The 72,089-nt window shown below is 41.5% G+C and overlaps 1 protein-coding gene across 1 annotated transcript; it reads right to left on the reverse strand.

Moving 5' to 3' along the window:
- Nucleotides 1-1,234: 1,234 nt before the first annotated feature.
- LOC126336161 (esterase FE4-like) lies at nucleotides 1,235-60,485 on the reverse strand. Its single transcript, XM_049999653.1, has 11 exons — nucleotides 60,312-60,485; nucleotides 59,161-59,298; nucleotides 45,652-45,783; nucleotides 45,366-45,516; nucleotides 40,015-40,200; nucleotides 36,058-36,257; nucleotides 29,101-29,266; nucleotides 27,953-28,134; nucleotides 11,809-11,941; nucleotides 6,356-6,476; nucleotides 1,235-1,573 (listed from the first exon to the last, which is right to left on the reverse strand). Exons 1-11 carry the CDS (start codon nucleotides 60,378-60,380, stop codon nucleotides 1,414-1,416), a joined length of 1,638 nt encoding a protein of 545 aa, XP_049855610.1. The 5' UTR covers nucleotides 60,381-60,485; the 3' UTR covers nucleotides 1,235-1,413.
- Between the last annotated feature and the right edge of the window lie 11,604 nt (nucleotides 60,486-72,089).

The raw sequence follows: 72,089 nt of genomic DNA on the forward strand, positions 1-72,089 counted from the left end.
ACCCCAGACGTCGGTGGTCGTGTTTATCCTTAGCGACCTCCAGCACCTACTACTCTTAGTGAGTTCCTGGCTCTTCTTTCCATTTGACTTCAGTTGGACTTACGTGGCGCCAAGTTTTGCCACAATCCTGGCCTCAATGGTCAGGCACAATCAGTGGCATGTCGCCCATTTCACGACGACGACCTTACATGGTACTATTTTCTTAGGTTCGCTTCTTGCCGATGGTGCCACCATCTCCACATGGGGAAGGGGGTTGCAGTATCCAAGCAGGTGCTTACGTCACAGCCATCGACTTCACAGGGAAATGCCGCCGCCATCTACTCTGTAGAGAAGAGGGATGTAGTAACTGCGGCTGACACCTTTGGATCAATCCACCAACAACACAGCAGAATCCTGCAAGAAGACTTTCTGCCACAGTAGCTGAACCTCACTTCCAGCTCATCATGCCTGCAGCAGCTGTTGCAGAATCTGGTGGCCACACATCCGCGGAAACAGTGCTGCTGCCGCCAGCACTAGCTCACCTCCGTGAGCCACGTGGCATTATCACGATTTTATAGTATACTTCTGCGGCACGGGTTTACAGAACGCCGCTCTGCCACTCGCTGTTCAGTCGACATCAGAAGTTTACAGCTACGGCTCTCCAGGCCAGGAGGAGAATGCTTAGGCGTTTTCACGATCTGAGTTCGATTTCTTGGAGCACAATGCACAGCATTCGGAACTTACAGCCTTGCATACCTTTTCCAATCATCGAGTCTTTGCGAGTGCTTTAAATACGGACTATGGCGACATATAGAAGAATCCCGGCTTGTTCGATGATACAGAATTCAGAATGGACACCACACTTAACTCAGAGGCGTTATTAGCGTAATGGGGTGGTTCATACATTCAAGAAACTGCCATTATGTTTGATTCCATCTCTTATCAGATCAAGACATCTTTAGCGACATTATTTCAGAAACTTTTTTTCTGTTGTACTTGCTTAAGGTGCCGTGTAATTAAGTTCAGTAGTTTATTTAGCTATCTAGGCACGTCTATTCATTGTAGCGTGCATTACCCACAAAGAGTTTTAACAAGAGAAATACAATTTTTAGGTTCTCAACACTACCGCACTGCAAATACATAACTACAAGAATTTTTAATTATTTTACAAACTCAAATTTATACGACAAATAACTAGTACTAAATGTCACTATTATGTTCTATGGAAGGTAAATAAAGAAAAAATGCGTAACAATTCATTTTAGTGAAGCAGTTGTCAAATCTGTGAGGGAATTTTTATTAATAATGTTCGTTTTGAAAATACACATATTTTCTATTGGATATAAATCATTGTTGTCATCCATTTCTCCATAGTTCATGTACACCGATAATGACTGTTTGCTTTCAGATATTTAATCAGTAGATGATCGAAACTTATTTTTGTGGCAATAGGCTGTGCCAAAAGTCCATGTATGGGCCAAACAAGTTAGTTCTGCTTTTCAGTGGTGCTGTTATTTCCAGAAAATTCTTCGAGGATTCGTCGTACTCGTTCCACGTCTCTGTGAGGAGTGACGTCTGTTCCGGCGTTGGATTGCTGAAACAATTGTTGTTTCAGTGAGAAAAACGTCATAGCTCAGCATATACACTAAGATAGCAAGATATTTGGAAGGGAATAACTATTCCATAACGCAAAAAACAAATGGCTAGAAATTGCAATTATAGAAGATCCCTAATAGAGTATCAGTATACCAATAAGGTGAATACAGATATTATAACTGTGAATTTCAGAAATAGGAGAAATGTGCATTATGTTTGCTTATATCTGAACCATTACCACTACGTGCAAGTGTTAATTGAGGTCATTAGCGGAAGGGTACAGCGTATCCTGCTCTTATAGCTTAATGGACGACGTTCTGACTCATATCGAATCTACGTGGTGCATCTGGTACACTAGCCTCTTTGATTGTGATATTGCCACATTTTCCACGCTCGCTTAGGTAAATGCCGCGCTGGTTCCCAGTGTCTGTCTCTAAAGACAGGACACAGAAGCAGTTGAAACAGTAAGACACGAAACAACGTTTACGTGAGTCACTGGCTGATGTTTATCACCCACAGAGAGAGAGTGTCCTAATGATGATATCGACGCTGATTTCAAATACTGAAGCCAGGGAATTAATGTTGAGAGCGTTAAAAACGTTTACAGCAGCGTCGCAAAACTACTCCAGGCACAGTAAATATGTACTGTACAGGGACGTATAGGGCATCGTGAACTCTCATCCATTCAGCATTGGAAGAATTACTTTTTAACACGCAATCGTATGGACAGCGTAATAGTGGTTCGGTCCCGAAATAGACAGCTGACCGGGAATAAAAACGCGATAGTGCCTGGTGAAAAGTAATGCCTCTAAATTTATGTGAAAACACTTAAAGTTTTAAAATAAAAGAAATGTTATTAACAGTTTGCATATTCATTTCTCATACCTACATGTTCATTTCTCAACATAATCACCCCCTCCCAAAAGAGAACTGTTTGTTGGTACCGTCGTTCCAGAATGTTTGTCTCTGTTGAAGGAGCTACCGCGTCTCTCTGCTTGCACCGGTACATCACTGTCAAAGTGAAGTCTTTAAGTTTTGGAAACAGATGAAAATCGCGTGGGGTAAAGTTGACACTGTATGGATGATGATCGATGACAGTGTAGCCAAGGCGCCGGATTGTTTTAGATGTTGCAGAGCTCGCATGTGGTCTGGGACTGTCATGCTGAAGGATAGGACATTTGCCAAACGAACTCTTCAAATTCTAAACTCGATTACAGGGCGCTCTTTCTAACGCGCCGACATAATTAGGTTCCACACCTCCATGTTAGAAGCTACAGTTCGGAGCTCTCTTTCGGCAGACGGCTGCAAATATGTGGACATGAAAAAGGCATATGTAGCATGTTAATAACGCTTGTTTTATTTAACAAGTTTTAAGAGTTTTCACACAAAATTTCGGAGGCATTATTTTTCAGCAGTCCTTGTAGAATAGGTCTTGATGCCTTTTGGCATGTCCTTTGCGGGACATTTTAGAATTAAATGTCGATAAAAGAAATGTATAGTAAGTTTGATGTGCAACAAGGATTGACGCATTAGATTTTGTAGAGCAAATTTTGATTGATGGGAAACTTAATTAATGAACCTAATATGACTTACGTAATATTTTACAACACTAAACAGCAGTCCCCAGTTTTCCCATTTATAAGTGTTAATTTCAGATAAAATTAAGAAAGACGTAAAACTTGACAGTTATCGCTAAAGAAAGTGTTGAATTTGTATTTTCCTAGCATAAGGATGAATAGAAAAGTCGGAGTTTTAATACCAAACAGATGTCATACAATGATTTTAGTAGAAGGCCTTTAGGGGAAATTTGTGGAGTTACCGGTTGCCACCACAGTACCATATGCCGTTTTCTGGTGATAAAATTACAAGAGTTATAAAGACACAAAATTGTCAGAAATGTGAAGCATTACAGAAGTCACCTCAAAATTCTTTTACATTATATATTAATTGCCGCTGATGCGGTAAATATAACGCAGGGGAAAGCATACATTCTGTACAAGCATGGTGAACTGAACATGTTACACACCCTTCATCCTTAGCCAAATAAATCTGTGGTGGCTAATCTATGTATTTCCATTGAATTAAAATTCATTACGACAGCTTTCGCTGTGTCTCTAGTGGCTCAAGAATACTATGATCAAAGGGGCTTGAAATTTCTGTTGAAAGACAAACTTAACCAACTAGGACGAGTGCGTCCACTTTGCAAATTCAGAGAATCCAGTGCAGTCTTAGATTTGCACGTACAGGAATGTTTATTTGCCTCCTAGAATTCATCAGTTCAAAAATCTCAATTAGAAATTAAGTTAATTTGGTAAAAGACACGTCGATCTCACAGTCATTGTGGACTTGAGGATTGTACCCTTTACACTCGGAGAGTAAAGACTGATATGGTTAACAAACACACGTGAGGATCATATTGATATTATTGAAAAATCCGCTTCAGCTGTAAATGATGTTTTGTTAGAGCTACTAGTTTTTGAGTCTATTACTTCATCATCGGGTTCAGTACTAACAAGTCAATCGGGTTTCTCAATGCTATCAATTTTATACTCAATGTTGGAGCCGTTTCACCTTTTATCCATTTCTATGCAATGAGCCATTACATTTAACTACGGATGCAGCGCGATTATGTATGTTGTCTTAAATGTTATGATTGTCCCTTGTGTATTACAATGCGCTTCTTTCATTTCATTTGTTGGTATCTGAAGGAATATTTGTAAAGGAACTGAACCTCAGAAATCATTGGCATCCCTTCATAGTGGTTGCAGTATTTTAATTTGATGATACTGCAGAATAACTAAAGATCATTCGTTTACACGCCCTAATCTGGATTAACATTTAAATTTTCAAACGATCGATATCTCAAGTACAATTGAATTTAATAAAAATTCTCTTCACCTGACTGAATGTTTGGGCTTCATGATTTGCGTTACCTCTCACATCAATGAATTACAAACATATTCGAGTATGGCACCATAGCCTGGACAGAGGAGGCAAGATTATAAAATTGTGATTTTATATATACGAGGATTGTCCAGAAAGTAAGTTCCGATCGGTCGCGAAATGGAAACCGCAGTGAAAGCCAGATACTTCTTATTTGCAACACTTAGGGACACCTTCCACCTACTTCTCTACATAGTCGCAACTCCAATTTCGAGTTTTGTCGTAGTGTTGTATCAGCTTTCCAATATCCTCGTCATAGAAAGCAGCCGCCTGTGCTTTCAGCTAGTTATCTTCACTGGTCTGCAGCTCGTTGTCTGTGGAAAAATTTTGTCTTCATAGCAAGGGGTCCTTATGAGCAGAGCTGACACTCAGTGGGAGCCAATTACGGACTGTATTGTGGATGATCAAACACTTCTCATCGGGAACGCTGCAGGAGCTTCTTTCATTGCCCCTGCAGTGTGCAGCCGAGAATTGGCATGAAGAAGGAACTGCTCGACACTTGGGTTATGTGGGCTGCGTGACACAGGCGAAATCTCTAACCAGGCCCTCGTACTTGGCGGGAGACGCTATTACCTACGTATATTTACGTGCTCACTGTTCACTCAGATCCGAAAAGAGCGAAGCGACACGATCGACGGGCATACTAGAGACACTGCCCATGACATCTGTTCAAAACTTTTCCGCAGTGCCTACCGATAGGAACATACTTTCTGGAGAACCCTCGTATATTGGTTCTGTGAGTTTGAGAACGGATAGTACCCAAAAACCTAAATCTGAAAGGAAATCAACAAGATCTGTTTGCATCTCAAACGACTCATAGGTTTTCACTCAGTATTTAAATGAAGATTGCTACGACAACGAAATGGTAATCGTAATTCACTGGTACATATTTTTATAGTATTATATGAATCTGAATATGAATGATACCATTTCATTCAAACGATCTGAAATTACATCTTCGATATGATAGTACAGGGGTTTCATAAGACATATTTTATTTCAGAAACACCTGATGTTAGTTTCTGACTGAAAGTAAAAATTTTAAAGTACGAAGTAGCCAAAATAACTGAAAAAGTGTCATTAAACAGTAACATAAATCATTAAGCCAAATCCTAAATTAGTAATGTTGAAAGTGGAGAAACAGAATTAACTTAAGAAGATGGGATCGACAACGCTAAATTTGCGATTTAGTATAGTCGCAGACAATTATTGGTAGCAATGTGTGTGAACTTTGTAATCCATACAGTCTATACAGACTGATTTCAGGAGGGGGGCGTGAGCCTCCTCTTGGCCCCCATTGCGGAGGCATAAGCACGACAGTCATACATACCGCTGCGTGAATAGTCTTGGACAGAAGAACATCAGTACTGGACGCTCCTTCGTAAGTTAAACTACATTACACTGATGTGCCGTAGAGAACTATCTACTCAGCTGAGGTACGAAGTGTGTCAAGTATGTGTGTACAAAGATGAGTGACGGAACATGTATAGTGATGTGATGCTATGTGCTGAAGTGCCGGTTCATTGTGTTGATGATGTTGTCTGTGTTACAGAATTGTGGCGATAAATTCCATTACTGGTAAAATCTACGTATCATTAGCGACTGCTAATTATAAGCTCTGCCAATGCGTACTAATTTCTATGACTTATTAAATTACAGCTTACTAATTCAGCAGTTGATCTCTGTTGTTAAGGTGCTCTGTCAAAAGAATAATGTATCAATTTCTGGCACCTTGCATTTATTTTTTTAATGTTACTTGTACACAAATAATATGGCTGCTTTTTAGCAAGCGCTCTTTCAAAAACAAATATAGTTATGTTACAAAAATATTACTTACTCGTATTTAGCGAAGTTGGCCCACATTGCTGTCATTTGATCTCTAATGATAGCGCCGTCTGATGTAGGGTCGAGGTCTGATGAAAAGAATAAGTAACTCGCGTCGTCAGCGTGCGCTGCCCCTGTAGATAAAAAAACATACAGTATCATTACTTATGAAGTGGTTCTGTTTATTTACATTTCAGCTCTAAATTCCTCCAGATCGCGCCCACTCGTGTGCTCTACATAAATAGAAGCTCTGTCTAACATTTTAATGAGATTTGAAGCTTTCTGTTTTTGTAGTTCTTATTTTCCGTTTTAATATTCCTTCTCGTTCACTTCATTATTGTTCGTTACGGTTGTATAGCTTTGTCATTTTTCTTCTGCCTGTACATTATTAATGTTTAGCTTTCTGAGGAAAGCCTGTCTTCATCCATCCCTTGCAGACGCTCAATCCACACAAGATGATTGTTCGTTTGAGGCTTTGTAGAGGGTGTTTGCTTTAACTTGATACATCTAACTACCTCGAAAATTGCATATGGTACGAAAAGAGTGTTTCAGTGAAAGGGTAATAAAGGCAATTGGGACATCGTCCGTGCTATAACTGGCCATCTGCTAACCACTCCTCCAGCATGAGTGGGGTCAACTTTGTATTTTCAACCACTATTTTCTATTCATGGTAGATGAAACTGTAATCGACAAATTACATCAACTGTGCCTGTTTTTCCAATTAATAACCTACACAAATAATTCTACACTTAATTTACTTCGTAAATGTAAAACTTTCTGTTCTGACAGTTGATATTTAAGTTTGAAATTTACTTTAGCGGTGTGAATGCGACTGTAACGTACAATATGGTTAGCCATTTCAGTGTCTGGTAAGAAACTATGTAATAGTTTTCTGTTCTCGTCACGCTTCTTGATACCTGCGAGGCCCCTTGCCTCACACCACTGATGAGAGGTGCTTGATTTCGGTGGCCCCTTCTTTCACAAAATTGATTTCGCAAAGTAATTCATGGCAGGTACGCCTGTCAATGTGACATTTTCCTTAATTAAAATCATTGTGGTTTCCATTTCCCCTGCGCCGGCCAGCACGAGAGTTACGGCCGTTGGATGGAAACACACACCGAAAACATTCACCCTGATGGCAGTGTTCGAGGGAGGCCAACGAAATGAAACATTCAGATGGTGCGTGGACTCACCACAATCAATCCCGTAGGGTACACAAAAAACTGCGTCGCCATGCAGATAAGTCAGTGTGTATTTGCACAGTACTCAGGTAACGTTGGAACATCATATCAACCTTTAAAACACAATGGTTTACATTTACATCGTAAATGAAATGTAGAATTAAATGCGCCGGTTGTTAATAGCAAAAACAGGAACACTTTACTTTTGTCGATTACTGCACCATCTATCACGAATGGAAAACAATGGTGTGAATAAAGAGTGCGTACTTTTGCTGTAGAATCTGAGTATACAATAAAAATGAGGGATTCCAATTTGAAAATACAAAGCTAACCCCACCCATGTAGGAGGACAATAAAAATGGGTGATTCGAATTTGAAAATTCTAAACTGACCCCGCCTGTGTAGAAGGAATGGTTATGAGATGGCTAGTTGTAGCACAGGTAGATGTCCTCTTTACTAACATTAACTTTCCACATTTTTTTCATACGATTCACCGTTTTCGTGGTAGTTAGTTGTCTCAAGTTAAAACAAACATCCTGTATTTGTTGTTTCTATCTTACTATTCACTTAAAATCCTGTTTACTCCTATACAGCTTTCAACAAATAATCTCATTTGTCATGCCTATACGCTACTTCTCTGCTTGTTGTGAACGATCCAGCAATACGTTACTCATGTGAGCGTGATCGCAGTCGCGGACGTATAGGTCATAATTAATATCTCTCTCTCTCTCAACTTCCATTCACAAGGTTTATGATGTCTATTAAAATCTATTTCGATTCCCAGGTACTTTAAACTTTATACTTGTTCTACTACTTCGATGCTAACTACAAACTTCGTTGTTCTTGACTCCTGTCCCATTAAGGTCTATTTTGTTTTCTTAGAAGAAATTTTATTTTTTTTCTTTGTGTACTTAGTGTGTGAATACCTGCTGCAAATTTGGGTTAATTGTACGAAAATAAACCCACATTGTATGCTTTCGAAAGTGTGCTGTTCATAGTGCTGCTGTTAGGTGGATTGCTTCATGAGATTCATTTTCCAAGTTTCGTAAAATGACGAGAGTGTTAATGATCGCTCGTTTTACACCTACATTACTCAGTAATGTTTCTCCCGGTCCAAATACTATGCTCGTATAATCATGTCAACTTTTGATTTGCTGTATCAGGCGAAAAGGAGTATGTCCGCAGTTGTTGCTGTTTAGGCCAGCAATAGTTTTTTCGATGTCTAAAAAAAAAGTAGCTTTACCCTCTAATATATTTCGTGCATCGCTTTCAGTGTAGGATTCTAAATACTCAGTCGGTTATTGAGCAGCTTTTTCTAAAACCCATTTATTCTTTACTAATCAGCTGTTCCATTATGTATTCTAATCTTTGATTAAGCATTATTTCACCTATGCTATAGACACAATCCAGATGACTTAGTCCAGTCTAACTGCCACACTGTTATTCTTTCAAGTTTCTTAAATATTAAATATCAGTATTTATTTTTTGCTGTTTTGGTATATACTGCACTACCTCCAACAATTATTGCACACTTGCACTAAAGCTAAACGTAGGGGAATCCTGGCCCCTATTTATTACTATTATACTTGGTAAGGGGCAAAAACGGTAAAAAAAAAATATTATGTCTTACTTCCATGCTTCTGTCTTACTTCCATGCTTCTGACTTACCCTCAGGCAGTGGCGTGAACAATTACGTGAACTACTCAGCAGTACTTTTGGCTGGCTCCCACGTTATTACGCTGAGCTACGCCCCAACGGTATTGCTGAGCGCGAGACGCCAATTTCTTGCACCGAACCCGCCAATGAGAGGACCAGGTGCCATTACATGAGATACGCAAGAGGGTTGGCGAGGTAGCGGTCCTCAATAGCGGATCGCTCTCTTGCCTGCCAGCTTCCTTACCCTCTGAACGTGTCCGCCAGTCCTTGCTATTGAGGGCGAAATGCTCTTTCCGTACCATGTGCGGTTCACTCTGCGGCCGTAACAAGTTTTTACGAACATCGTATCCCTCAGTGGTAGTACTTGGAAATAGTACCCTCTTTTCCTGAATCCTGGCATTTATCATTCTGCGCATAAGTAAAACACCTCGAATGCCCACCTGCTACCATCCTGACATGTACACTACAATTGTAAATTTTTACAGCGTAACCTTGGCCAATCTCTTTTCTTAATGGATTTTAGGGTATTTGTCAGTTATACCATAACTGTATTATCACATTTTTAAGCCGTTCGTACCTTGTCGTGCATTTGTGACGCATATTTTCTTTATTCCACTCCTTTAAAGTTACTGACACGAGTTTTGTCTTATTTTGTCGAATTTCAAGTGTTTATTATTTTATAACCTACTTCCTACCGGTCATATACATCATAATCAATACCTGAACCAGATCTTCCCTAATATAACAATATGTTTAGAGGGAATTAATTGCTATTTAGAGCTATCATCAGTTCCTTCACTAAAATTTTTTCTTTAATGTCAAGTTTGACACTGTCATGCCGAATTTTTAATATCTGTGTTTTTCTTTCTCGTTGCCTAGTCCCTCACTGATGACTCGTGTCACTCATGGGAGTATATCCTTCAAATTGTGCTATTCCTCTTATCCTTTGTCTAAGTCAACTGTAGGTAGTGATGAGGAAGTCACAGATTATACATTTGTTAGCTTTCTTATATTTTTGTAACATTCTGATCGTTTTCGCAAAGATGCCCGAATGAGAATCTATTTAAATGTTGTTTGTTTGTATTCTTTCTCCAGTGGATTGTGACATTCTCTGGACTGTTCGCCAGCTATGTTATTCTCGGTCATAATTAGAGTGTATTGTTCAACTTTATTTCTGTATACTATTTTCATAGATGCGGGTGTCAATACTCAGCATAAATATTGGGGTTGTATTTAGAGCAGAAAATAAGAATTTACAAGTTATCATGTTTCAATCTCTCTCAAGTTTTAACCTCTCTGCCTATATGCGAGATAGTTGGTGTTACTGTCAAGTATATAACTTGGAAGCAGTACTAAATCAATAAGCACTTGGTTTGGGCAATCATTCGGGATTTCCTTACGACGAATATTTTGAAGTTATCCATACGGATGCAGAAACCTTCAAGTTAGTCAGCACAGCACGGGCCTTCCGACGTTTATTGATTGATAGTATATCCTTCCCTATTTGTATACTTTCTCTTTTTCTCCAATACAAAATTTGAACGACATCATAACGTATATTTGAATGCTGCACTACATTTGGTAAGACGCACATACACGACGCTATATTTTACCATAATCTCCACGACTCTCTAACTATCGGTCCGAACGCTCTACCAATTATTCAGTTCGTCGAAGAATAAAATCCACTACTCGAACACCGTGATATTCGAGAACAGCTGTGTGGACATCATCCTCTTGCTGCATATCAATTCCTCAATTGTCTGGACGTTGTCGTCTGCAGTAAGTGCCGACTGCTGTGCTTCCCTATTGTCGTCACCCACGTCTGCATGGCCTTGATCATATTGTTTGCACTATTTATCTATGGCTGAGTGTTATATTGACTTTGATTTGTATATCACCAGGATATCACTATGAATCTGCGTGGAAATTAGATTTTTGTCCAAAAGAATCGTACAGTTATGTGAGCTTCAACGATGGATTACGTTTCCATATAAACATTTGCGGCGTCTTTCACACCCCTACATTGATTGCACTTGCTATTTGTACCATAGCATAACTGTGGAGGAAACTCAGAAGATGTGCGCTCTTCTGACAACGTCGCACTATTGTTGGGCAACGGTTTTAGTATAAGACGAAAGTGTGTGGTTTAATTTCAGGAGTCCTGTCGCAGATTTCGTTCCCAAATGCTGTTGTGCGAATGTTGATGTAACTTTCGATAGCTCTAAAATGTCTTCAATATTACACGGATTGATATTCATATTTTTACATATAATATAAAAATATTTTCTGTATCTGTAGATTCGTTCCTACGTCCAACAGCACTTTCCACGAACAACCACTCTGTAACAGTTTATTGGCGGAAGATGATATTACAGACCAAAGCCTTAGTCGATACAAACGAAAGGTTTATAAAAATAGAGGAACAATGGGCTTTCATCCGGAATAAGTCTTGGTGTCGTTACATGTAGCGTTTTCTCTTATCCTGTGTTTCTTTTGAGAAGAACTGAAGCTTACATTAGTTTTATTCATTAAGTGATCTCTACTAATATTTCAACATTTTCCAAGTCATTTTGCCTGAGGAGCACTTAACCTAAAAGAAGGAAGTCATTGTCTTTAATGCTCATACCTGGACCGCTTGGATATGCGTTGAGAGGGCCGACGAATGTAAACTCGTACTGGAACACTGGCTGTGAGGAGAAGCGGGACATGCTTCTAATGACAGTGTCGACACCTTCCGTGAAGTACAGGTGAGAAGTCATCTGTGAAATCAAGGTAGCGGTATTACACTAAAATAATGATAAGTCTGATATAAATTGCTAACCATAAAGTATTAAAAAAATCACAAAAATAGCAATTACTCGGAACGTCATAAACCGCTTGAGACAATGATGTTGAGCTCGAGTATATATAGATGCGTCAAATAAATCAAAGTGTCAGCTAAATCGCCTGTGAGACAATTTCGGACAATTTGCGTCTATTTGTAATCATGAGAGCAGTTGCAGCAGCACATTAACACATTGCATTCGGTTTAACTTATACTGTGCAACTGACTGCAGGATAAACACCAGTGTTCGACTGTGTTTAGTGCATTTATTTCCTTAAATTACTTTTGCCCTCACAAGAGCTAGGTTGACCCTAAATTTTCACAAGTATGTCTTGCTAGTTGCTCTAGTCATTCTTGGGTATTTATAAGTGATATGACCGTTGTCTGCGAGCATCTGAAATCTGTCGACACAACTACCATGTTGACGCCGTCTCTTATTCCCATCAGAATACGGATATGGTCGTTGACAATCACCTGTTGTGGGCAGTGAATTTAGAGCAGATCTGGAGTTGCTTTAGTGGGTTGGTTATTTAGGTATTTTCATGTTCTGTGGATAATTATTACAACCTCTAGCTATGATTGAAAATATGTCAATGTTCTGATCGTTTATATGATTTCCCTTCTAGTATAATATTAATGAATGTTACTGTTGTATTCAAACTATGTTGATTGTTGACAAGACACGTCATAGGAAAGTGTATAATATGTACTGCAAGGAGGCTGTCAATATTCGCAACTGTTTAAAGAGCTGCCTACAAACAGTTCTAGAGTGGACACAACATACTCCCTATTGCGCGTTTATGAGCAACAAATGACGTGTTGCGTCAGAATATCCTATCATAAGACGCCGGGGAAAGAGAGAACTGAGAGGTTTGAGATGTGGAACTGTAGCATGATGTTGAAAAATACATAGACTGATAAGAAATTAGCGATAGAAGAAATGTGTGCACCAGTGACAAGAAGAAGGGGCAGAATGATAGGACATGTCTTGAGACTTCTTGAAAATAATTTCAATGGTATAGGCTAGAAACATTAGAGGAATACAGAGACTGGAATATATGTAACAAATACGTGAACGTTGGGTACACGTGCCACTGAGAAGAGGAGGTTTGTGCAACAAAAGAAGTCATTGTGGGTGGCATCAAAGCAGTCAAAAGACTCAAAACAGAAACAAAGACATTACTTAATAAAGTCAGCACCAATGGGGGGGGGGGGGGGCTAGTCGTTTTGTAGGTACCTAGAATCTGAAACAGGTGGAAATCGTGACTCCACAACTCAAAGAATCCAATATGCATAAGGAGTGTAACCCAGGAGAAATCATTGGCCTAGCGGAAGAGCCTATCCAGGAGCAGCTGACACTGCGAGCTGCAACCAACTGGAGTTCTTCGTCCATGGAAGTATCAGAATCTATGGCGCCATGTCTGAGACTTTTCTCGGGTTTTCAGGGGTCTGGCGGAAGCGGTGCAGATTGCTAACCTCACGCAGTGGTTTCAGCACAGCTATCGATTTGCAGTGTTGTTCCGGGGACTTATCGCAGTCTCCTGTTCTGTAACCACGTGGAGCATCCCAAACGGCTGTGTGACGAGATCGTCTAAAGATTCTTCGACCTGAGGAAATTATCAACCAGCCTAGTAGAGAATAAATTGCATAGTACGGTCAATATAAACGGTATATTACCATAAGAGGCCAGGAAATTTTATACGGATGCTAGCATAATTTTAGAGTTCTGCACACATTATTTATTTGCAACATCGTTTCTACCTCATATCTAGCGGCGTAAAAAAGCTAGGAAGGCTAGGGTGTAATGTGTTGTCGACGTCGAGCTCATTGGTGACAAAACAAACGCTCGAATTGGAGATAATTATCTGTCAAATCCTAGTCGAAGGAACAGTACCGATATCAGCATTAACTATTAACGAAAACTGTCTTGTAGAAATTGGTATCTATCTGACATTATTTAATTTACGGTCCTGTATTAGTTGTAAGTGTAAAAGCTGAATACGAATGGTGCTATGAGGGTTGCCTACAGCACAATGGCGGAAGAAAATCGTAACACCATAAAGGAATTCTGCGACATAAACAAAAGTTGGTACCCGTGTTTGTACATCTGAAAGATGACGTCTATTAAGATTTCGCGCCAGCCGCGTAAGAGTAACTCTAGTGGCGTCACTATGAGCATACGTCTAAAGTTTGCTTTAGATGCACTTTTTCGCGGTCGTGAGAATAGTTGCCTTTTAGATTGGACATGGTGAGTTAATGTTTGTCAAGAATGCCTGTAAGGTGACAAAGACGCCATTATCAACCCATCAGTCACTTTGAACGCGGTCGTGTAATACGACTACGAGAAGCTGGATGTTCCTTCTGCGCCACTGTAAAAAGAGAATGTACTGCCGCAAGAAGAGTGGGCTCCGGACGGCCACGTGGCACTACCGAGAGGGAAGACCATCGTATTCGGCGTATGGCTATGGCGTATCGTACGGCATCTGCAGCAGGAGTCTCAACAGCAATGGGCACCATAGCAACACAAGAACTGTTAAAAACTGGTTATTTCAAACACAGCTACGAGCCACACGCCCTCTAGCCTCCATTCCTGCATTCCACTGAACGCAAACCACCGCCATCTACAACTACAGTGGTGTCAGGCGAGAACTCGTTGGAGGACAGGATGGAGGTTTGTTGTCTTTTCTGATGAAAGGAGGTTCCGACTCGGTGCGAGTGATGGCCGTGTGTTGGCTAGAAGGAGGTCAGTAGAGGGCCTGAAGCCAGTATGACTGCGTGATAGACACACTCGACACACACCTGGAGATATGGTCTGGAATGCGACTTCGTATGACAGCGGGAGCAGTCTCCTGGTTACCTGACGCATGACTGAAGATTTGTACATCAATCTGGTGATTCGACATGTTGTGCTCCCATTCATGAATAGCGTTTCTGGGCGTGTTTTCCAACAGGATACCGCTTGCCCACATGCCTCTGCTGTAACCCAACATACTCTACAGAGTGTCGGTATGTTGCATTGGCCTGCTCGAATACTCAACCTGTCTCCAGTCGAGCACATATCGGACATCATCAAACGCCAACTGCAGCGTCATCCACAACGAATAGTAACAGTTCACGCATTTAGCAACCAAGTGCTACAGTCATGGAACTCCGTCCCACAAACTAACATCCGGCTCCTGTTCAACACAATGCACGAACGTTTGTACGCTTGCATTCAACACTGTGGTGGCTACACCGGTTGTTAAGGTACCAAAATTTCACATTTCCAGTGGCTTATCTCACGCTTACACAAAACTGCGATCTTCCAATGGAATCACTTACATATCTAACTTATACAAATACATTTCCCAAATTCCATTACTCTACAGTAATTATTTTTTGGTGCTGCGATTTTTTCGTTAGTGTATAGTCGGTTTTAGGGACACCACAGAAAACCGAAATCTTGATTTACAGACGAGCAATTCAATTCTGGATAGTAATCTGGTGTCATTGACCTATCCCTTATATGTATGACATATACATGTATACAGGGCGTCCCAAAATAATGCATAAACTCTTTGAAACAGAACAACTCTTTAGTTAAAGGAGACAGAATTACAATTTACATCAGTAATAGTTTAGAAGGCAGTGAAAAACATAACAATGCTTTCTTTCGTTTCAGGATTGTCAGCGGACATGGCATTATCGTTTGAACAACGGAAATTGGTGATAAAGTGTTACTGGAAAACAGAGAATATGAATGCGGTACGCCGATGTTGGAGAGTTGAATTTGGAGCTTAACCACCATCAAGAGTAACAATTACAGGAATCAGAGACAAGTTTGAAGTCGTAGGAACGGTCCACGGTATGATGAATAGACAGCGGACGAAAGAGACGTTCAGCAGACAGTGAGTGTGTTGATGCAGTAATCCAGGAATACACACGATCCCCGAAGAAATCTGTGAGACAATGCTCTCGTGAGACTGGGATCATCAGAAGCAGTGTTCATAGAATTTTTCGGTCTCAGTACTTTAATCTTTACATTCCAAGGCTTCTCCATGCCCTCAACGAGGATTATCCTGATATACGAAGTGAATTTTCTGAGTCGTTCATTAACAGATGTGAAGAAGTACAACGTTTCCAAGTTCGAATTCTTTGGTCATATGTAGCGAATTTTATACTTGATGGAACAATTAACCGCCATAACTTCGTGTACTTCGCCAGGGAGAATCCATACGCAACAGAGCAAAGGCATGTTAACCTACCAGGAGTTAGAGTCTGGTGTTTTATGTCTTCTGGAGAGTTAATTGGGGCGTACTTCTTTGACAACTCTTTCGTGGGCGACCCGTACTTGGAAATGATAAATCTTGGTCTTCGCGTTGTGTTTGGAAATGAGGATTATTACTTTCAAGCGGATGGGGTGCCACCTCACTTTCACCTGAATATGAGGGCATTTCTCAATCCTTCCCTGCCAGATGGATAGGACGAACAGGGACTATAGAGTATCCCTCTCGATCTTCTTATTTAAGTCCTCTAGACTTCTTAATGTGGGGTACTCTCGAGAATACAGTTAACGCTGCGAGACCACACACACTGGATGATCCTAGAGAGCAAATTGAGCAAAACTTTGATGCTACTCCGTTGGAAGCAATAAAGTTGGCATGTCGCTCAGTCGTAAGTCACTGTCGATGGTGTATTGCGATGGAAGGACACCAGTTTGAACATTTACCACCTTAAGTCGGACTATGAGGCACCTAACACCACTTAAATGTTATTTATAACCCCTTTCATTAAAAATATGTTCAGTTTCAACGTGTGTATACATTATTTTGGGACACCCTATGTATGACATATCCATATATAATTCGAGGGTGATAGTCTATCTGTGTAACGATTGATGACCCAAAGGCCACACAGAAAAACTGACAACATGTTCGATCTTCAGCTGAGAATCTAATATGGACATTGGCTGGAAATTTATGGCATATCTTGCCATGTAGTAACTGCAACCAACACGACACAAATTACGAACAGTGCAACGCCACGAAAATGCTGACTGCCTTATTGGAGCTAAATTTTATAGGTGAATTAAAAAATTATGGAAATAAAAGTAAATTTTTAACGTAACACTTTTTTAAGTTGGACAAAAAGATGTTAAGTAATTTCTCCTAGACCTACACAAATTCCTGATCCCGTAGAGATAGTTCTGAATATTTGCGACTGTGGATCTTTAATAGCTACGAAAATGGTTGTAACATATACGTGGCACGCATGTTATCTGTATAATTTTATTGTGTATACTGTATAAAAGGCATCGTCCTCCAGCCCAAGCCGCTAAGGACAGAGACTAAATTTGTGGAGGGTGTTCATAGTTTAAGAACGAATTTTTCGAAATTGGACCCCTAAGGGTGAGAAATAGGAGATTAAAGGCTTTTTGGGATTATGTCACAATTAAGGCAATTTTGAAACTACACCTACGAAAACTGGTATTTGGTTTCTCGATCAGAAATAATTAAATACATGTTTCATCGTTTTTTCATATTTAAGCCCTATGGCTGAGAATCGGTTTCGAAAATATCATTAAATAACAATTAATAAAGTGTTTTTAATCCACAACTATGAAAATTGTTATATGACCTCTCGGCTAAAAGTAAAAGAATATATGTTCAGTTTTCTTGGAAACTGAGCCCATAAGTCTGTGAAATAGGGGATGAAATATTTTATGAAAAATATTCTTACTGTATGATTAAATGATGATGGCATCCTCATGGGTAAAATATTCCGGAGGTAAAATAGTCCCCCATTCGGATCTCCGGGCGGGGACTACTCAGGAGGATGTCGTTATCAGGAGAAAGAAAACTGGCGTTCTACGGATCGGAGCGTGGAATATCAGATCCCTTAATCGGGCAGGTAGGTTAGAAAATTTAAAAAGGGAAATGGATAGGTTAAAGTTAGATATAGTGGGAATTAGTGAAGTTCGGTGGCAGGAGGAACAAGACTTCTGGTCAGGTGACTACAGGGTTATAAACACAAAATCAAATAGGGGTAATGCAGGAGTAGGTTTAATAATGAATAGGAAAATAGGAATGCGGGTAAGCTACTGCAAACAGCATAGTGAACGCATTATTGTGGCCAAGATAGATACGAAGCCCACACCTACTACAGTAGTACAAGTTTATATGCCAACTAGCTCTGCATATGATGAAGAAATTGAAGAAATGTACGATGAAATAAAAGAAATTATTCAGATAGTGAACGGAGACGAAAATTTAATAGTAATGGGTGACTGGAATTCGAGTGTAGGAAAAGGGAGAGAAGGAAACATAGTAGGTGAATATGGATTGGGGCTAAGAAATGAAAGAGGAAGCAGCCTAGTAGCATTTTGCACAGAGCACAACTTAATCATAGCTAACACTTGGTTTAAGTATCATGAAAGAAGGTTGTATACGTGGAAGAACCCTGGAGATACTAAAAGGTATCAGATAGATTATATAATGGTAAGACAGAGATCTAGGAACCAGGTTTTAAGTTGTAAGACATTTCCAGGGGCAGATGTGGACTCTGACCACAATCTATTGGTTATGACCTGTAGATTAAAACTGAAGAAACTGCAAAAATGTGGGAAATTAAGGAGATGGGACCTGGATAAACTGAAAGAACCAGAGGTTGTACAGAGTTTCAGGGAGAGCACAAGGGAACAATTGACAGGAATAGGGGAAAAAATACAGTAGAAGAAGAATGGGTAGCTCTGAGGGATGTAGTAGTGAAGGCAGCAGAGGATAAAGTAGGTAAAAAGACGAGGGCTGCTAGAAATCCTTGGGTAACAGAAGAAATATTGAATTTAATTGATGAAAGGATAAAATATAAAAATGCAGTAAATGAAGCAGGCAAAAAGGAATACAAACGTCTCAAAAATGAGATCGACAGGAAGTGCAAAATGGCTAAACAGGGATGGCTAGAGGACAAATGTAAGGATGTAGAAGCTTATCTAACTAGGGGTAAGATAGATACTGCCTACAGGAAAATTAAAGAGACCTTTGGAGAGAAGAGAACCACGTGTATGAATATCAAGAGCTCAGACGGCAGCCCAGTTCTAAGCAAAGAAGGGAAGGCAGAAAGGTGGAAGGAGTATATAGAAGGTTTATACAAGGGCGATGTACTTGAGGACAATATTATAGAAATGGAAGAGGATGTAGATGAAGACGAAATGGGAGATACGATACTGCGTGAAGAGTTTGACAGAGCACTGAAAGACCTGAGACGAAACAAGGCCCCCGGAGTAGACAACATTCCATTAGAACTACTGACGGCCTTGGGACAACCAGTCCTGACAAAACTCTACCAGCTGGTGAGCAAGATGTATGAGACAGGCGAAATACCCTCAGACTTCAAGAAGAATATAATAATTCCAATCCCAAAGAAAGCAGGTGCTGACAGATGTGAAAATTACCGAACTATCAGTTTAATAAGCCACGGCTGCAAAATACTAACGCGAATTCTTTACAGACGAATGGAAAAACTGGTAGATGCAGACCTCGGGGAGGATCAGTTTGGATTCCGTCGAAATGTTGGAACACTTGAGGCAATACTGACCTTACGACTTATCTTAGAAGAAAGATTAAGAAAAGCAAACCTACGTTTCTAGCATTTGTAGACTTAGAGAAAGCTTTTGACAATGTTGACTGGAATACTCTTTTTCAAATTCTAAAGGTGGCAGTGGTAAAATACAGGGAGCGAAAGGCTATTTATAATTTGTACAAAAACCAGATGGCAGTCATAAGAGTCGAGGGGCATGAAAGGGAAGCAGTGGTTGGGAAAGGAGTGAGACAGGGTTGTAGCCTCTCCCCGATGTTATTCAATCTGTATATTGAGCAAGCAGTAAAGGAAACAAAAGAAAAATTTGGAGTAGGTATTAAAATTCATGGAGACGAAGTAAAAACTTTGAGGTTCGCCGATGACATTGTAATTCTGTCAGAGACAGCAAAGGACTTGGAAGAGCAGTTGAACGGAATGGACAGTGTCTTCAAAGGAGGATATAAGATGAACATTAACAAAAGCAAAACGAGGATAATGGAATGTAGTCAAATTAAATCGGGTGATGCTGAGGGAATTAGATTAGGAAATGAGACACTTAAAGTAGTAAAGGAGTTTTGCTATTTAGGAAGTAAAATAACTGATGATGGTCGAAGTAGAGAGGATATAAAATGTAGACTGGCAATGGCAAGGAAAGCGTTTCTGAAGAAGAGAAATTTGTTAACATCGAATATAGATTTATGTATCAGGAAGTCGTTTCTGAAAGTATTTGTTTGGAGTGTAGCCATGTATGGAAGTGAAACATGGACGATAACTAGTTTGGACAAGAAGAGAATAGAAGCTTTCGAAATGTGGTGCTACAGAAGAATACTGAAGATAAGGTGGATAGAGCACGTAACTAATGAGGAGGTATTGAATAGGATTGGGGAGAAGAGAAGTTTGTGGCACAACTTGACTAGAAGAAGGGATCGGTTGGTAGGACATGTTTTGAGGCATCAAGGGGATCACAAATTTAGCATTGGAGGGCAGCGTGGAGGGTAAAAATCGTAGGGGGAGACCGAGAGATGAGTACACTAAGCAGATTCAGAAGGATGTAGGTTGCATTAGGTACTGGGAGATGAAGCAGCTTGCACAGGATAGAGTAGCATGGAGAGCTGCATGAAACCAGTCTCAGGACTGAAGACAACAACAACAACAACATTCATTAAGAAAACATTTTAAAGCTAAATCTATTTAAACCTAAATCTCGATTCCCAGATGAAAAGAAATGGTGCTTCACGGATTCTGAAAATTCAAACACTATGGAGTTAAATACGCATGAAAGTTTGATGGAAATCTTTCATTATGCATTTTAGAAGCTGAATCTATGAACATTTGCATTTAACGTTTTTCAGAAATTGAAAAATATACATTCAACTGCTTTTAGAAATTCAACCCTTTAACGGCGGAAATAGGGAGTTAGAGGTTTTATGAAAACCTTTCATTTGGAAAGGGTTTTTAAAACTATATATTTGAGAACTGCTAACTCGCTTCCTGGCTGGAACTGAAAAAAATGCATGTTTCACTGTTTTTGGGATTCCGCCCTCTAGGAGGATGAAATAAGACCACATTGAATCATTGACTCTTCATCGCCCAGCTCATATCAGGATAGAAACCTAAAGTTTGGGGAGGACGTGGAACTCATACTGTAAGCATCGTTTAAAAAGGGATTGTTCGAAATTCTACTCCTAAGGAAGGGGTGAGACAGGCGATGGAAGGCTATTTCAAATTGCTTTGAACCTGCCTACGAAAATTGGTATTTGGTTTCTTAACCAGAAAAAAACGTTATTCAACATGTTTAGAAATTCGACCACTAAGAGGGTAAAATAGTGGGATATATTTTGTTGTTGTTGTTGTCTTCAGTCCTGAGAGTGGTTTGATGCAGCTCTCCATACTGCTCTATCCTGTGCAAGCTACTTCATCTCCCAGTACCTACTGCAACCTATATCCTTCTGAATCTGCTTAGTGTTTTAATCTCTTGGTCCTCCTCTACGATTGTTACCCTCCACGGTGCCCTCCAATGATAAACTGGTGATCGCTTGATGCCTCAGAACATGTCCTACCAACCGATCCCTTCTTCTCGTCAAGTTGTGCCACAAACTTCTCTTCTCCTCAATCCTCATTAGTTACGTGATCTGCCCATCTAATCTTCAGCATTCTTTTGTAGCACCATATTTCGAAAGCTTCTATTGTCTTCTTGTCCAACGTATTTATCGTCTATGTTTCACTTCCATACATGGCTACACTCCATACAACTACTTTCAGAAATGATTTCCTGACACTTTAATCTAAACTCGATGTTAACAAATTTCTCTTCTTCAGAAACGCTTCCCTTGCGATTGCCAGTCTACATTTGATATCCTCTCTACTTCGACCATCATCAGTTATTTTGCTCCCCAAATAGCAAAACTGTCTCATTTCCTAATCTAATTCCCTCAGCATCACCCGACTTAATTCGACTACATTCCATTATCCTCGTTTTTCTTTTGTTGATGTTCATCTTATATCCTCCTTTCAAGGCCCTATCCATTCAGTTCAACCCGCCTCCAAGTCCTAAGCTGTCTCTGACAGAATTACAATGTCATCGGCGAACCTCAAAGTTTTTATTTCTTCTCCATGGATTTTAATACCTACTCCGAATTTTTCTTTTGTTTCCTTCACTGCTTCCTCACTATACAGATTGGATAACATCGGGGAGAGGCTACAACCGTGTCTCACTCCCTTCCCAACCACTGCTTCCCTTTCATGTCCCTCGACGCTTATAACTGCCATCTGGTTTCTGTACCAATTGTAAATTGCCTTTTGCTCCCTGTATTTTACCCCTGCCACCTTCCGAATTTTAAGAAGTATATTCCAGTCAACATTGTCAAAAGCTTTCTCTAAGTCTACAAATGCTAGAAACGTAGGTTTGCCCTTCCTTAATCTAGATTCTAAGGTAAGTCATAGGGTCAGAATTGTCTCACGTGTTCCAGCATTTCTACGGAATCCAAACTGATCTTCACCGAGGTCGGATTCTACTAGTTTTTCCATTCGTCTGTAAAGAATTCGCGTTAGTATTCTGCTGTTGTGACTTATTAAACTGATTGTTCGGTTATTTTCACATCTGTCACCACCTGCTTTCTTTGGGATTGGAATTATTATATTCTTCTTGACGTCTAATGGTATTTTGTCTGTCTCATACTTCTTGCTCACTAGATGGTAGAGTTTTGTCAGGAGTGGTACCGGCCGCGGTGGTCTCGCGGTTAAGGTTCGAATCTTGCCTCGGGCATTAATGTGTGTGCTGTCCTTAGGTTAGTTAGGTTTAAGTAGTTCTAGGGGACTGATGACCACAGATGTTAAGTCCCATAGTGCTCAGTGCCATTTGAACCATTTTTTCAGGACTGGCTCTCCCAAGGCTGTCAGTAGTTCTTATGGAATTTTGTCTACTCCGGGGGCCTTGTTTCGTCTCAGGTCTTTCAGTGCCCTGTCAAACTCTTCACGCAGTATCCTATCTTCCATTTTATCTTCATGTACATCCTCTTTCATTTCCATAATATTGTCCTCAAGTACATCGTCCTTGTATAGACCCACTATATACTCATTCCACCTTTCTGCTTTCCCTTCTTTGCTTAGAACTGGGTTTCCATCAAAGCTCTTGATATTCATGCAAGTGGGTCTCCTTTCTCCATAGGTTTCTCTAATTTTCCTGTAGGCAGTATCTATCTTACCTCTCGTGAGATAAGCCTCTACATCCGTACATCTGCCCTCTAGCCATCCCTGCTTAGCCATTCTGCACTTCCTGTCGATCTCATTTTTGAGACGTTTGTATTCTTTTTTGCCTGCTTCATTTACTGCATTTTTATATTTTCTCCTTTCATCAATTCAATTCAACATTTCTCCTGTTACCCAAGCTTTCTACTAGCCCTCGTCTTTTTACCTACTCGATCCTCTGCTGCCTTCACCATTTCATCCCTTTAAGTTACCCATCTTTCATCTACTGCATTTCTTTCCCCCATTCCTGTCATTTGTTCCCTTATGCTCTCCCTGAAACACTGTACAATCTCTGGTTTAGTCAGTTTATCCAGGTCCCATATCCTTAAATTCCCACCTTTTTGTAGTTTCGTCAGTTTTAATCTACAGTTCATAACCAATAGATTGTGGTCAGAGTCCACATCTGCCCCTGGAAATGTCTTACAAATTAAAACCTGGTTCCTAAATCTCTGTCTTACCATTATATAATCTATCAGAAACCTGTCAGTATCTCCAGGCTTCTTCCACGTATACAGACTTTTTTATGATTCTTGAACCAAGTGTTAGCTATGATTAAGTTGTGCACTGTGCAAAATTCTATGAGAAGGCTTCCTCTTTCATTTCTTACCCCCAATCCATATTCACCTAGTACGTTTACTTCTCTCCCTTTTCCTACTACCGAATTCCAGGCACCCATGACTATTAAATTTGCGTCACCCTTCACTGTCTGAATAATTTCTTGTATTTCATCATACATTTCTTCAATTTCTTCGTGATCTGCAGATCTAGTTGGCATACAAACTTGTACTACTGTAGTAGGTGTGGGCTTCGTATCTATCTTGGCCACAATAATTAATTCAATATGCTGTTTGTAGTAGCTTACCCGCATTCTTATTTTCCTAATCATTATTAAACCTACTCCTGCATTACCCCTATTTGATTTTGTGTTTATAACCCTGTAGTCATCTGACCAGAAGTCTTGTTCCTCCTGCCACCGAACTTCACTAATTCCCACTAAATCTAACATTAACTTATCCATTTCCCTTTTTAATTTTTCTAAGCTACCTGCCCGATTAAGGATCTGACGTTGCACGCTCCGATCCGTAGAACACCAGCTTTCTTTCTCCTGATAACGACGTCATCTTGAGTATTCCCCGCCCGGAGATCTGAATGGGGGACTATTTTACTTCCGGAATATTTTACCCAAGAGGACGCCATCATCATTTAACCATACAGTAAAGTTGCATGCCCTCGGGAAAAATTACGGCCGTAGTTTCCCCTTGCTTTCAGCCGTTCGCAGTACCAGCACAGCAAGGCCATTTTGATTATTGTTACAATGCCATATCAGTCAATCATCCAGACTGTTGCCCTTGGAACTACTGAAAAGGCTGTTGCCCCCTTTCAAGAACCACACGTTTGTCTGGCCTCTCAACAGACACCTCTCCGTTGTGGTTGCACCTACGGTACGGCTATCTGTATCGCTGAGGCACGCAACCCTCCCCACCAACGGCAAGGTCCATGGTTCATGGGGGGGGGGGGGGATATATTTTATAGAAAATAAATATTTTATTGAAAATAAATAATTATTACAGAACTACTAAAGCATTTTTGAAGCTATCTTTATTAATGTTGGTATTACACTTCCGATTTACAAACAAAAAGAACACGTGGTCAACTATTTTTAGAAATTCAACCAATAAGCGTTGAAATAATGGATGAAGTATTTTTTACGAAAATGTGTCATTATATAAAAAATATCCTAAGCTAAATCTATGAAATTTTGTTTTTTACTTCTCAGTTCGATATAGAGAACCACGTGTTAGAAGATGAAAGTTTCTGTGGGTATATCACCACAAGAAGACAAAAAGCATGATTAACTATTTCATACGCCAGCTATCAGAATACCTTTTTAATCAGAAGTAAGTTCAGGAAGGTCACATTTTATGACTTGAATCAGGGTGAAAAGCTTAGATCATGTTGCAATTAGTGAACGACATAACAAAATGTTTACACAAAAACAAAACATAACTGTCCAGATCATATAGCCTACGCAAACAAAGCATCATGCGATAAGATAATATACAATGACCGTTGCATGAATCGAGCATCACCAGTCTATTATCCACTGCATTACGCCCACTTTTTTCGTTTTGAATTTTAAAAAGTATTTTCATAGCAATTAAAAATTCACGTTCACTGATTTTCGGAAATATATGTTTAAGATCTAGGATCTGTATGGGGCTATCAAATGTTATTTTATAATTTTTAGTTCCATTTAAGAACGTGATATATTAAAAATTTTGTTTTATTTAAATAATTATTTTTTCTTCTTAGATTTTAGGTGGGAAATTGTTTATTGTTTCAAACTATTGTGACTGGAGTCTGAGGAGAACAAGGAATAACTCAAAAACCAGCAGATACTGGCCAGATGCCCAGGTAGCGTCGATAGCAGTTAGCCGAGTGTGAACAAGCGTACAAAAACAAGAGGAAAACGGACATTGGAAACATCACACAGAATAAGAAACAGTTAAAACCTAAGGCCCAGCAAAATCTGAGACTAAACCAATGGTGCTTAAAAAAAGATAGGAGAGCGCAGTAAATACACAACTGAAGGCAAAGCTTCGGCGGCTATGGTGGAGTTACACGCCTACTAACTAGAATGTATTCCAATACTACCCACACGACACGCCAGTCGTGCGGGCCAGCTAAGGTGTCAGGCGTTACCAACACTTGTCACATCTAGCCTGGTGGGGGCTAGGCGGATCAGATGGGCAAGAAAGTCAGTTAATAATGCACCCTCACCCAGACCTGAGCTATGTTTGAAATTTGAAGCCTGTAACTCATTAGACTACACTAATCAGAAAGAGGCCGATATAAAGCGATCGAATAAAAACATGTTAAAAACTAGGGAAATGCTTGTACAAAACCAAAGATTGTTCACAGTGGAGCAGTGGCCCTCTGTATTGGGGAAACCATTAAACATTGCTCGTTATTCAGCTTCTGTTCAGCACATTACATGGTGACTTTAGAGCACCAGCGAATCTTATACCATTAATCATTTGCTATGTTGAAGTATAAGTCATTATCTACCAAAAGATCTAGGGATTTAGGTATCGCAATGTGTCCATCGTAGATATTGTTGTCATTTTCTAGTGTAACAGAATTGTGAAAAACAGTATTAATTTGAGATAATTAGACTGAAGTTCCCTAAATCATTAACAAACGTCATGGCGCTCCTTTCACATTTACTATTTCTTTAATAAAAATGTATAAAAAGAAGCTGCAAAGCTTTGCACAGTAAACCTGATACATTAGTGTCCAATGATGAAGAATAATTTGGATAAACTGAAAACACAGAAGATGAAGAATCACTACAAACAGTCGTCAAAATTTCTTCACGATATGAAATTGTTGTACCTGCACAGGAATTTAGTTCTTGGTGCTTCTAACAGTGATGTACTTCAGAGATAATGGGCCTAGACATTTGTTGTTACCAAGAGGTAGTCAATTGCTGAAGTTTACTGCAAAAAGACACAAAAATTCCATTGGAACCCTGTTCAGAAAACACCAAGATGCGTCTAATTAGCTTCAAATGAACAACAGTGTGACATTTCACTGCTTCAGTGATTTTTCTCACAGACACAAAACTTTTGATCTAGACCAATATAAGTTGGGCTCACAGTCCAAAATAGGTTCCTTCAAAGCCGTTACCTGTAAACATTATAAATGTCTAGTAAGATGCAGTTACCAAACTTAATTATACAGGAGGCACAGATGTTTGGTCTGTATACAAGACATTAGACAGTGTTTATTCCGCTCTCGGCATTGTAGTATCACAACTGTTTATGGAGATCAACAGCATCTAGATGTGACTGAGAGCGAATTGAGGAATGTTCTCTTCACAGATAAATGGCAATTCATTTTTTAGAATCATGCTCTTCACACAATCGTATCGTAAATTCTAGCCTCCACAGGCAAATAATAATAAAAGAAAATTTTGCTTGTAGCCGTGACATTTTGTTAAGATGCACGTGCGGAACTTTACGTTTCAATTGTTGAGTGGAGGAGACACGCCAGTCAGATGTGCAACGTTTCAGAGTCACAGGGTCTCCAGAGACCAATTTATAGACAATATTGCTATTCCGAATCGAGATGTTCTCATTGTCAATTTGTCGCGTAGAATGGTAACTGAAGCCCCAACATTTAAGTATGTGTGGTGTGAATTGAGGCAACCATCTGTAGCCAATGAACCTAAACTACGACTTCTTCCAGACCTGTGCCTAGCTCATTTTCAAGGTTTTGCATCGATTAATGATTGAGGTGGTTCAGGAGCTCTTAGACAGCATGACGTGCCAGTGCTAACTACAACCATCTCTGACAACAAGTGTTTTATTATTGTTATAGAGGATTTTCAGCAAGCTATTTTTCATTTTGTCATGCTTATATTGTTTTAGCTAATTTGTTACTCTTTAGACATATTATTCAGGAAATATGCTCTAATTTGTTGTTTATGCTTGACCTTGACACATTGAGGTAACCATATTTAGTTTCTTCGTGTTTCTCCTTCGTATTTTTCTATGTTAAGAATTTATGTTAATGTTCCTACTGGATTCCGATGGATGACAAAAAATTATTTTTCTGATGTCTTCCTGTGCCCTCTGCTTACCAGTGTCGTAGTGTAACTGTCCTGCACCGTAATGTCACTTCCGTTGTAGTAAAACTGCTTCACGGAATGAGCCCCATTCAGCTGCTCCTGTCTCGTTGGAAGTCGTATGTCACAAGCGACTATTTCGTCAAAGTTTTGGTTCAAGTTATTTATTTGTTCCTCTGTTGAAAGTATCCCGCCACCTGTCGGAAAAAACAAATAAAAGCAAAATCAGGTAAGTTTGCATTTATAAAAACAAAAATCACCAAAGTAAACAAAGCACTTTAATCTCTGTCGCGAAATGGTTCGCCACGTTACCTAAATCTGAACTTTAGAATGGGTATGCATACAGCAATGGAGCCATCGTTGAGGAATGATGAGTCGATAAACACATTGATAAATCCTACCGTACTGTGTTATTTATTCGTGTGGGTCAATCTGATTACGTTGGCATGGAAGTTATGTAATTAAGCAGGTATTCATTATTTTCTTACAAGTGTAGCTTCTAACGCAGTTCCCTCGACACTGGTCCACCACTCCACAATTACTGAACAAATTAATGTGCAAAAATTGTCTCATTTTGTAACTAATTCATGATGGAATAGCGCATCAATCAAAAGCTAAGAGGGTAATAGGTACTGGAGAGATCAGTAATAGTTTTACGTGCTCACCGTCGTGAGATAACAGAAGTGGTGAGCGAGAATCCTGGGGTTCACATGACTGCCTGAAGGAAGGAACATTAGGGTTAAACGTCCGTCGGTTTCGAAACAACAATCTGGCAAAAACTATGAGCATTCTGAATTACAAACGTTTCTGGAATTAAAAAAAAATTAATTTAAAATTGTTACGAAAATTGTCTTAAATACCTTTCCTAGAAAAGAGTTATCACTCACTTAAAGGAAAACTGACAAAAATACTTCGCAAAAAATGATATTAAATATTCAAGTGACAATTTTTATTGAAAGGCATAAATAGAGCTGCCATCTGTGTTAATTTAAGAGCAGAAATTACCACTGAATTTTTGCTTCGTGAAGGAATCAGACATGGAGACGAATGTTCAGCATTTATCTACAGATATTTTCAGCAAAACAAGAGGAAGGACGTTCTATCGAAGCTAACCACAGTAGTGAAGCAGTTGTGCTACAATAGAGAAGTATTAGTGGACTCACTATGGGTCTGCGATAGCAGCTCGAGATCGGTGACGCCCGCCATGTAGGGTACCAGGTTGTAGCGGCCCTCAGCCACCAGCGTAGCCGGCTGCTCCGTCAGGAAGGCCCCGTCGTGCTGTGGCTCAGCGCTGGGCACCCACACGCAGGTGAACAGGCTCGTGCTGTCCTAGGGCAGAGAGACACACCCAGTGTTTCTACCCAAGGAGCTCCCGCAGATATTTGTTACATCTTATGCCTAACGATAAAAATCATTAATACATAGTGACCTGCTTATACGTTGAGAAAGCATGCATTTTGTCAGAGATGCATTGCCATACACGAAAACAAGTGTCCTATATACCAAAAGACGTTCCGGAAAGGCTGTTACGATGCACCATATAGGAACAGTATGCGGAGTGGAGAAAAACCGTCTGATACCGTCAAACCAGCACCGGGATCATCGAATTTCTCATAACAATCTACACTACTGCCCATTAAAATTGCTACACCACGAAGATGTCGTGCTACAGACGCGAAATTTAACCGACAGGAAGGAGATGCTGTGACTTGCAAATGATTAGCTTTTCAGAGCATTCACACAAGGTTGGCGCTGGTGGCGACACCTTCAGCGTGCTGACTTGAGGGAAGTTTCCAACCGATTTCTCATACACAAACAGCAGTTGAGCGACGTTGCCTTCTGAGACGTTGTTGTGATGCCTCGTGTAAGGAGGAGAAATGCGTACCATCACGTTTCCGACTTTGATAAACGTCGGATTATAGCCTAGCCCGTTTCCGGTTTATCGTATGGCAACATTGCTGCTCACTTTGGTCAAGATCTAATGACTGTTAGCAGAATATGGGTTCGGTGGGTTCAGGAGGGTAATACGGAATGCTGTGCTGGATCCCAACGGCCTCGTATCATTACCAATCGAGATGACAGGCATCTTATCCGCATGGCTGTAACGGATCGTGCAGATACGTTTCGATCCCTGAGTCATCACATGGGGACCTTTACAAGACAACAACCATCTGCACCAACAGTTCGACGACGTTTGCAGCAGCATGGACTACCAGCTCCGAGACCATGGCTGCGGTTACCGTTCACGCTGCATCACAGACAGGAGCGCCTGCGATGGTGTACTCAACGACGAACCTGGGTACACGAATGGCAAAACGTCATTTTTTCGCATGAACCCAGGTTCTGTTTACAGCATCATGATGGTCGCATCCGTGTTTGGCGACATCGCGGTGAACGCACATTGGAAACGTGCATTCGTCATCGCCATACTGACGTATCACAAGGCGTGATGGAATGGGGTGCCATTGGTTACGCGTCTCGGTCATCTCTTATTTGCATTGGACGGCACTTTGGACAGTGGACGTTACATTTCAGATGTGTTACGACCTGTGGCTCTACCCTTCATTCGATCCCTGGGAGACCCTACATTTCAGCACGATAATGCACTACCGCATGTTGCAGGTCCTGTACGGGCTTTTCTGGATACAGAAAATGTTCGATTGCTACCCTGGCCAGCACATTCTCCAGATATATCACCAACTGAAAACGTTTAGTCAATGGTGACCGAGGAACTGGCTCGTCACAATACGTCAGTCACTACTCTTGATGAACCGTGGTATCGTGTTGAAGCTGCATTGGCAGCTGTACCTGTACACGCCATCCAAACTCTGTTTGACTCAATCCCCAGGCTTATCAAGGCCGTTATTAAGGCCAGAAGTGGTTGTTCTGGGTACCCAAATTGCCTGAAAATATAATAACATGCCAGCTCTAGTATAATATATTTATCCATTGAATACCCGTATATAAGCTGCATTTCTTCTTGGTGTAACAATTTTAATCACCAGTAGTGTAGGTAGGAAATGAATCACGTACTCCATTGATTCGAAACAATGCTTTCGATCTGCAATAGGTCGCGAGTTTGAGGTTGCACATCGGCTACGTTGGCACGTCGTTAAGGAAAACGGTTCACATCTTTGCCGTGTGCAAAGTATCCAAGCTTTGGAAGAAAAGGTTTTCAATGTAGGTTTTTCCTACTCCACTCTGTTTATGGATCTTAATCTACATACGTACTCGCAAGCCACCGTAGGTGCGTGGTGGAGGATATGTTGTATCACTACTAATTATTACCTTTCTGTTTGTCTCGCAAGAAGAGCGAGAAAAAACGATTGTCCATATGCCTCAGTATGAGCCGTAGTTTCTGTTGTCTTATGTTCGTGGTCCGTTGTACGTTGGCAGCCGTTATCGTTCTACATTCAGCTTCAAATGTTGGTGATCTAAATTTTCTCAACGATGTTTCTCGAAAACAACGTCGCCTACCCTCCAGGGAATCCCATTTCACTTCCCGAAGCACCTCCGTCTTACTATTTTGTTTATCGAAGCTACCTGTAAGAAATCTAGAAGCTCGCCTCTAGATTGCTTCTGTTTCTTGCTTCAACCAGATCTTAAGGGGATCCAGAACAATTGTGCAAATACTCAAGAAGGCATCGCACTAGCGTTCGGTAGGCCATCTCTTTGATTCATAGGTTACACTTTCTGAGAATTGTTACGATAAAACGAAGGTGAGCGTTCGCCTTACCTACCGCCAACCTGACACGCTCATTTAATTCCACATTGCTTTGGAAACGTTATGCTAGATAATTAATCTATGTGACTCCGTCAAGCAGCACCGTACTAACGCTGTACTCGAACGTTACAGGAGTGTATGTCCTATACAAACTTACAGCTTTCTGCATTTAGAGCAAGCTGCCATAATCACACCAACTATAAATTCTACGTAAGTCATCTTGTATACTTCTACAGTCACTCAACGACGACACCTTCCGGTACGACACATCGTCACCAGCAAACGTCCGTAAATTACTGCTGACTTTGTCCGTCAGATTAAGCATACAGAAAATAAGAGTGGTCCCATCACGCTTCCTTGGGTGGTATGATGAATACTCGCCGTCGAGTACAACGTACTGGGTTCTGTTACTTAAAAAGTCACTTACATGTTTGGGAATCTATGGATGAGGCTACTTTTACTAGTGAAGCAATGTTTATTGACGACAACAAACATAAGTGGGTGTGTGTAAACCTTCATTGCATTCAAAAAGATGGTCACTCAGAAAGGTTTTCTTGTGATAGTCTGGACAGGAACTACGTGCGATAGCTTTCTTGTTCGTTTCATTCTATCTCTGCGATTAAATGAGCAGAATAATTATAACTGTTAGCAGTAGAATTGCCGGTATATTCGAGGACTTTCTCTCCAAAAACACTAAGGATGTTGTTTTCCACTCAGACTGCATTCAAAGAAACGTAGTGTACGATGGTTCGATGTTTCCCCTTGATTTCCTTTAGTGTTTATTCAGTCTGTAGATAGAATAACATCGATAATAGGCTACAGTTCTGTCTTACTACCTTCTCAACTACTGATTCACCTTCAATTTATTCAGTTCTTATAACATTAGTGCGGTTGTTATAGCAGTTCTTGATAACTTTTCGCTCTCTGATATTTTTCCCTGCTATCGTCAACATTTTAAAGAATTTATTCCAGTCAGCTTGGTCAGAATTATACTGTGCTATACTGACAAAAGTCTCCTTACACTAATTTATATCAACCATGTCTTTGAAAGAGCGTAGAGCCTACGGATTGATTTGAATGTAGGGAATATTAGCTATCGTGAAGCAATGGTAAAGCATGAATGCTGCTTCTTTCACGTATTTCACAGGCTGTAAGGTATATACGCGTATTTGATGATAATCATACGGTCATACAGCTGGAACAGGTTGTCTGCTACAACGGTTTCTCAATCTTCTATAACTGTCTTTATCTGTGAAACAGTTCCTGCAGTCGAGAATAGATATAAAATTAGAAGTCTAGAACCTTATCTAGGGAGAGAATGTTCTATGTTACTTCTGTCTGTTGTAGCAGCTATTCAAGCGATAGTGCCTGGAATGTATACTGAATAACATATCGTCCCACAGTCTCCAGTTCATGCCATTAGGAGACAGTTTGGGCAATAGTGCTGGAAAGAGCGTTATGTAACGCGCGAAGTCTTTACTCAGTCTTTATCCTGCTTTAAGATGATATCTCTTTGACGTTGTAGAGATGCTGATAGAACCTTCTGGATGTACTGACAGTGTCTGGAGTCCCCCCAAGAAGCATTAGTGTAGTACTGTCGTAGTAGACTGTGACTCTCCACATCAGGATTATTCTGGCCTGTCGATGCCTGATAAAAGCTAGTCGTGTTACGGCTTTGCTGGTCAACTACGCGAAGTCAGCGTTTACTCTTGCTAGGTAACAACATTTAGTGCCATTGATTCCCCTAGTAGTGGATTGAGTTGCTCCACTGGAGATGGGCTGTACTGTGATGAGGTTCTTCATGTTCAGAACTGTCACTTTGGATACAGATTTGCTCCTAGTTGCACTTTGGATGCTGGCTTAGTCCGAGTTAATGCTAAGGCAAACTTGTGATCTGCTGAAGCAGTGGTCCTAGCGTGAATTTGCGGGCCACTGATACCTGGACTGTGAAGGATAAGCTGGTATCGAGCATTTCTTCTGCTATACCAGCCAGCCTCTTGTAGGACTAGAATATAGTCACGTTATTAATGAGGCCATCGAACTGATTGTGATCTTCGATGTGGTCGCGGTAATGTCAGAATATTTGTTAGTGTTGAACGAAAATGTCAACTGAAGAAGGCAGCAAGGTAAACAGCTGTTATGGGCAATGAGTTTTCATGTTCTGTACATGGTTTCTCTTCATCTACACTACAAGGGACTTCAGTCCAGGCTTTCATTGCTGTCTGTCAGTGTTACGTGCTTACGAAGTGTTACTAAATCACTTCTGTCAAGGTTTCTTCACTGGTGTACTTATAGCCAGATTTTCGGGTAAATTGTTCCTGCAAGCAATGTAAATTACATTTGCCTCCAGTGTATCTGCGGTGCGAATCAGATATGGGATTCGAGCATGCCTGTCCTACAAATTCACATTGTTTTTCCAAAACACGCTGCGATGTAAACCATGATTCATTAGAACGTATCGCAGTGATATAGAGGAAGTCGAGATGAAAACTTTGATACTGGACGCTTTTAATTCATCAATTCGGGAAACTACCACAAACTGGCTTTCAAAAACCGGCTTGGTTACAGTGCACGCACCATGCCCGAGAGTTTCGATATTCTCTCACTCTCTGCTCTCAGACTATTTCTTCCAGAAGAAAAAATGTATACGACCTTTTTTGTATGTAATTGTTTTTACAAGGATACATTTTCGCAAGAGGTCGCTGTTTTCTACTTATTCAGCGCCACAACTAAGGTAGTTTTTAGTTTCCCAACTTCATGGAAAACTAGTGTCCTCTGTCAAATTCCTCGTCTCGACTTCTTCTGTAGCACTGTGGTTCGTTGTAAAAAATTAACTTTTACACCTTGTATAGATTATAATGTTGATTACAAAAAAGTGTGAAACATTACCGTTTATAATGTACTGTATTACCCGCTTCGGTAGCGAGTGTCAATAACACAGGCCCGTTAGGTGGCACTCGACTCAGAATTAAGCCGGTTTGAATCCTGGTGGTGGAACAATCTTCACGACCAGTGTTTGGCCGGTAAGAGGAGAGGTGGTGCCGTAAAGTTTCTGATCACCACACTGGATGCCCTGGATGAAATTACAAGCGTCTCTGCTGTCAGTCATGAACTGATTGCATGTGAGACTGTTGATGGTATCCGTTAGTCAGACTGGTGGTAGGTTAATACCGGCGACCCCTTTGTTTCCATTGGAGAGGAGGAGGCTAGGTGCCGGCACCGTATTGGACCCTGTTTTTTCTCTAACCGTCACACGCATAAACGTATCACCACATTATACATATAAACACTCGTTTCAGTCACCTACTCGCAGCATATACCCTTAAGACACAAGCCTCACACTTCATGGAGGAAACGTACCACAGACCTAATTCCTGAAGCCCCCTAGTCAGACATGCCATACGGTGATCAAACAAGCAACTACGTTCACTGCGTCATCGACTGTATCTAATATCAGTGCTAGTACCAACCACAGCACAGAAATTTCACCGCACCCGTGGTGAACTAGTGTGAGTGTAGTTCGGGAGACTAGCGGAAACAGAGCTGAGTATACTATCACCTATCGTGAGTCACCATCCAATAAAGGAGAACTCTAATGACGAGGACTAAACTGATTTTAGGTGTGCGATCAGATGTCTGAATTAATTGTTGAAACTGTGAACGTGGAACCGATCCTAAGTATGCCATTCGTAAGCTTGTAAATGCTCAACAGTTATTTGCAGTTTTCCTTCTTGCTCTCTGAATGGAAAGCATTTCCATTTAAAGCTAAAGGCTAGTGGGCTGATTTTCTCCAATGGAACGACACTGCAGTTTTAGTAAACTAATGCTTAACCCTTTAATTGGAAACACACTGTACTTTAAAAAATCTTATGAACTCAGCATTTTAGTTATTATAAACTGAAATTTGTTAATGAATCTTCTATTACGCCCTGTTTCGACAATAAAGCATTCATAAAAGTAAAGAAACTTTTCAATGACGATCAAAACATTTTAAGAGAAGTGAAAAATGGTCATTAGATTACTATTGCGACAAGACTTATACTGAGACGATGATGACCAGAAAGCACTTGGAAGTCAATCAGACCTTAAACAAACTGCAGTGAGAGAAAGTGTAACGTTTTAGTATTACAGCTACTTCAGTGGTGATCACTGTGACACGGCAAAGTTCAGCGTCACCAGAACTCGAACCAGGATCAAGGCAGGGTGCAAGATACGTTAAGCCATACAATTACAACAAATCACACTCAGCAATATATCATCTTCGACTCCGACTGTCTCCTATACTTATTATGAGACGTTTAAACAGACTGAGAGGTCACCTGTCCTCGTTATATTTTTCGATTTAATTCCTGTAAACGGTTGCGTGGGAAAGAACAGTTAAAACATTAATACATACCTCTTCCGACAGAGCGTTGTTGGCGTCCACAACTAGTCTGGTCCAGTCGATAGTTTTCATGAAGGCTAGGAGCTCCGCTGAAGTGGAGCCGGTGTATCCCAAATATTTGGCAAACCGTATCGTCCTGTCCGTTGCGTTTTTGGAGAATGCCCAAGGACTTAAAGCGGTTCCGCTCATTCCTATGGCGTTCTTAAATAGACCTGACGATTATCAAAAGTTGTCGATTAGCTACACAAATTATATGAGACTAACGAATACCTAAGTTTCCTATAAACTACATTAATATAAATATATTTAAATTGGAGCTTACCTACAAACAAAATTTTAAAAACCCTTATGCTGATAACTCAGGTTAGTAGTACATTTTAGCAAATAGTAGCAGATGGATGAAAACTAGCAAGTAATGACGTCAGACGCTACATATGACAAAACTAGACATTACCCTTTACTTGGACTTTTAAATTGGCATGTTTCTAGTTAAGGTACGTTCCTCTGTTTGAAGTAACATGGAAATCAAAAAATTCTTATTTCTGTATCACCTTTTCATCTTGATACTAGACATATGTAACGTTAATAACATCAAGAATAACAATTGTTTAAGTCGACAACTATAACTTCCCGCTAAGAAGAAAATGTCCTCTTGATGTGTCGAGTAGCATCATGTAAGAACACGTCTCTCCAGTCTGCTTCACTGTAGGAAATAGTTCATACTGTAATAATTACTGTGTCATACTCCTATCTCTTTTCTATTTAGTACACAACGTTTATTTCATTTGGACCTATCTGTTTGGTTATTAGGTCACGCTCTAGTAAAATAACAATACAATGAATATAGGTCCTGGGGCGCTGTGGTATGCATAAAGACAAAAGTTCAGCAACAAAGATGAGATTAAATGTAATTGTTGTTTATATCGCACTAATTTGCTTTAGTTTATGTCCGATGACAATAGATTCGTTTTCATCCGATGTAAGTCAAAGCGCGCGGCGATTCGAAATATTCTTGTACAGTAACGAAAATCGCAATGAGTGTGTGTGTAAACCTAAAGAACAATATAAGTGATATTCGTTCAAGAAATACAAAAAAAGTGTTTATAGTTTCATTTCAGCGCGATTCATCTGTAAAGCAATGTCCATGTCTTTTGATTAAAGCGCGTAAGTTGGATGAAGTTGAAGGTACATATTTTAAACCGGTAACAACGCCTTTTTAGTAAAGCAAACCAAAACCACTTAATGATTTTTAAAGTACATCATTTTGGCCGTCAACGCATTCAAATATTTATATCCCAGTTCCAGTTCCGGCCTTTGGGCCATAAACAAGTGATACTGCGAAACATTTTGCTTCAGCACATGCCGGAAGATTTCAAAGTCCGACATGTTTTGAAACAAAACATTTTGCAGTACCACTTGATAGTGGCCCAAAGGCCGAAATTGTAGTTGTAAAATAAATAGTTTATACAGTCAACTGCGAGTATAACGTCCTTCAAAAATTCTACGTGGCAGTGAACCTCGACGATGAGAAGTTACTTTATGAGTGTTTGCTGCTGTGTCCCATCACCATTTTGTGGGAATTGCTGTGTGTGGCTGTACAGCTGATGCTACATATGTGTTGTAACGTGGGACGAAGTTGAATGAGATTCCCGGGGAAATTTTCATGTGTTTTGCATGACGAAGCTATAAGAGCACACTTTGATGAATGTACATAAGCATTTAATTCTAAACTACTCTCTCATATAGCGTACGATCATTTGAATGGCAATTACATTTTTTATAGGAAGTGTGTGTCTCTGATGAAATTACATTGATTGGTCAGTTTAACAGACGTATACTGATTGAGTGTTACTCACTTATTTGTGACTTCGTGTCAAATTCGACATTGTTCTCCAGGGGTGCCTGTCACCGTCTACCTTAACTAAAATGTAGGTTACCATCCACTGCAGCTGTTTTAAAGGTAATTTGAACGCCAGGAGCAGATCGGAGGAACACGGCCCAATGGATCAGAAAACATACCGAGTGACCAAAAAAGTCAGTATAAATTAAACTTAATAAACCATGGGATAATGTAGATAGAGAGGTAAAGATTGATACACATGCTTGGAGTGACATGGGGTTTTATGAGAACAAAGACAAAAAACCAAAGTATTGCTACACGCGTGAAAGATCTCTTGCGCGCGTCGTTTGGTGACGATCGTGTGCTCAGTCGCCACTTTCGTCATGCTTGGCCTCCTAGGTCCCAAGACCTCCGTCCGTGCGATTATTGGCTTTGGGGTTACCTGAAGTCGCAAGTGTATCGTGATCGACCAACATCTCTAGGGATGCTGAAAGACAACATCCGAAGACAATGCCTCACCAAAACTCCGGACTTGCTTTACAGTGCTGTTCACAACATTATTCCTCGACTACAGCTATTGTTGAGGAATGATGGTGGACATATTGAGCATTTCCTTTAAAGAACCTAATCTTTACTTTGTCTTACTGTGTTATGCTAATTATTGCTATTCTGATCAGATGAAGCGCCATCTGGTGGACATTTTTTGAACGTTTGTATTTTTTTGGTTCTAATAAAACCCCATGTCATTCCAAGCATGTGTGTCAATTTGTACCTCTCTATCTACATTATTCCGTGATTTATTCGGTTTTCAAATTTATACTGACTTTTTTATCACCCAGTATATCTTGCAGAGAGCATGAGGATGAGTTTATGGAAATACCTTTGCATAGACCTGGTTTCCGGATCATTTTGTGTCATTTATAAAAGAAGTTCCTGGTCATACGATGGGTAATTCGAGTAACTCAGTTTTTTACTATGCTTGGTATTTCTTGTGAACGCGTTATTCATACAGTTATGGCGATATCTTCGGCATAACGTGAAATGTGAACTTGGATTCAACTTGGGTTTTTTCACGTAAACAATGGAACTTTAAGCCTGAGACGTTATCCTAGGATCACTTAGGGATTGAACTTACAAGCTTTAGAGAAGAGATTTTCGGCTTAAGGTGAAATCTGAACGCGTACACATCTCAGCTCAGCTCACACAGGGACTGCTTATTTAAATTTTCAACAATTTCCTATGATCGTTTTGGGATTGAACAAATAAAGTTCAAGAAATGAATAAATTACACAAATTAAAATGAAAAAAAATGTGACTTCCGATCTGTTATGCTGTATGTGCGATAATCTGAATTTTACGCCGATTGCAGCTTTACTGTATGATTAAATGATGATAGGGTCCTCTTGGGTAAAATATTCCGAGACAAGAAGAGAATAAAAGCTTTCGAAATGTGGTGGTACAGAAGAATGCTGAAGATTAGGTGGGTAGATCACATAACTAATGAAGAGGTATTGAACAGAATTGGGGAGAAGAGGTGCTTGTGGCACAACTTGTCTAGAAGAAGGGATCGGTTGGTAGGACATGTTATGAGATAACGAGGGATCACCAATTTAGTATTTGAGGGCAGCGTGTAGGCTAAAAATCGTAGAGGGAGACCAAGAGATGAATACACCAAGCAGATTCAGAAGGATGTAGGGTGCAGTAGGTACTGGGAGATGAAAACGCTTGCACAGGATAGAGTAGCATGGAGGGCTGCATCAAACCAGTCTCAGGACTGAAGACCACAACAACAACAACAGCTTAACGGGCCGGAATTCACAGTTTTTTCATTTTGATTTGTATAATTTATTAGTTTGTTGAAATTTTTTTTGATTTTTATACCAGAGCAGATCAATAAATTTGCAAGATATGACTGGCAGTATTTCATTTCCAAATGCAGAAACTCTAAGAAAAGAAACTTATATTAATTTACATTTACAATAAACTGACGTTAAGCTGGAAAAGCCTGTCCTGAGCTGAAACAAGAAACCTCTAGCAAACACATTTGAAACCACAATATAGGAAATAAAGATCAATGGAAAATTACTGACGAAACAGTCACCTTAGTGAAGGCACGGAGGCTGGATTACCTGCACTCATCGGCGAGAGGACGTGGTAGTGGACGGAGGCGCTGCCCGCACTCTGGCCCAGAAGAGTTACACGGTTCGGGTCTCCACCGAAGGCCGCAATGTTCCTCTGGACCCAGCGCAGGGCCTCGGCTTGATCCTTGAGGCCCATGTTCCCGGGCACCACCTCATCTCCAGTGCTTATGAAACCTACGAGAAGTTTTCACTGTGAACGCAGCAATAAAAAAACTATGCACATAACTGACTGTTACATACTAGGATCTCGGGCTTCTGTTAACTAGAGTGCCCAGTGGTTCTAGGCGTTCAGGTTCGAATCCTGCCTCGGGCATGGATGTGTGTAATGTCCTGAGGTTAGTTAGGTTTAAGTAGTTCTAAGGGACTGATGACCTCAGATGTGAAGTCACATAGTGCTCAGAGCCATTTGAACCATTTTTGTTGACTACTGTCGCAGGACCTTGCGCTGGCCTACAATGAACATTCGCTTAACGACAAAACCACTGATACAGGTTTCAAGTAATACTTCGCCTCAAATTCGACATTTGACCTGTTCGATGAGATTTCGGGATTGCAGCCGGATCATGTTGACTTCTTGCCACGATATTTCGACTGGAAATCGTCGAGTCTTCTTCAGGTGAGTGTCCGTCACTGGAGACTGCAAGCTCCCAGAGTCAACTTTATAGCAAAAAATTGACGCGAGAACGCATGCGCATCGGCCTCCACAGATAGAACAGTAGCTCCAGAGGGCGCGGATGTCGCGCATGCGTTTTCGCGCCAATTTTTTGCTATAAAGTTGACTCCGGAAACTTGCAGCCTCCAGTGACAGACACTCACTTGAAGACCGCTGGACGATTTCCAGCCGAAAAATCGTGGCAAGAAATCAACATGATCCGGCTGCAATCCCGAAATCTCATCGGACGTTTAATACGCCGGGAAAACTTCAAGAATCACAGTTCTTGACAGGTTTCAAGGCGCACCTGGATTCTACTTGCTAAACAATGTCCAAATGAAGCCTTTTTATAATACATTCATAAACATCTCTGACGAAACAAGCTGACAACCCGGAATTTCCCTGGTATTCTTTCTGTCAATTTTCTGTAAGAAACGAAACCTTGTGTGTACGACGGCTGTACACTGCGCGTTGCTGCTTTGCGTGTCTGCAACGCTGTTTTGTAAACGTCTCTATCCCAACGCCTCTTCATTGCTCTATAAACGAATGGCTACTGTCGTCTGTATATCATTGTTGAAAGCTGCCAGATTTCCTTGAATTGACAGGACTGTAGGAGTGTTTTAGTACGAGGGTTGCCCAGAGAGTAATACAGAGCATCTTTTTTCTACAACAATTCATTGTTCAACATAATGAGCATTACAAACTTGAAAGAATTATGTTTTATCTACACACCCAATTTTTTCATGGAATCTCCATCTCATTCTACTGCCTTCCTCCAGCGCTAAACGACGGCGTGTATGTCGTGTCGATATCAATCCTAGTTCTTGTGGCGGAGCAAGTGCTTTATTGTGTGAAAATCACCGTCATCGTTCTCAAACTGTCTTCCTCGAATGGCATCCTTTAGTGTGTAGTAGTGGAATTTCTTCGTGATCACTTAGGTTTAACACACAAGAGTACTTTTTGAGCGGTGTGCTACTCAGTAAGCTTTCCTGGTTTTTTAAAGCATATACGTATTGTTGAGTCATCCTTCATGATACACTGCATCCTTGTGGGCTACTTAGTATCCCTATGTGTGATTGTTTCATGGCAGTACACGATATATGATGATTTCGCATATGAATATTTGCATCATGAACAGTTTCTTTGTGGGCGTCTTTCACACGTTCTATATATGTGGGTCCTGCATTCGGTTTACACCAGGTCTCAGACGTTCATTTTATAGATATGACATGGTGTATGCCTCTCATTTGTGTACAACTAAACATTTTATGCTTTGACACGGCACTTAGATCACGTTCCTTCTTTTTACTTGTTTGTGAGTTATTGTTTCTTCCATTCATCACCTTTAACAGTTATTTTGTCTTACAGTAAGTTATTTCAGGGTTGTGCAGATAAAGTGTGTCCGACTGTCCAATAAATTTCATGAATAGTGTTTAATGAAGTTTTAATAGATAGTATAACTGTACAATGCATTGAGTGGAAATTTGTGATGGTACACTCCTGGAAATTGAAATAAGAACACCGTGAATTCATTGTCCCAGGAAGGGGAAACTTCATTGACACATTCCTGGGGTCAGATCACACATGATCACACTGACAGAACCACAGACACATAGACACAGGCAACAGAGCATGCACAATGTCGGCACTAGTACAGTGTATATCCACCATTCGCAGCAATGCAGGCTGCTATTCTCCCATGGAGAAGATCGTAGAGATGCTGGATGTAGTCCTGTGGAACGGCTTGCCATGCCATTTCCACCTGGCGCCTCAGTTGGACCAGCGTTCGTGCTGGACGTGCAGACCGCGTGAGACGACGCTTCATCCAGTCCCAAACATGCTCAATGGGGGTTAGATCCGGAGATCTTGCTGGCCAGGGTAGTTGACTTACACCTTCTAGAGCACGTTGGGTGGCACGGGATACATGCGAACGTGCATTGTCCTGTTGGAACAGCAAGTTCCCTTGCCGGTCTAGGAATGGTAGAACAATGGGTTCGATGACGGTTTGGATGTACCGTGCACTATTCAGTGTCCCCTCGACGATCACCAGAGGTGTACGGCCAGTGTAGGAGATCACTCCCCACACCATGATGCCGGGTGTTGGCCCTGTGTGCCTCGGTCGTATGCAGTCCTGATTGTGGCGCTCACCTGCACGGCGCCAAACACGCATACGACCATCATTGGCACCAAGGCAGAAGCGACTCTCATCGCTGAAGACGACACGTCTCCAATGGTCCCTCCATTCACGCCTCTCGCGACACCACTGGAGGCGGGCTGCACGATGTTGGGGCGTGAGCGGAAGACGGCCTAACGGTGTGCGGGACCGTAGCCCAGCTTCATGGAGACGGTTGCGAATGGTCCTCGCCGATACCCCAGGAGCAACAGTGTCCCTAATTTCCTGGGAAGTGGCGGTGCGGTCCCCTACGGCACTGAGTAGGATCCTACTGTCTTGGCTTGCATCCGTGCGTCGCTGCGGTCCGGTCCCAGGTCGACGGGCACGTGCACCTTCCGCCGACCACTGGCGACAACATCGATGTACTGTGGAGACCTCATGCCCCACGTGTTGAGCAATTCGGCGGTACGTCCACCCGGCCTCCCGTATGCCCACTATACGCCCTCGCTCAACTGCACATGCGGTTCACGTCCACGCTGTCGCGGCATGCTACCAGTGTTAAAGACTGCGATGGAGCTCCGTATGCCACGGCAAACTGGCTGATACTGACGGCGGCGGTGCACAAATGCTGCACAGCTAGCGCCATTCGACGGCCAACACCGCGGTTCGTGGTGTGTCCGCTGTGCCGTGCGTGTGATCATTGCTTGTACAGCCCTCTCGCAGTGTCCGGAGCAAGTATGGTGGGTCTGACACACCGGTGTCAATGTGTTCTTTTTTCCATTTCCAGGAGTGTATATTTTAGATATGCGACAATGGATGTATCTGTTCTTCCTGCCAAATGTTCGATTTAAATTCTTTTGTAGAGTCTTGCCTTTGTTTCTCATTCTGTTTTAATCTGTTTCCAGGTAACTTGATTCCTAAGTTGATAATGCTATCTTTAATGTTCTATGCATACAGGCCTGAAGATGCACTGAAGTGTTGAAACTTAAATAAAATAAAATCATAGGGACGGCTGTAGGTTTTTTTATTTGTCACGAAATTAGTGGAAGCTCGAGGGGGCTAAGTCAGATGTGGTAGATGTGACAGCTGTGGATGGTCTCCCCGACCATTTCAAATCGTGGAGCTCCTCCGAACCGCCTTCTGATGACCTCACTCTCCGTGCCCAGCGACTAACTGTATTTCCGTCGACAGCAGATGCTCCATAGGCTTTTCACAAGGGTTTTTGAATATTCCCCACAGTTTCTTTCACTGCAGTAAGAAATTTAATGATGGCACGTTGCTTCTAACCTAAGTCATCTACAGATGCCATTTTGAAACTGTCCTGCGGATGACGCTGTATGTCGGAAGTGACGGAAACTTGCCGCGCCCACCCAGGAGACTTCAAATAATACAGACGTAACGTTTTGTATTCGTAGCATTGTTTTCTGCTGAGAAAAAGAAAATCCGGTCCACTACTTTCTGGGTAGCCCTCATACTAAAGCATAAATGTGTTAAAACATCATGCATGAGGCTTCGCTTATTTATGTATTTCAGTGTTTCTGGCGTCACATTTCCTGAACAATATGTGGTACTATGATATACTTTTGAAGGTGCACTTAGCGGAATATGTATGTACTGTCTGTGAAATTTATCGTGAGTAAAGATAGTACCACAGAAGTAATAAATATTAAGGTCACGCATGATGCTGCAGTTTTTGACGTATCCCATCGTTTATGATGTTATATCTGCTGAACTATCATATCTAGGTCGTTGTGGAACACACACACACACACACACACACAAATACAAGTACAACAGATATACAACAGATACATCCATTTTAATAATATGTGTGAATTTCCTTATTTGCTTCAATGCTTTTGGACAATAGTGTGAACTCCAAATCAGATTTGATCGTTATATACTCTTCTCTGTTTCAGTGCAAATAGCATCTTTGTAAATGCTTCTGATCTGTGAATTTTGTAACCCTACCAAGCTCCTGTTGATTTTGAACAAAATGGCACTTGTTTTGATAGCAATAGTGAGGAATACGAGTATCGGTGCAATTTAGTATTTCAGCGTCAATTGGATTGCTCCGTTTTCGAACTTACCTTCGTAAAAAGCTGTATATAATTTCTAACAGTGTTCCATGCTAAAAAACATAGCGTATCTAGATGGATTACAAGTGCAGTATTTCTAGCATTTACGTAAAACTACTTCACCGGTTTGAAAAACGCAACCGCAGTTAGGAAGTTCATTGTCGACGTCCTAAACCTGACATGGCGTCTGCCCCTGTCGGCAACGTCTCTTTATCCCCTCTATTATTTAGCATCGTGCTGCTTTCTCCACTAGTACTGCAGACTCTACACCCGTCTAGTTTACAGAATGCTTCATATCACTACTGACTAGGTATATGTTTTTAGTTTTCGTCAATCTGGAGGAACGTTTTAGATTAGAAATAGATATATTGGAACAAACAGAGAGTGGAGAAAATACAGGTTCCTACTGGCTTCCCGATTTAGATGGGAACAGCCTCCATTTGTTACTTGCAATCACATAGTATGAAACTAGTAAGGCATGAGTTGTAATTCTTACCCAGCACTCCGAGCCGGTAGTTGGTGCCGACGAATATGATGTCATTGTCAACAAAATAGTCTGGCGTTACGGAGCTGCCAATGCCTCGTGTGAAACATCCGCCGTGGAACCAAACAATAACACTTTTCGGCGAGTCCGTCGGCGCTGGAGTCTGAACAAATGCACGCAACAGCAACAATGACGTCACTTACATGTAATTAATGTTGAACCATATACTAAAAAAGAAAATAGAGTTTCTCGTCTGACTTGAGGATGTGACTAATGGAGAAATCGTTGCTTTACGCACCCCTGGACCATAGACGTTGAGGTAGAGGCAGTCCTCGTTGCCGGACAGGGCGTTGCTTCTGAACTGCGGGCACTGCGAAGACGCCTTCAGGGCGTCTCGTTCTCCGGACCAGGCTGCCTTTGTGACGGGTGGCTGTGGACACACAGTGGTTTGCGTCCCCTAAACCTTCCACAAATCTTCTAAGCACATGGAGACTTGTCTGAATTACTCAACGTAGGATGATGAAATGAAATGCAAAATAACGTGCAAGTGATGCTAGTTTCACCGGCTGGCAGTGTAGTACAAGTATCGTTGGTAATAACGTGTATTACACTGTGAATCCTGAGAAGAACTGCTCCATTCATTTATTTATTTAAAATACAGCGTTTTACCTACTACTCTACAACAGGCTATATTTTCTGCCTGTAATTTTATTTCTGCATTCACTTCAAGCAGGTGTACGACGACTTTCCAATTGGAATTAGGATAAATCACCATCATCATGAAAATTGGCGCTACTGTATATGAATGTCATCACAATTATTATCTCTCCTACTACTGTGATATAAAAGTACAGAAAACTTCCCGTCCGTTTACAGTTTTTACATCGGAGATTCCTCCATCCGCTCAGAAGCAGTCGGTCCATAGGCCCACTGTGGGCCAGGGGGCACTGAAGCTCTACTTCAGTTTAGAGCCAGCCTTTGTGTACACATTTTCCACCTTTGGACCCAGGATGTACGAGACATTCCCCTCCTTCTAGGACCCATCGTCATCTTCAGATTCTGTCTTCGCTGCACGACGCAATACAGTGGCACAGCTCTCACAGTGGCACAGCTTTTCCTGTGGAGAAGTGAGAGCATCTCAGTGTAGACAATAATGTGCCTCCCCGGCCATTCTGGACGTTGTGTCAGAAGTTTTGTCAAGAATCTGTCAGACTGAATCATGGTACAGGACATGCTTCACATCTGATATTTCCAAGTAAGTCAGTTGTTGCCGCATACAGAGGTTATTGCCTTATTATGTGCTCAAGCGTTCCCTGTGCTCGGTAAAAGTATATTTCTGTTTCTTCCCTTCTAATTCCTGGTATTTGGATGGTGTCTCTTCAGAAAGTGAGTCCATCCTCTTGAGGGCTCAGGTGTCACAATCCGAGCCTTTGTTCGTCTTTCTTTTTCGACGGCATGCAAGAACTATCTCAAAAACTTCGACTGCTGTGGTCGTGGGGACAAGAAGAGTAGGACGGCTGTCGTTGTTCACTGTTGCTCTGTTAGCACCACCCAGGGCTACGATGAGCCGGAACATTCTGACAGTGAGTGAGCTTCTACTGAAGCGCCCAAGAGACTGGTATAGCCATGTGTATTCAAATACAGAGATATGTAAGGAGGCAGAATACAGCGCTGTGCTCGGCAACGCCTATATAAGACAACAAGTGTCTGGCGAAGCTGTCAGATTGGTTACTGCTGCAACAACGGCAGGTTATCAAGATTTAAGTGAGTTTGAAAGTGATGCTATAGACGGCGCACGAGTGATGGGACACAGCATCTCCGAGGAGGCGATGATATGAGGATTTTCCTTTACGACCACCTCACGAGTGTACCGTGAATATCAGGAATCCGGTAGAAAATCAAATCTCCGACATCGCTGCGACCGGAAAGAGATCCTACAAGAACGGGACCAACGACGACTGCAAAGCATCGTTCAAAGTTACAGAAGTGCAACGCTTCTGCAAATTGCTGGTGACTTCAATGCTGGGCCATCAACAAGTGTCAGCATGCGAACCTCTCAACGAAACATCATCGACATGGGCTTTCGGAGCCTAAGGCCCACTCGTGTACCTCTGATGATTGCATGACACAGCTTTACGCCTCACCTGGTCCCATCAACATCGACATTGGGCTGCTGATGATTGGAAATATATTGCCTGATCGGACGAGCCTCGTTTCAAATTGCATCGAGGGGATGGATGTGTACGGGTATGGAAACAACCTGGTGAATCCATGGACCCTGCATGTCAGCAGGGGACTCTTCAAGCTGGTGGAGGCTCCGTAATGGTGTGGGTCGCGTATAGTTAGAGTGATGTTGGACTCCTAATACGTCTAGATACGACTCTGACAGGTGATACGTTCGCAAGCATCCTGTCCGGTTACCTGCATACATTCATGTCCATTGTGCATTCCGACGCACTTGGGCAGTGCCAGCAGGACAATGCGACAGCCCACTCCTCCAGAATTACTACAGAGAGGCTCCACGAAGATTCTTCTGAGCTTAAACACTTCGCTGGCCACCAAACTCCCCAGACAACAACATTGTTGAGGATACCTGGGCTCCATTGCAACGTGCTGTTGAGAAGAGATCTCTGCCCCTCCCACTCTTACAAATTTATGGACAGCCCTGCACGATCTCTGCCCCTCCCACTCTTACAAATTTATGGACAGCCCTGCACTATTCATGGTGTCAGTTCCCTCCAGCACCATTTCAGACATTAGCCGCGTCGTGTTGCAGCACACGATATTAGGCAGGTGTACCATTTTCTTCCGCTCTTCAATGTATAATCTTACTGAAATCTCGTGAACCAGCCTGGAAAATCGCCATGAGCATGTTATCAAACGCTTTCAATCAAAAGCTTCACTGTGAATGGGAGTGGTCATTTTCACCCCCGCAATATTTCCTGTCATCACGACTAGAGTTTCAAATCCACGGGTTCCAATCAATCTCGTGCCACCTCCCACTACTCAGACTCTACAGATGTTGAAGATGAGCTTCTGCTTTCCATAGCTGGGTATGGCGAGGCACTGTAAACTGTGAATTTAGACGATGCCTAATATCATAGCGGGCCTCCTTGAGCGTGCTTTCAACGGATTCTTGGAAGAACTGCATCAGGTGGTACCTGAATCAAATGACTTCGAAACCTGAAAGTTCATACTTAATTTCTCCCTTTCCTTGTTTTACTTGTTGTCCATACACTGATGAGCCAAAAATGTTATTTCCAATGCCTATAGCGGCCTAGCGATGGCTGTTATCTCTTAAACAACAGCTTTTCGTTTAAATAGGTACACTTCGTCTTCAGTACAATCTGAGTGTTAAAATCGCCTCTTTTTGAAATTGCTATTATTTCTAGTAGTTCACGTCGAATTCGAGTAAAGAATCGAAAAATTCTAATGAAGGTGAAGGAGTAGAAGATGACGATCGATATCAGGCTGAGCCTGCGGCCAAAATCGGTCTCACCATCTGCGACAAAGATTGTGAAGGAGACGGGTGCAGTGGCAGCGATAGCGAAAGGTCTCACGTTGATGGCTTCCTTGCTATGTCGCTTTTGGATGCTAGCAATTTTCCACCCTGAAAGAACCACCAAATTAAGGGTTCAGTTATTATTCAGAGTTTACAGCACGTCAATAAATGTACAGGTACATTAATGAAATTTACCTCATTTTATAAGTAACATTATGGATGTTTTCTCCTAACGTTATGTTGCAGGTTTGTTGTGCGTCCTCCTGTCTTAATCTTTTAAAGCAAATAGAGCATCGTGCATCACTGCCACTGCTCTTTGTGAAATACTTCCAAACTAAGGACTTTACCATTCCTCTGTGAAACTGAAGTCCGAGGACAACAGCGAGGAACCACCCCATAGACCAGGTGAGGTAAGTTTGCGTGCATACTGCACATAGATGCGCACCGTCTAATAGTCCACGTAACAAAACAACATGTAATTTATTTATGAATGGTGGGCTCCATGTATTTCCCAGGTCGTGCAGTGACTTTATGTTTGACCTCTGCTTAAGACAGTATTACTGCTCAGGGCACATATTGGTTGAAAACACCGATGATGGCTGTTAATCAGTTGAAATCGATTTACAAAAGTGAATAAATAAAACATAATTTTGCGACTGCTTGCTACATATTACGTATGTAATTGTCTCTGTAATGTTGTACCGATACTTACATCACGCGTCTGTTTCTAGTTTCTAACTGTAGGCTTGTTATTAGAACAGAGCTGATTGCGTTTCCCAGTTTCTATAATAATTCAACATTTCAAAGCAATGTAAATTTAACGAATAAATGTAACTGGTTCTTTTTTTTAAATTTATTTTATAAAAGAAAAATTTTTGATACTATTTCTGTGGCATACTGACATACCGGTCTCTTTACCGGGTTATTAGTGAAAAGTGAAAAAAAAAATCCTGTTATAATTGAGGCCAAGCAAATACCGAAAAATATCGGTTATTCAGAATTAAAATACCGGTACCGGTTTTAACCAGTCTGCTTATCCCTTCCCTGCAGAGACACTGAATACCAACTGGTAGCGTTACAGGCCCATAAAGTCAGGAAATTATATAAACAACGAAACTGTCCACAACGTGATGAAGCAAAGCAAGCGCTGTATCATGTATAAGATACAGAGGCGAGCGAGTGCACGGGACTTACCCTAGTTCACTGCTAGTAGCGTCACGTCATCGTAACGCGCCTGCATATAGTATTGCACCACATTTAACATAAAAGTAAAAATTAAGATTTGTGTGTAAAACTTTGTTAAAGTATAGTTCTATGTAATAATGTTTCAGGTAACAAATCTTAATGTTATAAAATTAGTAGTTTACGTAAAATTCACGTTTTGAAAGAAAAATAGGAGGCGCTAAATAATGACGCTAGGAAGCCAAAATTTGGTGAGAAGGTGCAGTAAGAAGTCATTAATGAGTGGTGCTGGTTTCCAAAACCATAAAACTAAAATTGACTCCAGAATCCGCGTTTTTCGGAAAAATCAGAGGCGCGAAATAATAGAGCTACAATATTGAAAATTGATAGGATGCTTCAGTTCACCCTAATAATAATAATGGAAATACCACAATCAGTTACCTCTTCTAGTTTTTTAGTAATTTAGTAAAAACTACTTTTGTGAGTAAAATGTACATAAGCATTATAGATTAAGTACTTTAAATTTTAATGATAAAACAAATTCTTTAAGACCAATGATCAGATAGGACAATTAACAAAGCTACACCAAGTTTTAGTCTTGTAGCATAATTAACAGCTGATACAAGTCTTGATAAAGCTATGGTTCAGAGGTAACAATCTACCGTTAGTTCCATTGTAAAAATTCTAGAGAGTAAAGTTTTAATTTTAGCGGGCTGAGATTTTCTACGTGCTTCTGTACTGCTCAGATGTATGTATACAAAAATTGAGAAGTTTGTAAAGCTATTATTAAATGTGATATTTAAGATTATGTGCCTGAGATAGCGATCATTTGGAGGCTGCAGGCATCTGCATACAACGGAAAGAACAGATGCTCTCTTGGCGGTACGCGCCGGAGCTATATAAAAAGAGCGGCAGAGGCAGTAGTAAGCTCACTCCGCATTAGACCAACGCCTAGTCCACGCGAGCTTAACGTCCGATCGCGCCTCGCCTCGGGTGACGTCATAGCGGGCTGTGACATGCGCGTACTTAGCAATGTAAACGGACATTGAAAATCGCGAGGACTGTACACCGTCCTGGATCGTTTAGACTTCGGTAACAAACTGTTATTGTGCCGTCCGTGTGAAGTATAATTCCGCGTGGCAAGTGGTGACTAACTCCACTTTTAAGGCGAGCATTAATCTTTTTTTTAACATTATTGCGAACTATTAATAGAGCACCGTTAGTTAGAGTAATGAACTATTCGGGAGGAACTTGCTGTAGAAGTCGCCTCTGAACTATTAAACGATTGGCTGAATTAACAATATTTAATGTCTTTAGCATTTTCAGAAGTTTCGAGTAATTTGTGTGAGCCTTTAAGATAATAAAATCTTGTTTGGAACTTTAAATTTTATTGAAGCAGCCCTAATCCCGTGAAGAACTATGGATATTTTTTTGTTTAGCTAGGCTGTACAGGAATGTGCCGTGCAGACTGGGAACTAAGGTCAGTAAGTTTCCCTTCGCTTTCTGACTGGCCACCAAATTAGTTGCCAGGCTCGCGTGATTTAAGGTGGCAATGTTCAACTTTCATTCAACATTAAACAACGACTTCTTCGCCGTCCCACATATGTTGCATCGGCAATAGTCTGTTACGTGAAATGAACATTCAAACAACTCATTCGACAACTTCTTCGCCGCCCCACAGTGAGAGACACATGTGGTTGAAAACCGGTGCCACCAAAGTGTTGTAGGCCTGAGCCACATCACACAACATGGTGGTCAAAAGATTTCCAGCGCTCTGTAAAGGAGGATAGGTCGTGATCTGAGGCAGATGTACGGACAGTGCACAATGCTGGTACAGGCGCATGTGTTTCACAGCATATCGTTCAGCGCACATGGTCTGAAATGAGATTCTCCAGCAGATGACTCCTGTGTTTCCCAAGTTGATCTACAACATTGTCAGTTACGAATTCAGTGTGCACGGAATCATCGATACTGGACGATAATCAATGGAAACTTGTCGCCTGGTGGGATGAATCACGTTTATCGTTACACCAGGTCGATCGTCGTTTTCTCATACGCCATCTTCCAGAACGACTTCTCGAAACATGAACTGCCCCACGAACGCAGGCCTATGGAGGCAGTATTCCGTGGGACCTGTGGTAGTAGTCCAAGGCACCTTGACATTTGTGGACTGCACGAACTATATTATAGATCACCTGCAGTCCTTCAAACCTGATGCCTTCTCCGATGTCGATAGGATATTCTAGTTAGATAACTGTCCGTGGCGCAACGCCCGAATCGTGCTATAGTGGTTTGAAGAACTTGATAGTCAGCTCACAGTGATGTCTTGGCCACTGAGTGCACCTTGTCTGAACACGTCGGAAACGCTATCGGGTGCTGGCTCTACTCCCACAAACTATCGGTCCATAATTCTCGCGAGGGGCGCAGATATCTGTTGCTACGTACCTCCGGAAATCCACCACTCAGAGTCGCTGTGTATTACGTTCCAAATGTTTACCAAAACGCTTTTAAGCAACCAGTCCCAATGTACTGGCCCGTTATTGTTCTTCCATTGCAGTTTTTAATATATTGGTGATTGTACAACAGAGCAAACGCGAAATAAGTTGCAGGTAATAAAGACACTTTGATAAAAACTTATTTGGTATGAGACGGAAGGAACGATTACAAAGGCCAACGAAAAAAAATTTTGAAGCCTTTTTTTTTCTACTTTGGTAGCTGATCTTTATAGATTTATATGAGCTGAATCCAAATGTAGCTTTAGTTTTTCGAGCAATATGCTTTTTATTAATAGTATAAAAATCCCATGCTATACGGTAAATTGGCAAACAACATAAGCATGGTTTGTATTTACAGTAAGCTGCTTAAGACAATGTTCTCTGTTAATAGAGGTTTTTCACTTGTCAGCTGGAATTGGTTTGTATTTTCTTTCTCTTTTTACTTTGAAGCTTCTTGTGTAGCTTTTTCTACGATGAATCGCTTGCTGAACTTCTCGGTGAAGTGACCAACATTAGTCCCCATCATGTTGGTGTTACAGCGCCCTTGGTAGCGTTTCTCCATCGCTTTAATGCCCTGGTGAAAACGCTCTCCTTTCTCCTCACTAACACCTCCCATATTGTCCGGGAAGTAATCAAGGCGACTATTCAAAAAATGAATATTCAGGATCATTAAACACCCTGAAGTTTTAAACTTCATTAACATTTTACCTATAATAGAAACATATACTGGGTCTTTTTCATGTCCTAAGAACTTTGTAACTACTTGCTTGAATGATACCCATGCTTCTTTCTCATTTAAGGTCATTTTGGATTCAAAGTTAACATCAAACATCAATTTTCTAATGTCAGGTTAGACAAAGACGCTTTCTCTTGGTTTAGCTTCTGAAAGGAGTTGAAACTTTTGGCAGAGATGCTTAAAACATGGTCCATGTTCAGGCAAAGCCTTTACAAACTGTTTCATTCATCCTCACTTTATATGTAGAGGTGGTAGGAGTACGTATTTTGGATCTACGAGGTTTTTGTGTATAGTGTTCTTCTCCTAAGGTTTTAAAGACTCCCTTACAGGCCAGTTCTTTCTGCAGCAGTCTTGATCCCTGGCCCTAGTGTCCCACTCACACATGAAACATGGAAATGTGGTAAAGCCAACTTGCTGACTAAGCAGCATGCTCTTTACTTTTAGGTCGCCACATATCATCCAACCATGAGCAGAATAGCCTATTTTATTTTGCACTACTTCTAGGTTTTCATAGCTTTCTTTCATATGTACAGAATGTCCAACAGGTATAGATGCATACTGTTACCATTGTGTAATAAAACAACCTTTAAACTAGTTTTGGATGAACCAATAAACAGCCTCCAGTCTTCCTTTTTGTATTTAATACCAAACTTATTCATCAGACTGGGAATGTCTGAGCAGTACACTAAATCACCTTCTTGTCGAAAAAACTTGGAAAATTGCTGCTCTCTCTTTCAATACATGTATATGTTGGTTCCAACTGTCAATAATTTCTTTTCGTTTAATCTAGAGTCGAGCAATTCAGCTTTTATTTCATTAAACCCAGTTCCCTAACCAAATCGTAAGCTCGGTCTGAGTAAACAATTTAGACTCTGGACTTTCTGTATTAAATGGAGTTCATCTATATCTGGTTCATCTAATTCACATTGTACATCAGAAAATACATCTGTTGGAATAGAATGTAAATCTCATGGTTCAGGAACCGGCAAATTTTCTGTATTAAATGGAGTTCATCTATATCTGGTTCATCTAAATCACACTGTACATCAGAAAATACTTCTGTTGCAATAGAATTTAAATCTCGTAGTTCAGGAACCGGCAAATCTACACCATGGTCAGATGGCGGATGGAAGTTTAATGTAGCTTATTAACTTCTTGTTTTTGGAATCATGACCAGTAATATCAATATTGCAAAAGTAGCAACCATCAGAATGATTTCTTGGCTCCCTCCATATCAAAGGAACAGCAAATCTAAAGGCTTTTTTGTCCTTTTCGGACCATTTAATCAGATCTTCAACGCACATATAACATACCTTATGTGGCGTTCAAGATTTATCTTGATCACCATGTTTAGATCCAAAGTATGGTAAATAAGACTGTAATTTTTATTTGGTGCTTTTTAATCACAAATTCACCACATATATAACAAAAACGGTCAGTAGAGTTTTTACAACCACGATTAGACACTGTACTGAGCACATGTGAAGGTAACGGGAAAGTGAGGTTAGGTTGACAGTAAACAAAACACCATCTTTAACACAAAAATAGAATCGACCATTCTTTGCCAGCAAATGTTTTTCAGCAATGCTACCAACGTCATACACATTCATTGCACTTCATTGTAAAATTATTTTAACTATATAAAAGCTCTTAAATTCCTTAAAAAATCACTTAATTTAATAAATTTAACTGTAAAAGTGAATAAATGGTGGGTGATACTGTTTTTTAAGTATCATATTTGAATTTCCCACCATAGAAAACATACTAATAAGGTATTTTCAGCAAAAACGTTTTTCCATAGTTGGCCTGTATTACTTGTTCTGTTGGAATGGAGGTACTTGGTACATTTGTCTCGAACAAGTCTTCTACATTTAGAAATAAATACAAAGAGTGCCTATACACATATGTAATCATTTAATGATCGTCACTCAGTTATATTCAGGAAAGTCACTATCGCGCTTTTTAAATATTCCCCAGACATCAATGAGCCTCCATACAGCTCAAGGTTTCTAGAGCATTTGTCAAGTATTGTTTTGTGCTGTTGAACATTGTCTAATGTTCAGCTTTATGGTTAGCTTGAAGAAGATTATTCCTGCAATGTGGTATAATCGTGGAAGTTTGCCAGAAAAAAAAGAAAATATTACCCAAGTATGAATATTAACTGTAAGTCTTGTATCTTAGGTATAGGCTCACAGTGAAAGCCGCTTTCGCCAGTTCAATAGGAAGCCATACACATAGAGAAACAGCTGATTTCTGGCGCTCCGATTACGAATTGGAGGTAAAAAGCGACACTGTTGCGTATTGTCTATCAGCAAACATCTTCAAACGCGGCATATGGAAACTCTCAAATATAAAGTTCGAGGAAGTTCGAGAGATCCAGCGACAGCCACCTCGGATGCACGAGCCTACTGCAAATGCTATGAAAGTGAGCAGAGAGACTCAATTAACTTTGTCAACTAAGGAGGACTTTCAAAACTTGCCAGCACCTACCTCAAGGCTCGGAATGTTGGTTTCGATCCTGCGCTTGTCTACATGCATTCAAGCCCGTATGTCACCTACGTTATAACGTAATCGTTTACAACGATTACAACAATAGCATCTGGAACCTCCACGGTTCGTGGTCTGTAGTACTTACTGTGTAAACCCGACTCTTAACTAAGACCCAGAGAGATGGCGCACTGGACTCGCATTCGGGAGGATGACGGTTCAAACCCGCACAGGGCCATCCAGATTTAGGTCTTCTGTGTTTTCCCTAAATCACTCTAGGCAAATGCCTTTGAAAGGGCACGCGGGTTTCCTTCCCCATCCTTGACACAATTCGAGCTTGTTCTCCGTCTCTAATGACCTTCGTGTCGACGGGACGTTGTAACCAGTCCTCCCTCTTTCTTTTTATTAACTATGTTATAGGCCAGGACCAGTAAGGCAACTGACAGTCTCATTTCTCCTATCATCTCAGTATCTACATTCTTAGCCTAATGTCCAAGTCATTTTTTAATGTCTGAAATATCTCGATGTTTCACTCCTGTACGCAGCTGCTCGCTTACCAAGAAGCGGATGACCAAAAATTCCGCGTCATATCTGATCTGAACGTGAGCTTCTAAAAGTCTGTAACAACATTGGGGTACGACAGTAGCATGTTTTTAAAGCCGCGTTCAGGACTTTCTTGAGCATCGCAGAATGATGGGTATTGTGAGAAAATAACGCGTCCAAGAACTACCATTGCTTAGTGTGTTCCAGAAATGTTTGCGAAACACCAATAGTAATTACCACTTCATAAACCGTGACATAAAATGTGATGAGTGACTAAATGTTTTCGAGGCCGAAATGAAACCATTGAAAATCGATAACGTTCAGGTGTACCATTACGAAGCATAGCAGCAGACAACACGGGGCGAGCGCGACAAATGCTGTTTCAGAATAAATTACTGCTCTTAGATGGGTATCAGAGGAATTGAAGATCAGCAGGAATAGTATTAACACTATCATTCAAAAAAGAATCGATATTCAGAAGATCTGTTCCCCATTAGCGCAAAAGATATTAACTGACAATCAGAACACAACAAAGAAAATTGTACGAAATTTTGTGGATGCATGTGACCGAAACCACTCGTGCAAACCACGGTCCTCTCGAAAAGAGCATCAGTGATAAGACAGTGTTGACCTGATATTCTAACAGAAACAGCATAGTCCGCCGAGAGTTGGTTCCGGAAGACCAAACTGCCAAAGCTGAAATCTACAGGCGGCCTATGCAGCGGTTCCTGTTACGCATCCAGTGTCTTCGAAAACACTAATACAACACTGGCACTGACGTCTGCTGTAGCACCACTGCTGCTAGCACTCTTGGTTAAGTGAGGCCTAGAATTCATGACCATAAATCTTTGAGCCAGTCTCCTGGTTCAGTTTTCACCTTTCTCAGAACTGGCTCATAAAGTGAAGGGACGTGGCTGTGTTGGGGTACCCATTCGTCGTACGCGGATGTTGATTTTCGTTGACCCCTTAGTGCTATTCCAGAGGGGTAGGCTATGTGCCACCACCAGATTCCACTGTCCTCCTTTTTAGGCATAAAACAACAGAAACAACATTACGTTATACACACACTTTTGCAGTCACCTATACAAACTAAATGCACATAAGGCAAACCTCTCACACATCGTAAAGGTAACAGACCACTGAACGAAAATGAAGGACATTTTGTTCACATAGCCGCATAAACCTACCCCTCATGATTTCCCAGCCAACTATGCCGTACGATTTTATTTTAATTAGTACCATACTTGTGCTACCTAAACGTTTGGCAAATGATTCATCCTTGCCAATAAACAAGATTTTTTTTCAATAGTCTATCACTACGTTTAACTCTGTCCAACCATTCAGACTAATAAAAGGTTTTCTCGATAAATAGTTAATGCATGAAAACCATTTCGAACTCCTACATCAGCAGCAGTTCTCTGTTCTGAAACACTATTAACTAGAGTGCAAATTGTGTGCCATATGTACTGCTTTCCTTTTTATTTGACACAAAGCTACCTTAGCAACATGATGGGTTCACGATAGCACTCATGAAAGGATTGTGTTTCTTCGCCCTTGACTGCAACCAAGTAGAAAACATTTTACATAAAAATTTTTAACCTATAAATGTCGAGATGTTAGAGACCAATTAATATGCGCCGCGAGACAAATTTATGTTTAATGCCATTTTTCATTTATGTCGTGTGCGCTGTGTTGGGTGCAGCCAATGAAGTCACTTGTTTTGAGTCAGCCCATGAGTTTCTGATTAACTTGTCACGTAGAGACTTTATCCATCTTGTCCTTTTGCTGGCTTCACGCAAGCAGATTATTGATAAATGATCAGATCACTTCACACAACTGTTGCGTGATAAGATAGTACGTATCAAAGTAAATAACGACTTCCTCTTGAAGTTTGCTGATGATCTCAAAGTCAACAGATAAATGTAACTGCAGTTTCACGCAGACTTGCAACTAACACCGATTTAAGAAAGTAGCACAACGTAGCCAGCAGCATACGATGTTATTATTTTTGGGTCTTTCTAGGTAGTGAAGAGTCTCACAAAATCTGTTATCGAACCCAGAAAATGAAAAGACTAAAGATGTCTTTCCTAAACATTAGCTCCAATTAACCGATGATCAATTTCTTTTTTTATTCAGTCGGCTCAGTTTTATTTCACTATTGATGAAGAAACAATGAAACTAGATCACAAGGTAGGAAAGAACAATAAACAAGAAATTTGTGAAACACATGACAGATCTAAAAATTAAACAATGACGTTTCAGGCTGGTGTGAGCGCAAAAGTTACGACATTCAAACAGACACAGACAGACATGACGGTTTTGTAGTTTTATTATTAGTGTGCATATACCTCAGTAAGGACACACTAAGGAAATTATTCCATTCCATCTCTGCTTGGTAGTACCGAAACCTTCTATTGCTAATAAAGACGACGTAAAAAGCGCTACTTTGTGACCAAGAGTTTGAAAACCTCATGCCATGAAGTTAGACGTTGTCCTTTTGTAAAATAACATCGTAAGCGCGTCTAAAGGTAACGTAATTGATAATGTACTACCTGTTGTTAGTATTCCCAACTTTCAAGCCTTTTTTTAGAGTAATTCAAACATGGTTATTACTTCATCACAAATACCGTTTCGCAAAAAGTTCAGACTGAGGCTACCAGGTAACGATCCAATGACAGTTCTGCAAGCCTCTTCATTTGCTGTAACCAGTCGGTAACACACCCTGACACTCAGTGTGGAGCTTGTGTTAAAACTTTAGCAGTCATTTTTGGTCCTTCTCTGAATATAACACACTGTGGTGAACTTTTTTTGAAAACCACTAATTTCCATAATGAGGAGCACAATAAAAAAATAGGTACTTGCCTGAAATCTGAGGTCGCCAACAGGAGGCTCCGCATACGGGATCCCCTGAAACCGATATATGGGGTTGCCGGTGTATGTTTGAGACAGTTCACCCCTCAAGGTACCCTCTTGTATGTTCACCGTTACGTATTCCTGTGCCTGTAACGAAAGAAGAAGAACTTCATAATTGGAGCAAGAAGCTGGTCTGGATATCTGGACTAAGGATTGGTAATAAGAATGAATGAAACGGTTAATCGTTAATTACCACTTCATAGGATCACCTGTGAACAATAACAGGGAATGATATGCAGCTAATGAAGATGTGTGCGACGAACCATCATAGGTTGCCATCGCAGCTCTCTGACAATCTATGATGGCCCGACGCATTTTGAGGTGTACTCTATACAGACGCAATATTCCCGCTCACTAATATAGTCAAATTGTTAACGTGTAAAATAATATTTCAGAGAAGTTGTTAAATGAAAATTTACCTATGTCATACCACAGATACTGTTTTCATCTATCAAAAATTTTCTTCAAATTGGAAGTGTTCTTCTGAATGAATTTTTCGCTTTGACTAAGCTAGCCGTTAGATGTATGGTCATTTCTATTAAATGAATTCCTTCTTTTTTTGTATATATTTCGATTTAATTGTTATGTCTATGCACTCCACAATCCGGTTTACTTTTAGCATTATTCTATATAACCACACTTCAGCTCCTACTATTCTATTATAATCCTGTTTTTCCGTCGTTCGCCCTCCTACTCGATGAACTGCTGCGCTCCAAACATACCCTTTCAAGCTGTTCTACCTCAGCAGCGGCATAATACCAGTATTTAGACACATTAAATTTTTGTCTAATCTACATGATACACGCCTTTTGCATGCAATCCAAATATTATATGACTAGCCTCTAAGAAGAAAATTGCCGTCCGATTACCAGGAAATAGGAGCTTTGTGTATCGAAAACCAAGGAATATATAGATTTCGCTGAACTACCTATATACCTAACTAAACTCTAACTGTACGAGGAATATCAGTTCCACTTTCCTGAACATGGCAGTACGAATGCAACAGTAAGTACGTTAACTGACAACATATGAACTGTCCCAAATGCAGATTACAAACAGCCTCGTCTATGGAAATATAGAACGTGAGTTAATGAACTTACATATACGGAAGCAGGTACCAAGCATAAATGCACAGTTATGGCGGAAAGAATCAAAGCCCTGAAGTCCATGTCGTTCTGTAGTTACTGGCTCTGTGAAGGAACAAGCACCAACTAAGTATCTGTCTCTTAGAATTAAGCAGTCTTATCAGTTACGTCGTAGTCAACAACACAACCAAAGATACCTAGCACTCCGTTTCGAATTTAACTATCCGATTAAAAATCAAGTTGAGATAGTAACGTCCGGATAACACTTGGAGCAGTTTTTAACATCACATTTGTGATGGATTTTCCTGTCAAGTGTTTCAGATACTGTAAGGCTATATCATGTTTGTGTGGAGATGCGGAAAGTGACAGAGAGAGAGAGAGAGAGAGAGAGAGAGAGAGAGAGAGAGAGAGAATTTCGTGAGTGTGATTTAGCTATGATAAATGCCGAGCGGAGTGGCTGTGCGGTTAGAGGCGCCATGTCAAGGATTGCTCGGCCCCTCCTGTCAGAGGTTCCAGTCCTCCCTCGGAGATGGGCTTGGCTGTGTATATTGTTCTTAGCATAAGTTAGTTTAAGTAGTGTGTTAGTCTAGGGTATCGATCACCTCAGCAGTTTGGTCCCCCATGGAATCTACACACCTTATAACATTTGATAAACCCATCCTTCACAAATTTCCTTGCTTCATACCTCCTCTGTCTTACCACAGATGACGTGTCACTGATCGCACTTGTACTAAGACGCTAGTCACTTCCACTGCCCTCAGTGGCATTCGTAAGCTCTGAGTAAAATTCATCAACCTGCAGTCATCCATAGTTGCTGTTTCCTGAGCGGCAAACAGCACATACGTCGCGAATCCGTTATCTTGAAACTATAATCAACAGTTACAGAGGAGCTGGTATTGTATAAAATACTATCTAAATTTTGAATTGGTTTGTTTAAACGGGATATAACTCGCTTTTTGTTAACAAAATACGAGAAACAGCACAATTATAGTCCACTATACGAACCACAAATAATTTCCATTCTTCCTACTCGCACAAAGAATAAATAAAACATTGAGCTGCGTGTTTCGGTAATCACTGTCAAACTACTTCTCACTTGCATGTCCAAAAACGGGAAGTTGGTTATTAAGTACAACAGTACCGACCGCGGCAGAGACAACTGCCGATCGAGCTCAGGTCTGATAGCTGACCCAGCGCGCCCGCGCAACCCGAAGATCTCGGAAGTGCTTTGCCTACTGTTGAGAGGTGCTTTTATACTAAATTCAACTATATTCACTGTTAAGTTCTTCTAATATGTATAACGGAAGATAATCATTTTGGTGCGTTACTTCCGAACACAGCAGTGAATCGAGAAGAAGAACCACAATTTAGACGGCCTTTCTTACCATACGCTTCTGTCACCACGTACCTCGCACCACATTAAGTGTGTAACAGTACAACTCCGGCGATAATCATACAATTTCTACGTGTTTTGCGAAGTTTGCTGTATTAATTTTCCTGAATATGATTCTTGTAAATACACAACTGGCCATTAAAATTGCTACACCACGAAGATGACGTGCTACAGACGCGAAATTTAACCGACAGGAAGAAGATGCTGCGATATGCAAATGAATAGCTTTTCAGAGCATTCACACATGGTTGGCGCAAGTGATGACACCTAGAACGTGCTGACATGAGGAACGTTTCCAACCGATTTCTCATACACAAACAGCAGTTGACCGGCGTTGCCTGGTGAAATGTTGTGATGCCTCATGTAAGGAGGAGAAACGCGTACCATCACGTTCCCGACTTTGATAAAAGTAGCACTGTAGCCGATCGCGATTGCGGTTTATCGTATCTCGACATTGCTGTTCGCGTTGGTCGAGATCCAATGACTGTTAGGAAAATATGGAATCGGGTTCAGGACAGTAATACGGAACGCCGTGCTGCATCCCAACGGCCTCGTATCACTAGCAGTCGAGATGACAGCCATCTTACCCGCGTGTCTTTAACGGATCGTGCAGCCACGTCTCGATCTCTGAGTGAACAGATGGGGACGTTTGCAAGATAACAACCATCTGCACGAACAGTTCGACGACGTTTGCAGCAGCATGGACTACCAGCTCGGAGACCATGGCTGCGGTTACCGTTCACGCTGCATCACAGACAGGAGCGCCTGCGACGATGTACTCAACGACGAACCTGGGTGCACGAATGGCAAAACGTCATTTTTTACGCATGGACCCAGGTTCTGTTTACAGCATCATGATGGTCGCATTCGTGTCTGGTGACATCGCGGTGAACGCACATTGGAAGCAGGTATTCGTCATCGCCATACTGGTGTATCACCCGGCGTGGTGGTATGGGGTGCCATTGTTTACCTGTCTCGATCACCTCTTGTTCCCATTGACGGCACTCTGAACAGTGGACGTTACATTTCAAATGTGTTATGACTCTTGGCTCAACGCTTCATTCGATCCCTGGGAAACACTACATTTCAGCTGGACAATGCACGACCGCATGTTGCACGTCCCGTACGGGCCTTCCTGGATACGGAAAATGTTCGACTGCTGCCCTGGCCAGCACATTCTCCAGACCTCTCACTAACTGAAAACGTCTTGTCAATGGTGCCCGAGCAACTGGCTCGTCACAATAAGCCAGTCACTACTGTTGATGAAATGTGGTGTCGCGATGAAGGTGCATGGGTAGCTCTACCTGTACACGCCATCCAAGCTCTGTTTGATTCAGTGCCCAGGCGTATCAAGGCCGTTTTTACGGCCACAGGTAGTTGTTCTGGGTACTGATTTCTCAGGATCTATGCACCCAAATTGCATGATAATGTAATCACATGTCAGTTCTACTATAATATATTTGTGCAATGAATACCCGTTTATCATCTGCATTTCTTCTTGGTGTAGCAAATTTTAATGGCCAATGGCGTATGTTGTCAAGTTACAAATGCTATTTATGATTTAGAAAAGAGTATATGCATGGAATATTAACATTCTGTAAGTAAGAGACACGCTGGCCTAGACAGGGAAAAGCTATTGTCAAAGAGGGTAATAAGCCGTAAATGCATTATTGCTAGGCGTGCGGCCGCGCCAAAAGTAGTAGCAGTTGTGAGTCGCAAGGAGAGGATTGGTGTCGTTGGTTGAGTGTATTCCTCGGTGTGGCTATGCAAATGTGCGGAGACAAAATGTCTGTTTCCGAAGTGCGGAGCAGTGAAAATTGAACTGATGGTTTGGCGGGTGTTTAATTTAGGGAAGCCATGGCTTTTATTGGGCACAGTACAAATGCTGCAAGAGTAATTCACAAACACCAAGAGTAGTGTGGGCCCTTGTTATTGACTACAGTATGGCAAGAAGATAAATCTGTACCCTATTTTACAACTAATTTAAGCCACTCGACAGACCAACAGCATCATGAAGTGAAGTAAGATCTAGACTTTTCGTAACTAGAAGTGTAATAGACTGAGCAGCGTAGTTGGAATTTTATTGCTTTAATAACATTTTTTTCGTGAATATCGTCACATAAACAAATTTCCTAAGTCTTACATCCAAGTATTATGCATCCTATCCCTTTGTATGAACCAAGATAATCAGAAAATGAACTGAAAATGAAGAGAACATTAATTTATTAGATTATCAAAACATAATTTTTCCAACTTTTGGACAGTTGCGTAATGATGATACCTTGGGTTGTTGTTGTTGTTGTTGTTATTGTTGTGGTTCAGTCCTGAGACTGGTTTGATGCAGCTCTCCATGCCACTCTATCCTGTAACTTTCGGAGTAACTTTTAATAAATGAATGTTAGCAAAACATTAACTAACTTGCACACTGAATTTCATTGTCAAAGCACGGTTATAATTTATAGCTTGCGGCATAACTTGTAACTTTCATTACAAAGAAATACCAAAGTAACTGCTAAATTCAAACAATCTTTCTGCATGCTACGATCACGACAGTGAGTATTACGGTGAGTATCGTAACAAAACGTTTCTGTCCACAGCCGGTAAACAATCTTACTTTAACTAATCTTTGATAATTAGTATGATATGTTGTACGTGTTTGTTACTTGATTATTACCTGACTGCTGTGACATGTTTGGTGCGAAGTACTTGAAAGTGTGCGTTACGTACTGTTCCTACGTCATGACGCCAATAACTACATAAAATTGCTTACGAGTATGAAGTTCAGCTTCGATTTAATTATTCTTGTTCCGGTGAGGAATTCGCGACCGCTACGGTCGCAGGTGCGAATCCTTCCTCGGGCATCGACGTGTGTGATGTCCTTAGGTTAGTTAGGTTTAAGTAATACTAAGTTGTAGGGGACTGATGACCTCAGAAGTTAAGTCCCATAGTGCTCAGAACCATTTGAACCATTTACTATTAATTAATAAACTAGTTTACGTAATTCAAAATATATATAGTCAACCGAACTTTGCTTCTAATCGTGATTGGCGAAATACTGAGCAGTAGCGATTCGGTTATAACTTCAACTATTTCTCTCTGTTTTGCATTATTCTTCGGAGTAGATGCCTTCTCCCCACAGATAAGGGACTTTAAGTACACGCACATACAGAAAAGCCTAAGTAGCCGGAGCGGTGGGAGGGCTATAAGTCATCTCCCCACTGCTGCTTCTCAACTGTTCTAAGAAGAACATTTTGTATCAGAATGCGATGGCCCTCAAGCCAGAAATACACTCCTGGAAATGGAAAAAAGAACACATTGAAACCGGTGTGTCAGACCCACCATACTTGCTCCGGACACTGCGAGAGGGCTGTATAAGCAATGATCACACGCACGGCACAGCGGACACACCAGGAACCGCGGTGTTGGCCGTCGAATGGCGCTAGCTGCGCAGCATTTGTGCACCGCCGCCGTCAGTGTCAGCCAGTTTGCCGTGGCATACGGAGCTCCATCGCAGTCTTTAACACTGGTAGCATGCCGCGACAGCGTGGACGTGAACCGTATGTGCAGTTGACGGACTTTGAGCGAGGGCGTATAGGGGGCATGCGGGAGGCCGGGTGGACGTACCGCCGAATTGCTCAACACGTGGGACGTGAGGTCTCCACAGTACATCGATGTTGTCGCCAGTGGTCGGTGGAAGGTGCACGTGCCCGTCGACCTGGGACCGGACCGCAGCGACGCACGGATCTACGCCAAGACCGTAGGATCCTACGCAGTGCCGTAGGGGACCGCACCGCCACTTCCCAGCAAATTAGGGACACTGTTGCTCCTGGGGTATCGGCGAGGACCATTCGCAACCGTCTCCATGAAGCTGGGCTACGGTCCCGCACACCGTTAGGCCGTCTTCCACTGACGCCCCAACATCGTGCAGCCCGCTTCCAGTGGTGTCGCGACAAACGTAAATGGAGGGACGAATGGAGACGTGTCGTCTTCAGCGATGAGAGTCGCTTCTGCTTTGGTGCCAATGATGGTCGTATGCTTGTTTGGCGCCGTGCAGGTGAGCGCCACAGTCAGGACTGCATTCGACCGAGGCACACAGGGCCAACACCCGGCATCATGGTGTGGGGAGCGATCTCCTACACTGGCCGTACACCTCTGGTGATCGTGGAGGGGACACTGAATAGTGCACGGTACATCCAAACCGTCATCGAACCCATCGTTCTACCATTCCTAGACCGGCAAGGGAACTTGCTGTTCCAACAGGACAACGCACGTCCGCATGTATCCCGTGCCACCCAACGTGCTCTAGAATGTGTAAGTCAACTACCCTCGCCAGCAAGATCTCCGGATCTGTCCCCCGTTGAGCATGTTTGGGATTGGATGAAGCGTCGTCTCACGCGGTCTGCACGCCCAGCACGAACGCTGGTCGAACTGAGGCGCCAGGTGGAAATGGCATGGCAAGCCGTTCCACAGGACTACATCCAGCATCTCTACGATCGTCTCCATGGGAGAATAGCAGCCTGCATTGCTGCGAAAGGTGGATATACACTGTACTAGTGCCGACATTGTGCATGCTCTGTTGCCTGTGTCTATGTGCCTGTGGTTCTGTCAGTGTGATCATGTGATGTATCTGACCCCAGGAATGTGTCAATAAAGTTTCCCCTTCCTGGGACAATGAATTCACGGTGTTCTTATTTCAATTTCCAGGAGTGTATAACAGGTATTGGTAACTTCAAAACAAATGAGTAAATATTGCTCGATGAAATGTCCACGCAAAATAGGTATGTAGAACACAGAGTTCAAGAAGTCAAATTTTAAGACAGAAGTTAAGAACTTAGAGGTAATTTGAAGCGGAGAGACAGAAAAAGGAAAAAGAAATACAGAAAAACTCATGTTGTAGCTTGCTACAATGCAGTCGTACTATTTTTATAGGTCAGTTATTATTTGTCTCACTTCTTAAGACGTTTGCGAAAGTGAGAAACAGCGAGCATCGTCGTGGTTCAGAGGCTACTCTAAACCCCAAAACTCCCTGTATCTGGCTGAGTAAGACAGTACGAAGTACAGGGGAAGGCAAATCTGTACCACAGGACCAGGCGGCGGTGGAGGTCTATGCGAATAGGAAACATGCTATCGCATCAGCATCGCGCCCACTACTTCCATATCCGCTTCCACAGAGATTAAAAGTTTTGTAACGCAATTTAAGCCGCGATTGCCCTGACAGACGGCTTGTGGCTGGCCTGCTGAAGACTTCACGTGGCTTTAAAGTGAACTAAGGGTAGATGTATTTCAGTGACAGTCATATCAAATGTAAACTCGTTTCTTTCATATAAGAGTTGCACCAAACGTATTTATTCCTTCGGATTTTTAAGATCTTGTGTACAGGCCACGTAATTTAGGTACCATAATTTTAACACAGAATGACTTGCAATATTCTCGATACGCTTGACAAATAACAAAATACCTGCCATAATTAATGAAGCAGACTTTGCGAATAATTTTGTGGATCATTTTCGCTACAGTTGGAAATCGAATGAGGTCGTGGCACAAGTTGGCATACGTTGCGTAGTACCATAGTTGGTTTATCATACTTACGTCAATTACCATAATCCTAAATGTCACGTGTTACTCTTCTCATTGTAACAAGAACTGCATCGTGTACATTTGAATATACGTAATATAAACGCTAGTAGATTCATGGCACATGTAACAAACAGTAGCGACATTGTGAAACAAAGATTCTAAAGAATAGATTGTCCTAGAATAGCCTAGCTATTACGCTGTGTTTGCTTCTTGACATCGGGTAATTGAGTCCTGTTACTGCAACAGAAACAGGAATTAGTATAAGGCAACTGCTTAGAGGATAGAAATAGAATGCACATTTAGAAGTTTGCAAAACAGGAAGAGGAACATGTCACCAGCTGTAGCTCCTGCGAATTTTTACGACGAACATGCCATTCAGTTTTCTCATTATGAGAGTGTTGAGAGGCGATCTGCTTTAATTGTTAAAAATCATTCAAAAACAAAATCGCTCAAGATTTTTAAAAAATTAAAGACAGCTGGTTTCAACAGTCTTAGCTGCTATCTTCAAATCGCCAACATTTTTTGTAGTAAAACTTGTTCATTTTACCCTGAACCCCATGCACAAGATGTCAAGTTGATGAAACTCTGAACGCTATAAACGTTTGGTATCGCTACATATTTTAAAAATTTTAGCGGTGACAAATGTTTATATTGTGCTGAGTTTCATCCATTTGACATTTTGTGCATGAGGTTCAGAATAGAATGAACATGTTCTACTATAGAATATGTTTAACAGCTGAAGATGAGAGCTAAGACCGTTGGAACCTAGTTGTTTTGAACAAAAAAGGAGAAGTAGTAAAGAAGAAGAAGTAAAGAAGAATTGGTAAAGAAGAAGTAGTAAATCGACAGATCTGCAGAGTGTGCAGGATAATGGAAATTGCCGAAATGCCGGATCAGGTCCTGGGGAAACATTTCTCGAATAACTGCTATGGAAGCGTTAGCCATGTGGGTTGTGGCTCCATGTTGTTCGAACTACGTTTCTTCCGTATTGACCCCTAAAGCCTCAAGTTCCACCTGAAAAAATTGAGTAGCATTACAAAATCACATTCAAAATTAACAGTTACAGCCAGGCCACCTTCTTAAAAAATAGTAAATAAAATAAAAAAAATAGTGACTGTTTTGCTTATTTACAAAACCGTTCAAGTGATAGTGAACTTCATCGCTCATCATTAACAAAACGTCATTAGTAGAAAAAACATCAAGCATTCTCTTACAAAACAGCCGCTGTTCATTAAAATCACGTTCGTGTAATTTCTGTACATCATAATTTTATAATTATGGAGTTGTAACTCACAGTTCAGCGGGTGACGAGACATGCCCAAATTCGGAGCACTCTGCTTTGTGGAGTATGCGAAGAGCAGACGTCTTCATAACTGACCAAGTTGTGCAAAAAGAGTTAACCCAACGAAGCATCGTGTTGCGCTCAGGTACCGAAACATTACACACAGTATTGAATTTGGTAGGGAAAAGCAGTTGAACAGTGATAACAGATTCATTACTTTTCAAATAATGTTCACAAGAGCCGCGAGGGATTAGCCGAGCGGTCTAGCGCGCTGCAGTCATTGACTGTGCGGCTGATCCCGGCGGAGGTTCGAGTCCTCCCTCGGTCATGGGTGTGTGTGTTTGTCCTTAGGATAATTTAGGTTAAGTAGGGTGTAAGCTTAGGGACTGATGACCTTAGGAGTTAAGTCCCATAAGATTTCACACATTTTAAAATGTTCACAAGCAGAAACACGATGCTGAACGACTCACTACGCCACTGTTACTGAAACTGGATGCTCTAATCAACAGAGTAACTGGCTGCTACTCTGCTACTTCGCATCTCAAATTCATGCGTTCATTTTGCACCGTCCTGTATAATCTGTGTGTTTATGTGAAAATCAACGTTTGTTTATTGCATCTGACTGACTAATTTTTTTAATGTGAATTTCGGATTATCGGTATTTCTAACAGTCTGGACGACTCGCTGTTCCATCCAGCCAGGATAAACAAGTTTCCACTGCACTTGGTAACCATCATAGGTATAAGTAGTGGATAGCGCTCGCTTTCCGTCACTCACGTTATACAACAGGGGTGACCAAGGATTTGACTCGTGAATCATGAAACGGGTGAGTGCTATAACGGCCAACCTGGCTGGCATATTTCCACTACCGCAACGCCTCGATGCCTGAGCGCGAGGAGGTGGAAGAGGGGGAAACAGAGAATGCGCCACATTTAAATGGCTATGCAGTCACATATCATAAAACTTGGTTTCATATGTCAAATTTCCCTACGACATAGATAAAAAACAAAGCAAATTTTAGGTATTATTTAATTACTTTTGGTACGCTGAAGAAATATTATAGTTGTTATCCAGTAGAGCCTGTCGGCGTACGGAAAGATGTAGACAACTTCACTGAGTTTCGCTCTCAGGTTTCCGCGATATCGTGACTTAGTTCCGCAACTGAAAAATCGTCTTCCACACTTATGTGTTGGTCGTAATATTGTAGCACCTTTGCAACCTCATCATGAAGACGAGGAAACTCTACGTGAGGAAAGCTGTGTAGACGTCATGGACACTTTTTACGTTGAAGGGATTTGTCTTTAAAATGGGATTACCTCTTAGATCAGTTGACTACATATGTACATGTACATGGGTGATTTCAACTGAAACAGCAAATGGTGTCAAAAACAGCTCGAAAGCATATAATGTTGGCAGTGTCTTAATAACGTTTAGGAAATCCTTATAATTCATTCAAGGCCACAAAGAACTCTTCAGACATCACGTTTTCTTTAATGCCAGTGAGCTTAGGGAACTGGACTGTGTTTGTCACACCGTGTGCCTTTTATAACGCGAGTTTCTTTTTAAACACATTCCCACCAGATTTGAAAGCTGTTTCTCACCTCGCATTGTCTTACTATGGACGGTGTGCATTAAATCCACTTATAATGGGAGATCCGCCATCCATTCCCTATGTTCTAATTTTCGTTCCTCTTCTCCTTTATCTTTCATAAATTCAACAACAGCGAAATTTAAATCGAAAAAACGTGGCAGGCCTGCTCTTTGACTTTGCAAACGTACTTTGCACTCATTTTTATAGTCTCCAACCTCTTCGTTCACTTCCATTGAAAACTACGCTCCTGGAAATGGAAAAAAGAACACATTGACACCGGTGTGTCAGACCCACCATACTTGCTCCGGCACTGCGAGAGGGCTGTACAAGCAATGATCACACGCACGGCACAGCGGACACACCAGGAACCGCGGTTTGGCCGTCGAATGGCGCTAGCTGCGCAGCATTTGTGCACCGCCGCCGTCAGTGTCAGCCAGTTTGCCGTAGCATACGGAGCTCCATCGCAGTCTTTAACACTGGTAGCATGCCGCGACAGCGTGGACGTGAACCGTATGTGCAGTTGACAGACTTTGAGCGAGGGCGTATAGTGGGCATGCGGGAGGCCGGGTGGACGTACCGCCGAATTGCTCAACACGTGGGGCGTGAGGTCTCCCCAGTACGTCGATGTTGTCGCCAGTGGTCGGCGGAAAGTGCACGTGCCCGTCGACCTGAGACCGGATCGCAGCGACGCACGGATACACGCCAAGACTGTAGGATCCTACGCAGTGCCGTAGGGGACCGCACCGCCACTTCCCAGCAAATTAGGGACACTGTTGCTCCTGGGGTATCGGCGAGGAACATTCGCAACCGTCTCCATGAAGCTGGGCTACGGTCCCGCACACCGTTAGGCCGTCTTCCGCTCACGCCCCAACATCGTGCAGCCCGCCTCCAGTGGTGTCGCGACAGGCGTGAATGGAGGGACGAATGGAGACGTGTCGTCTTCAGCGATGAGAGTCGCTTCTGCCTTGGTGCCAATGATGGTCGTATGCGTGTTTGGCGCCGTGCAGATGAGCGCCACAATCAGGACTGCATACGACCGAGGCACACAGAGCCAACACCCGGCATCATGGTGTGGGGAGCGATCTCCTACACTGGCCGTACACCTCTGGTGATCGTCGAGGGGACACTGAATAGTGCACGGTACATCCAAACCGTCATCGAACCCATCGTTCTACCATTCCTAGACCGGCAAGGGAACTTGCTGTTCCAACAGGACAATGCACGTCCGCATGTATCCCGTGCCACCCAACGTGCTGTAGAAGGTGTAAGTCAACTACCCTGGCCAGCAAGATCTCCGGATCTATTCCCCATTGAGCGTGTTTGGGACTGGATGAAGTGTCGTCTCACGCGGTCTGCACGTCCAGCACGAACGCTGGTCCAACTGAGGCGCCACGTGGAAATGGCATAGCAAGCCGTTCCACAGGACTACATCCAGCATCTCTACGATCGTCTCCATGGGAGAATAGCAGCCTGCATTGCTGCGGAAGGTGGATATACACTGTACTAGTGCCGACATTGTGCATGCTCTGTTACCTGTGTCTATGTGCCTGTGGTTCTGTCAGTGTGATCATGTGATGTATCTGACCCCAGGAATGTGTCAATAAAGTTTCCCCTCCCTGGGACAATGAATTCACGGTGTTCTTATTTCAATTTCCAGGAGTGTATAATACCATACGGCAATAGCGAATGAAAATAAGCAGAGCAGAGCAATTTTCGTGTCGAACGATCACTCACTTCAGATACCGTTCGAATAGCAAAAATGGCAGTATTAAGTCTTTGAACAAGATCCTGACCGTGGGCTTTCCACGACAGCTTACTGTCTACCTGAACACCTAGAAATTTGAACTGTTCAGTTTCACTAATCATATGCCAGGTCTGTGAAATTAAAACGTCAGATTTTGTTGAATTGTGTATTAGAAACTGTAAAAGCTGAGCCTTACTGTGATTTTG

Source organism: Schistocerca gregaria, chromosome 2 (assembly GCF_023897955.1).
Source record: "Schistocerca gregaria isolate iqSchGreg1 chromosome 2, iqSchGreg1.2, whole genome shotgun sequence".
NCBI lineage: Eukaryota > Metazoa > Arthropoda > Insecta > Orthoptera > Acrididae > Schistocerca > Schistocerca gregaria.

Coding starts and splice junctions, on each gene's coding strand:
- LOC126336161 (XM_049999653.1), bottom strand. CDS start 60,380: ATGGACTTCAGGGCTTTGATTCTTTCCGCCATAACTGTGCATTTATGC. Junction 59,299..60,311: donor TGGTACCTGCTTCCGTATAT/GTAAGTTCATTA, acceptor CTTTCGTTACAG/GCACAGGAATACGTAACGGT. Junction 28,135..29,100: donor GCTGCTATCGCAGACCCATA/GTGAGTCCACTA, acceptor TTTTTCCGACAG/GTGGCGGGATACTTTCAACA.